The sequence below is a fragment of the Centropristis striata genome, chromosome 12 (assembly GCF_030273125.1).
Source record: "Centropristis striata isolate RG_2023a ecotype Rhode Island chromosome 12, C.striata_1.0, whole genome shotgun sequence".
NCBI lineage: Eukaryota > Metazoa > Chordata > Actinopteri > Perciformes > Serranidae > Centropristis > Centropristis striata.
The window spans coordinates 4,961,529-5,028,587 of record NC_081528.1 but is presented as its reverse complement, the minus strand read 5'-3'; the positions used below and the strand labels follow the sequence as shown (position 1 = coordinate 5,028,587).

Below are 67,059 nucleotides of genomic sequence, written 5' to 3'. Positions count from 1 at the left end.
CAGTACATAGCAACTGATAGTGATGTGCCAATGAAGCCTCATGAACCATTTGCTTTACTTTATTTATTTAGCAATGGTAATCAAGTGTGTTTTCAGCCCTTTGTTAAACAGAGAGCTCCATTTAGTGGAGATAGAAAATAAAGAAAATGGTTCATGAGGCTTCATTGGCACATCACTAGCAACTGACTACCTTGAAAATGCAACTACCAAGTAATTTTCAGTTCTACTAAATGTGGTTTTCAGTTAGGTCGCCTCATGATGACATATTAAAGCTACTGAGGAAGGAGAATCTTGGGAAATGTAGGTTTAAGGTGCTGCTATCACCTCATTACCCCTTGTCACCACAGTGGGAAGTATTTGTAGTCTCACTTTGAACACTCGGATATTGAATATGCAATTTACCATATGGTGGACTAAATACTAAAAAGCCTAATTAAGAGTTACAAACTCCATATGGATGTTCTACACCGTACCTTTAAGTACTTTGTCTTGATATTTCATTCACCAACCTTAATCTGACATCTGAGTCGCGGTGTAGTGTGTAAAATCTTTGACTGCTTAAATTATCGTGTCTCATGCAGATGGTTTATTGAAGCTTTTGAGTCTCAACTGTAGCAGCGTTACAGGGTATTCATCTGTTGAAGTGGCCGAAAGCCAACATATGGTGGAATTCAAAATAAAGAAAGTAACACAACCTATCACATCACCTTTGCAGAGATATCATTTTTTAATACAATATTCAGACAGAGCAAGAACATTAGATAATTTAAATGAAAGACTTCCATTTTTTTCCTGCGTCTTGCTCAAATGGCCAGAAAGTGCACAAACACAAACTATAACTTTTGAGCACATTAACATCCAAGCAAATATTTTTAAAAGCACCATCACTTGCTAAATCGTCTCCTGGGCATAGTCAGACAGATGGCGCTGGTTTTGTCAATGCTTTTATTTTTGACGTAAGCTATATTTTAGGGGGTGGTCTTACTTGTTCAATCAAAAGATCAATTTGTTTGGTAAAGAGAAAATCGTGACACTTTTTCCAAAGTGTTCAAACACATTTTAGCGTCTTCTCAGCAAATTGGGGACCCTGGAGACTGAATGAACACCAGAAACAGTTAATATCAACACAAATTGTGTCAATTTACAACACATCAATGTGTCTATAGTATAAGGACCACATATTTTGTGTTACTTTTATCTCATCATTTGTCAGGGGCAACTGGCACATTCTTAACTTTCCTTTCTGTACTTATATATAAGTACTTTCTGTATAAAGTGTTCCTCACTTATCCTGTAACCTTTTTCACCCACTCCTTATCTTAGTGGTATTGTGTGTACAGCCATCAAACTAAAGAGCTCGGACATTGGCCTTGTCCTTGAATGCGACAGTTCCAAAGAGTTTAATGCACATTTAATTTGAAGGAGTTTACCCAGCAAAGTGGGAACTATTACGCCTGTATGTGTTGTTACAAAGAGACAACAAAAGGGTCATTTTCAAGCCTAATTGCAGACTCATTATCCAAAAGAAAAATGAGGAAATGGGAAGAGATGAAGAACTGGGGAAAGAAGGGAGGAGGAATGAACTTTGCAGATAATAACTCCTCTACACTTTGTTTAAAAAGAGTCGGCAAGACAATGAGAGAAGGAAGGTAGCAACAGAGGAAGGGAGAGAGGGAGGAAGTAACAAAGTACCACACAGATCTCTGGAGCAGAGCCATGCGGAGATAGGAAAATGTAATTTTGTCCCTATTTTCCGCTAATATATCAATGGCAGGGCAACAGTGTATCAGTTTACTCTCTGCAACAACCTCCTCCACACATGCACTCGGAAATGGGACAGCAGGTCCTCAGAGTACAGATCAGCTGAAGACTTGTACAGGTCTTAGAGGCATTTCTCAACCCCTAAAATCGAGATGTTTGAAACACCGGCCGACACAACGGTTGTTAGAAAACAAGTTAGTGAGTGAGCGAGCATCAGAATGACGAAGATGATTTTTTACTAGCAATTGAGACCATATTGTTGTCCTGAAAAAAATTTCTGAGGTAATAAATCAAGTCAGAAGTTTTAAAATTTTGCACTGAAATGATTGGGCAGATTTTTTTTGCAGCCAAACTTACCGCCCCCTACTGGAATTTTCGGTAGATTGCAGGCTTAAGGCACTTCCTGGTTTGCCTCCCTGCTCAGACCCGGAGATTGCCGCCTGGTCCCGATTGGGTCTTGTCAGTCACCGCCTACATACCGTTTGTGATGTCATCCTTCTTGCGTAGGAGCTCTTTTCCCATTGCCATGGCTTCCTCCAGCAATGGATAATGCTACCGTTATTGCTCTAATAAGCTTAAACCAACATGCATGCATATAATGCTGGTGGGCAAAAGCATCATTCTCAAAATAGTGCTAGCAGAGCAGCAGGTGGTCATAAGGAGCTCTCATGCTCCATAAAAATCAACCGATCAACAAAAAGGTGATCGACCCACATTCTGAAGACTGTTTCAGCAAGCCACTCAGAATATGTATGAAACATGAGTTTCTAAGACAATTTTCTTTTTTTAAGTTGCCAAAGTCTCAGGTTGTTGCTGGAGCAACTGAAAACAGACAGCTGTTAAAAATGGACTAACTTTTAAATTCTAACCTTGATTTTAATTGCATTTGATGGCCATTTTTTCATCATATAACCAATGTTACAGGCAAAAGAGCCTAAAAAGTTAATCCTGTGCATACATTAGGCTACACGTGGTTATAGGTGAGGCACCATTGCAGTAATGTGGGCTTGCCAAAAAATTGTTCCAGTATGCAACTCCACCTAAAACTACAAACTGTAATTGTAACATTTATGTTTCTCTAAAATAAGAGAATTAATAATATAATAATAATATAATGAGAGTATCAATGAGTAAACTTCAGAGGTCTTTGTAAAGAGCTTTTTTCTTTTCTTTTTCACTAAAAACAAAGCTGGCTAACTAGCTGTTTCTCTATATTTTCCAGTCTCCATGAAGGTTGGATAACTAAATCATGACTCCTCAGCTTTGAGTCAGATTGATATCAGTCTTCCGATTTTGCATTGTCTTGTAGCCTTGCAGGCTCTGGGCGCTGGCAATATGGAGGAAAGCCAAATATTAACATATACTACCCACACTGTTGTTTCCATTTAATCCCTTTAAATTATTCAAAATCACACTTTAGTTAAATATTCAAACAAGCTGCATTTCAAGATGCATTTGATGTTTATAATCAGCTATATTTTGCCTTATATACAGTACAGGCCAAAAGTTTGGACACACCTTCTCATTCAATGCGTTTCCTTTATTTTCATGACTATTTACATTGTAGATTCATCAAAACTATTAATGAACACATGTGGAATTATGAACTTAACAAAAAAGTGTGAAATAACTGAAAACGTGTCTTATATTCTAGTAAGCAAAGGGTGGTTACTTTGAGGAATCTAAAATACAAGACATGTTTTCAGTTATTTCACACTTTTTTTGTTAAGTACATAATTCCACATGTGTTCATTCATAGTTTTGATGCCTTCAGTGAGAATCTACAATGTAAATAGTCATGAAAATACAGAAAAACGCATTGAATGAGAAGGTGTGTGTCCAAACTTTTGGCCTGTACTGTATCTTTTTTTGACACACATTTTTAAGCAAGAGGGTAGAACAGAAGATAAGACTGACATCCACAATTCAAATATGACGGAGGACACAAAAAGGATAAGAGATCGGAGAGAAAGACAAGAATATGAAAAGTGTGACAGTAATGGAGGTACAATAAAAGTGTGAGAATGAGTGACGCACTGAGAGAAGACAGAGAGTCAGAGATGAAGGGAGAAGCAAAGAAAATGACAGAGGAGAGCGCACAGACACAACTCAACCATTTAATAGCAGCTTTGTCCCGGCAGGTTGTTCAAGTCGGACAGACTGGGGAAGACTGCACATGTCTGTCTGTGTGTGTGTGTGTGTGTGTGTGTGTGTGAGATTGTTTCCAGAATTAATAGCAGCATTGTAGCTAGCAGGGAACAAAGCTTAATTGTCCCCTTTCATTCACAAGTCATGTCTTTTCATCTTTTGTTGCCTTCTGGCCCTCCTCCTTCTTTCTGCTCTTCATCCTATCCTTCATCCACCTTTCCTTTCCATTCTTTCTACTTTGGCCCAGTCCTTCTTTCTTAGTTATTTCTCTTTATCGGTCATAACATTTCCTTTCTTCGTTCTTGTTTGCTTCTATTACACAGAACCTCAATGCATTTAGGCATGCAGACATGCTGAAGACAAACTGCTAAAGTTCAAAGCGAGCATCAGAATGAGGAAGAAAGGTGATTTAAGTGGCTTTGAACGTGGCATGGTTGTTGGTCTGAGTATTTCACAAACTGCTAGTTTGATCTAACAACCATCTCTAGGGTTTACAGAGAATGGTCAGAGAAAGAGAAAATATCTAGTGAACCAAAATGCCTTGTTGATGCCAGAGGAGAATGGCCACACTGGTTTCGAGATATAAATACAATACCAAACTATTAGGTCTACTTGCTTCGTGGGGCTTTTATTTTGAAAAATAGCCTTGTTCTGGGTTTGCTGCAGTGACCTCTCAGGCTTTTATCCTACTGAACTTTGAGATATAGCTACTTTGTGAGGCTTTTATTTTGAAGCCCTGTGTCATTCCGACCTGGCTGAGTCATCCTAGCTGGTTGCTGTGGTGATGAGTGCAGCATTAGAGAGGGGAGAGGCACACACTATGATATCTAACAGTACTATCTACCAAGATCTACTTACTTTGTGGGGCTTTTATTTTGAAAAGCAGCCTCATTCTGGTTTTCCTGTTAAGCTAGACTCTAGCTGCTAGAGTGACCTCTCAGGCTTTTATTCTATTAAACTGTTAGATATATATATAAATAAAACATGCAGTTTTTGCACACCATTCTGAACCCTCTGGAGTCCACAAAAGCAGTGGAGGATCATTTCTTCCTGATGTCAAAACTTAAAAACGAAGCAGTATCGTGCCTTGCCGTCAACTTCCCTTGAAACTACATGCCAGTTTTTGTTTGATCATAATAAGTAAAATCTGAGATAATGTCAAACATATTTAGTATAAAAATATACGAGATAAAATTAGGATAATATCTAGTTCTATATGTTATATTTGCAACCTGTGTTCACATTTGCAACATTAACTCAATTCAACTCAACTCAACTTTATTTTTCTACATTAAAAATTCTTAATTGTGCATGATTTTGTTTTGAAGGTTAAAAAAATACATTTTAGATATCCGATTTTATGTTTTTTGGGGTTTCTTTTGGGTTCAAAATGTTGATGCAGTAAATTTAAGTAAAAAAACCATATAGGTGAGGTTGTGCTGAAAAAAATTATACCAAAATGGCATGGTAAACATTAGTAAATTGGCAGAATGAAAAATATTTAAAAAATGACTGCAGAGATATTGCCATCAAGTACACTATATTAACCCTACGAAGACTTGGGCTGTTTAAACTGGGGTATGTTATGTCTATGGCAGTATCTAGATATTGTCTTTTTATTTCCTTTTTTTAGTCTTTTAGTCTTCCTCTCTCCATCCCTCTCTATTATACATTTACCCTAAAAAAAACAATTTTAAAAGAAGCTGCCCTTATGGAAACATCCTCTCCCCCTGCTAATTAATAATTAAAATGATAAGTTATTGTGAAATTGGATCAGTCCATCTGTCCATTCACTCATTCAATTATCATTCATATTACTGAACAAGGCACTCCAATCACCCACAACCATTTATTATCAGTTTACTGATGAAACATGGCTCATTTACTCACAGTGGGACAATTGTGTCAGGTGTTTCCTGATGGCCTCTATTGTCAAACCCTTCCACAGCAATTTAATTAAAAGTGAAAGGCAGAAATAGTGTGAATTGGTGTCAATTGTTTTGTGAGAGTGTGTCTTATTTTATTTATTATCAGAAGTCAGTTTGAATTGGCGGCCTGGATGCTAATTTGTTGTATTGACACAGAGCCCTGTTGAATCAGACACTAGCAGGTTCAAACCACTTTAATGTATTAAATAATAAGCGGTGTGTGCATTTTGGTGTTTGTTTTGGAGCTTGTGTGCGCAGAATATATGAATGTAAACTTGTGGTTTAGCTCTCATTAGCGCTAACTGCTTTTGGCGCTGCTAAACATCCCATGCATACTCACACAACAGGTTAGTAATTTAGAATCACAAAAGCTGTTTGATCTAATAATTCAGTAATCCAACAGAACCTTGTGGCGATTCAACAAATAGGCCTTTAGTCCACACACACTCTCTACTGACAGTCAAGTAGCCATGGAAACACACACACACACACACACACACACACACACAGGTACACATGTATCAGACACAATTACAGACCTGGATTCCTAATTGAGTGTGTGTCTGTGCCTCATGCACTTCATCAGTCATTATGTTTAACCCTTTATAGGGCACTCCTGGAAATTGAAAATGTCAACCCTGAAGTGTTATTGGAGGGAACCTGGTCTCACAGGAATCCGTGAAATAGCCACGGATTCGCTTAAGTCAAAATCTGTGGAATAGCCACTCAAATTTCCGTGAAACTGGCATGGATTTCGCTACAATGCAAGTTAATGACAGTCATATCCCGTGGCTTAGGTTTAATTGGTGATTCTAAATTGCCCATAGGAGTGAATGAGAGAGTGAATGGTTTCACAATTAAGAATAATGAATGAATGAATGAATGAATGGATTTACTTTTTTGGATTAGTTATCACTTTAGCATTACATAATTGTAGAATTGTCTTTAATATAGGAATTCATGATCATCATAAATAATTTCAACACACACAAATGCACAAGCTCAAACACATTATTCACCAGACAGCCTCCATCTCTATGGGCACTGATGGTATCATCATCACATTAAACACCCATTCTCACTTGACTGGAAACAAAATTATATCTTATGCATAAGTGAACATTTCTCTGTGCAACACTCAGTCAGCCATATCACAGATCATATACTATATTGTGTTGCATTTAAGAAGCACATTTACTCTCCCATTCTTGCAGCTCTCTCCATTTGTCCTGATCATTGATGCAAATGTGTGATGAAACAGATACCACGGCTTTGTAACCACACAGGGGAAACTAGTGATGCTGCCGTAAGAACTTGTCACCATTTACCCAGTCATCTTTTAACACCAATGTAGTAAGAAAAGTAACACTGAAGAGTGGACATGATGAGAAGTGAGAGCAATGGAACAAAGTAGGAGAAGGTAGGATGTCTTTCATGCCCAGACAACAAGTTCTCCAACAGAAATGGCAGAAGAGGTTGTGTGTCAGTACCACAAATACGTTTCAGGGCACATATGTACAGTACATATTGCGGCGCGGGCCGTTTCGCGGTTAACACGTACAACACGTCTGCAGTTGTAAAAAAGGCTGCAGTGTCTTTGGATTTATGTTGAAAAACAACTGACCTTAGATTTAGGGGAAAAACATTGGGTAAGGCGTTATAAAAGAGTTTAAACAGTAAATAAATCTATGTAAATGCCAGAAATGAGGTAGTTAGAAGGGTCACGTGACTGGCACAAGTTGCGTAAAAAAACAAAACTTAAGTTAAAAATTGTTAATTTTTTATTTCTGGGTGAAAATCAGCAGGTTGTTCAACCCATCCAACACCCCAGCCTCCAAGCCAATGCTGGAATCTGCCCTTTTAAACTTCACTTGGTTGTCCCACAATCCCACAATGGGGAAATTCAACCTCTGCATTTAACCAATCTTTAACCCAAATTTTTTACACACAAGTGAACACGCCATGCAAGGAGCAGTGGGCAGCAGAGCTGTGGAGGGGGGGTTAGGACTGCTTCAGCAATATCGCGGCGGACGGTGAAATATAGAGACATAGCTCGTTTTTAGCTGCCTGTACATGCAACCTATATTAGCATATTTGACAGGAGAACAGGCTGGCCAAGACTGTCCTCACCAGGAAAAAAAAATGAAAAAACATTGTCTGTCCAAACAGCTTATTATGACTAATTTTACATTTATTGTTAGTGACATCTAGTGGCCATAGTAGTTATGACAGGAGGAATTAAAATGACGTCGTATAAAGAACAAGAAAGTCCCGGCCTGATAAGTTAATCCAATGTGGAAGGGCCATAGACCTGTATTCTATGCAATAGCTAGCAGAGGGCGACTCAACTGGTTGCAAAAAGAAGTCAGTTTGTATGTAAGTCAATAGAAAAACAATCCTACTTCACACTTGATTCATTACCTCGTAATGAGGTTATTGTCTCTATCACTAGTTACAAGTCTTCTTCAATACAACATGATGTTCAGTTTGTAAATTACAGCCCTGTGTAGAATAAAATAGAAGATAAAGCTTGGTATGGTTAAGGCCGTTGTTACCTTATGATTGACAAGTTGCTACCACAGTGTACGATGTGTTTTCATCTTTGGACTTTGACTTTAAAAATAATAAAGCAATGGCCATAATCCAAGATGGCAGTGGACAAAACGCCAAACTGCTTATAAAAACCAACCTGTCCTCCTCATGAACCGGAGTCCACACACCAAAGGACAACGTCACAGTGACTAAATCAAATATTTTTACATATTCTATATAGTGGAGCGGCTAAGTGATATAATCGTTCAGTTTATGATACAAGCGTGAATATTGGCAGGGTCACTTGACAAGAAAATTGTCCGAGACATTTGAAATTTTAAGATGGCGGCCATTTTTCAAGATGGCCGACACCTAAGTGGAGCAGTTAAGTGATATAATGGTTTATTTGGTGATACAAGCATACAAATTAGCATGAGCAGGCTCTGTGGGGCCCTTGACAATAAGCCACCGACAGTTACTTGAAATTCCAAGATGGCGGCCATTTTTCAAGATGGCTGACACCTTAGTGGAGCAATTAAATTATATAATGGTTTATTTGGTGATACATGCATAAAAACTGGCATGAGCAGTCACTGTGGGTCACTTGACAATAAGCCAGTACCTACCAGCAAGATAATGTGAACTAACCAGTTTAATTACAACACTGCCGACCACATCTTAAAATCCTTTTGAAAATATGGTTTATTTAGACAAACATTGAAAAGTAGCATGTAATCAACTCTAATTATCTCAACAAATAACAGATCTAAAATTACAGAAATCATTACGGGGTGGCTTAATAATAATAACAATAATGCCATGTGTACAAGTATCAGATTGATTTAATCAGTAATATTATTTTAACATTATTACCTTATCTGCCTCTGTCACTGGTTCTGCACACACATAAATCAGAGCTGAAGAAGTTATTTCTGCTCGAGTATTATGGTTTAACCTCCTAACATTGGCGCTACATGCTACTTCAATGCTATTAAACTCTCTAACCTTTATTTACGCGACTGTGTTTTTGATAAGACATATGCAGCATATGTGTGTATGACCATACTCACGCTCGTGTGTGTTCTTTTCCTATTCCTACACCTAGGTCAAAGTCATTTAGTCTTTAAATCCATGTTGCCTTTAAGCCTTTTGACCTGCGACACTCAGCAGGCCGCAGCAGCTCCACATCCTCCACTGGGGAAGCCAGAGTCATCCATATTTCACCACAGCCATCCATAATAGAGGAAGTTAAGTGTGCTCCCATTTACTGTAACACTTTAGGGTCACTGTGGCACGTAAAGTGTGTGTGATAAGTCAAGATACGTCTAAATGACGCACATACATAAGCGCGCACACACACACACTGCCACTCACACTATAAGATTTAGAGATTAACTGGTCATGCGTGTGTTTTGGTTTCTAATGGTTTGACTTCAGGGAGGATAGAACCGTGTAATATGGTCTAATGGTGTGTGTGTGTGTGTTTGTACTTGTCCTTCCTACATAGTGGGGACCATAGTATTTTTCTAGCGAGGACCTTTTTGGGACAGTGAGGACATTTCTCTATAGGCCTGTTTTAGGGTTAAGACTTGGTTTTAAGGTTGCTATTATGTTAAGTTTAGGGTTGGGGTTAGGCATTTGTTTGCTATGGTTAAGGTGAGGGTAAGGCGAAGGAATGCATTACGTCAAAAAGTCCTCACAAAAATAGAAGGATAAGAATGTGTGTGTGTGTGTGTATGTATGTGTGTGTGTGCAAGGAGTCTTATCTACAAATAGTACACATACAGATACTGGCTGATATCTAAGCAATTACATGTACGGTGCACAACCCGTGGAAGCATTTAAAGATAGTGATCATTATTTATAACTACTCTCCCAGCATATACAGCAGTATGTGACTTTAACTAAAGCCTCCTAATGTTTCATGCTTACTGCCAGCACTGTAACGCCCACTTAAACCCTTTTACCGCTACCTGGACCAATACTGTGATGAATAATGTTTGCTTTCCACTAAAAGTGCTTTCACAGGTACATGTAATTCCTGTGGTAATGTTGCATAATGCTTGCCAAATTTAAAAAATACCTCATAATAAATAATAACCTCAAAATTATAAGTGGGAATATTTGCATTTCTTTCCACCATCTCTTGTGCAAAGTAGTTCCTGCTGTCACTATTTGACGGGGTCAAAAGGATAAATAACCACTTTCTAATGCTGCAATAAGTTATGGAGGGCTGCAACAACTAATCAATTCAAAGTAGTTGGTAATAATGCTGCACTTTGTTTAGCGTGCCTGATTAAACACAATGATGTAGTCTCCATTGTCTCTAGAGTGAGCTTTTAAAAGATGTTGGAGGCAGAGACTAAATGGATAGAAAATGTAAATCACATTTTACACTAAAGCCTGTAGCGCCCCCTATTCTGCAGCCATAGGATTGGCAACCTTTGGGGTTGGCATTTATAACAAACATGCTGTAGAACAATTACATTTGTCATGAATTTATTTGTGATGAAAAATGTGGAAGAGTATTGAAATCACACTTTCATAAAGCCCATAGCACCCCCTACTGGGCCAGCCCTTACCCTACAGTTAGCATTTCTAACTAGCAAATTAGTTGGATGTTGTTAAATTCCATTGCTCGACCTGTGATGAAAAAAAATGTGCTAGAAGAGAAATCACACCACACACTTTTTATAGTGGATGTATCGCCTCTTAACTCTATGGAGTCTTGGACTATTTTGCCCATTTTTTAATCCTTTTCATGTCTTTTTGTGTCCTTTTGTGTCTTTTTTTGTCATTTTGTGTCTATTGTTGTGTCTGTTTTTTAGTTATTTTGTCTTTTTTGTCATTTTGTGTCTATTGTTGTGTCTGTTTTTTAGTTATTTTGTCTTTTTTTGTCATTTTGTGTCCCTTTTTGTGTCTTTTTTGGTCATTTTGTGTCTTGTGTAATGCAATCTCCACACCCATCAGCGATTGTCTGATGTCAGTTAACCTTTTTATTTAGCATCAGTGAATGAGTTGGGAGTGGGAATGTGTTGGTGCCAAAGATGTTGCACTGGCGAATACCGTAAAGATGTTTGTACAGACACAGAACCAATGTCCCAGTGGAATATTAAAAATGGCAGATTGTATTGACAAACTACACAGAATTTGCAGTTACCTTAAGCTTTATGGAGCCCACAGTCATCTCACAATTTAGTGAGTAAACCACTTTATGCCTGAGAAACAGGAGACAAAATGGACACACATCTTGTCCTTCGTCTAAAGGATAAAGAAACACTCAGGTGCATCTCAATACATTAGAATATGATGAAAAGTCCATTTCCAGTAGTTCAAGTCAAACAGCCCCAACCAAGTATTGAGTCATATATGATGGACATACTTTTCAGAGGCCAACATTTCCATATTAAACATACTTTTTAAAATTGGTCTTTTGTAATATACATTTTTTTTGAGGCACTGAATTTTAGATGCTCATTAAATGTAAGCAATAATGATTATATTTAATTTAATTTAAATACATTAGACATGAAATGTTTCATTCTGTGTGTAATGGATCTATATAATGTGTTATTTCCACTTTTTGAATTGAATTCCTGACATAAATTGACTTTTCTATGATATTCTAATTTATTGATATGCACCTGTAATGTGTCCATTTTTTTTGATGACTTCTGATTTCAACAAAATTTAAAGGGGAAAGAACATTTTAGTAGGATACTATCCAAGCAAATGTAGCTACAGGTGTGCTTTGGCATATCATTTTTTCATTCTTGGGTGTGTGTGTTTGTGTATTTACAATCCACCTGGGAGTAAAGATAGACTAGACAACACCTTCTGTATTCAAACTATGTTGTCGACACCAAAGCTGTCAGAATGGTGTGTGTGTCAACAGCGATATGAATCAAACAACAGTGTTCTGTGCTTTACAATATACAAACAGTGTCGATGTATATACATACTGATGTTTATCTGCGTCCCCATTAACTCAATTGACAGTCCATAAGTAGTAAAATGAGAAATGAATGCATAATGAATGTCTGATTTAAAAAAAAAAGTTTACATTTTAAAAAAATATCTTCCAATTTTATTATAAATTTCCAGTTTTCCAATCCCCCTCTATTCTCCTCGCTCCTTTTCTCTTATCCTTTCTACATCAGCTTTTACTCAACAGATTCCCATAACACATTTTATCTCTGTGTCTCTGCTCAGGAGAGAAGGAAACATAAAAACAAGGATCTGGTACGGGTGAGATTGAAGGATAGAAGATAAAGACTGTGCTTTAGGAGGAACTTTGATGATCCCCTCGGGGCCAGCCAGTGCTGCAGCAGGAGAGAGTATAAATAGACATCATAAAAGTGTTAGTCTAGGCAACTTTACGTGTATTTACACTGGAACTGACTGAGAATAAAATCAACTGGTAATCAAATCACTAATAATTCACCTTTTTGCTAACATATTTCCAAGTTAAAAGCAGATTGCATTGCAATTTTAAGCCAAAAATAGGAGAAAATTTACTTTTCATAATCATTTAAGCCACTTCAGCATTTTTCATATTTCTTCCAAGGCTACATTTATCTTTCCTCTATCTGTCCTTTAACCCTTTATCAGGCAAATAACTATATTTGGTAACTTCAGGTAATATTTCCAGAAAAAAGTTGCAAATTTACTAGATTAAAGTGGCAAATCTACAAGAAAAAAAGTCGCGGATTTAAGAGATTTTAAGTGCCAAATTTGCACGAAAAAAGTCGCAGATTTACGAGAAAAAAGTGGGAAAAAAGCAACTTTTTTCTCCCAGATTCACCACTTTAACCCTTAATAGGGCACTCATTGAAATACTTGCAAATTCCACATTTCAACCCTAGAGAATATTGGAGGATATTACATACAGCCAGAATGTGTAAAAAAAAACATACGAAAATAATATTTTGAGAAAAAAGTTTACGAGATTAAAGTGGCAAATCTACTAGAAATAAATGCCCAGATTTATGAGATTAAAGTGGTGAATCTGGGAGAAAAAAATTGCTTTTTTCACACTTTTTTTTCGTAAATCTGCAACTTTTTTCGCGCACATTTGCCACTTTAATCTAGTAAATGTACAACTTTTTTCTCTAAATATTATCTGACTCTAACTACCAAATATAGTTCTTTGCCTGATAAAGGGTTAAGGCGTTCTGCTTTTAATCCAAGGCCAGCACTAGATCAGTTATATTTAATATTGACATCATTTAGACAGAATCAGTGTCCAGTTCCCCATAACATAATTACCTCACCTGCATTCCCTACATGCTTCCTCTGTATCTGTGCTCGTTAGGGGGGATATAGAGCATCATGTCTTTTTTTTCCAGACAGAAAATGAAAATATTCTCCCTGTTTTTCTCTCTGTGGTTGGTTGCTACTGAATAAATATGAGGGAGTCATTGCCAGCAACCATTTCACAGAAGATGATGTGCAGCAGGTGGCCAAATACAACATAAACCCAAACAAGGCTAGGATTTTGATTAAATTATGATAAGGCATGGTACAAAATCTTGTTTTGAATTAGCATCAAGAAAAGATATTTAATCACAGATTTTGCAAAAATGATGCAGATAGCATGCCAGAGATGATTGGTGCTATTTAAAGGGGGTTTCGGTTTTGAAGCAGTGTCGTATCAACAGCAGGGACCTTGCAGGCTTAGAGTTGCAATTTTTTATATTTCAGCCATTTCACTGTCACTCTTAGTCAGAGGCACTTTAACAGAGTGCATGAATTGAAAACGATCAACATTGCTAACAGGGGTTATAGCCGCTGCGGTTACAAAACAGATGTGAATACCCACATGTCCTTGGACTGATTATGTGTGATGGAAAAGAAACAAAATGTGCTTTTTTTTCTCTCCAGGCTGTTAAGCTCAAGGTGAGGTTTGTCCGACATGTTTTTAAGGCTCATCAGAACAATAATTCATGCCGACCAGGCTTTACTGTGTGCGAGGATAACAGAATCCCCATGGATACAATGCAGAGGATCCCATGGATACAAGTCTTAGGGTTATGTAGGTTAAACTAGCTGTTACTACATGTTGTTTGTCCATGTCCTTTAGAATGACACATGGGAGAATTTAACACTTTATTTCAAGCAGTGTGCATATGGCTGACATGAAACCTGCCATGAAAAAAGGAAGAGATCCTTATGAATGTTTATGACTGTGTCAATTGTCATTTTTTTCATGCAAAGTTGATGTTTTTGGAGATATATTTGTTCTGAAAACATGACATTAACAACATAATCTGTCGTAAACATGCAGTAGCAGGCCTAATTGAACAAAATGAACAAAAAAAAGAGACACAACATTATTAAAAAAGACACAAAATTATTTAAAAAAGACACAAAATTATTAAAAAAAGACACAAAAATTACCAAAAAAGTAATTAAAGGGACCTTCCACACACAACACGGTAAAGTGCCATTCGTATAAAACTCACATTAAACTTTCATATCAAGGTGGGGGCCACGAAATATCATCACGAGGGCCGCAATTGGCCTGCGGGCCGCAAGTTTGAGACCCATGCTTTACACAAACCTAATTGTCAACAGTCTGCAGCTGGTCAACTTGAGGCTATTTTGTTGTATTGTGGATATGGACAGGACTTCCAGTGAACACACCTGCAAAATCTGCAAATCTGTAAGTGAGGTGTTCAGGCATTTAGCGTTACTGTATCCCAAGTCGGACACCGTTTGGCTAAGATTCTATCAAAATTTCATATTAACTACGAATATAAATTATCATGTTATGCTTCCAATTAATTAAATGGTGTGAAACTCTAACCGTATATTGTTTTAACAGTGAACGTTAGCCTCGGTTTACCAAAAGGACGCTAACGCCGGTGAATTAGCCATGTGCTAACTGTATCCCACATCCGACACTTGGATCTTCTCGCTGTAAAACAATGAGGGCTGCTGCGTTATCAACCATCGTTATCAACACACCCGGACCGTACTTCTGTCTTTCACAATAAAAAACAGTACAGTAAAAATAAAGATGCACTTTTAAGATCGTCGCCTGAGTGTTTCCCAAGCGTTCTTACTGCTTTCTCTCATCAGAGTTACTTTTGTATTGTAATTAGACATGAAAATCTCCATGTACATAAATTAAATTTCACATGTAGATTGTTAAATATGTATAAATCAATTATACCTACACTGGTGGTGGTGATCTTATTCGAAATTACTGTGAAAGCACCTTAAAGTGCGACATTGCAGATGTGTCCGATTTGGGATAGAGACTCTATAGATGCAGCAAACTTTCCATTATCCAAAGAGTAGTGATGTACCAATGAAGCCTCATGAACCATTTGCTTTATTTTCTTAGCCCATTAGATGGCGCTCTTGGATCATTAAAAAGGAGTCTAGCAATGGTAATCAAGTGTGTTTTCCGCCTTTTGTTGACCAGAGAGCTCCATCTAGTGGAGTCAGAAAATAAAGAAAATGGTTCATGAAGCTTCATTTCAGGGAATTTCCTTCACTTCTAGCTACAAAGTTGAGGTTGGCAGTTGACCCCTTACCTCTGTGATATTGCTTTCTCAATTGCTGTTTCATAGTCTTCATCAGCAGATGGAGTTTATGTCCTGATACTGAAGCACAGTTTAGTATCAGATGGTAATGGGTGTGGTCTTCAAATGCAACATTTTCTCTAGTAAGTTGCTAAACAACCACAATGAGATATGTCACACTACAAGCTAAATTTGATAGAAAACTTTGGCTGTGTTTCTGGTACCATTACTATTTAATGTTGTGCCATCTGTCCACTGAATACAAGCGTTGGTGCCTACATGCAGATTATGTTTGATCCTGGAAAGAACCCAATCCTTTGATAAAACATTGTAAAGTTTCAAAAAATACACCGGCATGACAAGGAAAACCTCCAGCTATTATTATCCTTAATCTCCAGAGGTGGTTCTCAGACAAAAGCCCCTCTTACAGGACAATGGTAGAAATATTAAATGTTATCCCTCTGAAAATATTCAATATTATCTTCTCTTTACCCGGCTGAGGAATGGCCTTGAAAGCGGGTCGTGCTGCAGAACTACAGTGGAATCATAAGTCTTCTGCCTACATTATTTATGATAGTGAATAGATTGCGTTATTAGAGGGACGCCACAAGCTAAGAAACAGGCTCCCGTCCAAAAACTGAGCTTGGTTTTTGTACCCTGAGTGGCTTGTTAAGGATTCATGGGAGAAGGGGCCGGGGCTGAGAGGCACTGTTTGCTATTCGATTTGACCTTCAGATTTGCCAAATCCCATTTGTTATGGGGCTAAACACTGATAGAGATGTATTCCAACCAAGTACCACCCCCACATACACATATACACACGTACAGTAAACACACACACACCAATCCAATCCACTTAGAGACTAAGGCTCTTATGTAAAATTCTTAAATTATTCATAAACATGCATTCATTCATTCTTACGTGTACCATTTGGAATTAAACCAAATGGATGGGTGTGTTTTGTGTGTCTGTGTGTGGGCACATGTGGGCGAATGTGGAAATTTTCACAATTTGTCACACTTGGAAGCATGAAATCACTTTAATATCATATGAATTTTGCAACCTGTGTGCCGAGGACTAATTATAGTGCCATTGAAGAAGGTCTTAAGTGTACTTTGAATAGGAATTATTACACTCTTGACGTGTGCATAAACCATTAGTTGCTTTTATGAGCCAGTGTAGAAGTAGCTAAAACTCTCGGGGAAGGGTAAATTAATTACTGTGACTTAATTACCTGGGGGCCGCTGGAGGCAGTATCAAAATGACCAAAAAAAGACAGAAAATTACTAAAAAAAAGGCACAAAATGGCAGAAAAAAAGTAAATTACTTAAAAAAAGACACAAAATTACTAAAAAAAAGACACAAAATTACTAAAAAAAAGACACAAAATGACAAAAAGACACAAAATTACTTAAAAAAAGACACAAAATGACCAAAAAATACACAGAATTACAAAAAAGACACAAAATTGTTAAAATAAGATGCAAAATGACCCAAAAAAGAAACAAAATGAGCAAAAAAGACACAAAATTACTAAACAAAAAAAGACCCAAAATGACCAAAAAAAGACCCAAAATGACCAAAAATAAGCCACAAAATGACCAAAAAAAGACACAGAATTACCAAAGCACGGTAAAGTGCCATTCATATAAAACTCACATTAAACTTTCATATCAAGGTGGGGGCCACAAAATATCGTCACGAGGGCCGCAATTGGCCCGCGGGCCACGAGTTTGAGACCTTTGCTTTACACAAACCTGACTTCACTCATAAACACTATAGGGGAGCAAATTATCCAACATATTTGTTGATTTGAATTAATATTAGACAAAATTGATGAAGAAACTGGACAAGTTGCTAATTGGACTGTAAACAATTACTGGTGCAGGAAGAGGAAGTCTTGGTCCTGATATCCAATACCAGGATATCCACTGGCTTTTTCTCTGCTGCAGACAGAGGTTGCATGGATTGTTATGTTGTCCGTCATTTTAAAATTATCTATTGTAACCCATCATTTGGATTCTTTTTAATGTTAAGACATCTTTAATAAGATTATTATTTATTTTTATAACTAATACAAAGAACAATGTTATAGGCCTAGACCAGAGATGGGCAACTTGAAGTGGCCCTCAGTACAACTACATGCATTTGAGCATGAAATCTTAAAAGTGCAGTGTAAAAATGCTCAAAATTACTTCTTGTAATTAATGTTGGTCTGCTGTTCTTGCACTGAAAAAAAAAAAAAATCACAGTAAGTGGTTATTTTTTGTTTGCTTCAAACCTTTTGTATTCCTTTTTATACTGTTATACATGCATTTGAGCATGAAATATGTGAAGTTACTGCACTGTAAACATATTTAACATTGCATATCACATTCATCATATCTGGTTAAGTGCACGGTCCTATATGTGGCCCTGTGGTAGTGAACATGAAAAAAACTGACCGTGGATCACTTTTCATGTCAACTCCACAATGCCTTGAAAAAAGAAAAAGAGGTGTTCTATTTGCATTAATCCTTTTATTTAACACCATTTATCAACACCATCACAATTATTGTTCTTTTTAAAGGAACTTTGGAAACTCCATGTGATTTTCCACTATGCTACTAGCTAACGGTAGTTAATCACAGATGCACTCAGTGCTGCTGCTCGTCTCCTCTGAGAGTGCCCACAGTAACATTACACTTTAACACTCCAAGAGTATTGAGGTCTGAATAACTGATAGAATATTCCAACAGTGATCAAAGACAAGACTAAGACTACAATGTAAAAAAAAAAAAGAGAGAGAGTCTGGCAGCAAAAGTTGCCAACACTTCCAATTTCTTTAAAAACAAAACAAAAAAGAGGTTACTATACTGTAAATATTTGTACATTTGTTTGTTTTTTTCATTTAATTAACTGTAAATGTAACATTCAAAAACATTAAGCAATTGGATAATAATGTTGAAAAATAAATAAATAAAAATCTATAATATCCCATTATATTAATTCAAAGATTATTATTATTATGGTTAATATTTGTAAAAACTAAATAATATAATGTAATATAATATAAAATAATAATAATAATAATAATAATAATAATAATAATAATAAAGTAACATAGCTTTTTTTTTAAAAATGGAAGTTACACTCAGAAAAAAAAGAAACCCCCTGTAAAATAATTTTCTAGGGACGAAAAAACTAAAAAAATGTTTACAGTGTACCCACTAGTTAATTGATTTGCACATGCCACCTACTGGACAGGAAAAAATCCTGCCCATTTTTCTAATTTGTCAATGTGACAGAAAGCCTCCAGATTTTTCCATCATCGTGAAAAAATAATCTGTCTGTGTCAGTTTCTGGTTAACGCGGCTGGTTTGTTTTTAAGTTTCTTATTAAATGAGTCTCAGCTTTGCTGAAGCAGAAACGACTGTTTTGGCAGAACTGATTAACAGGAGTTTGCCGTTAGACAGAGAATAAAAAATACATATAAAAATGTGCTTTAGTGAAGCAATCCAGTAATAATAAAAAACATAATAATGTTATTCCTTTTTCTCAGCGCTCCAACAAAACTAAATCTTTTCTTTTTTTTTTTTGCTTTTGCTTGGCAGATTAGATGACTTAGTTATTAAGTTTATTCCTCCAACAGGAATACTTAGCGTTGTTTACAAATTACAATCAGGTATTATTGGCGCATCAGCGCGTTTCCGGCTAACGGAGGGAGGAGGGAGGAGAGACGGAGAGGAGAAGAAGTGTTCTTCTTTCCAGGGATCTTCTGAGAACACGTCTCTGCTGGGAACATGTTTAAAGAAGTTCTCTCACTCTGTCAGTCTGGGAAACTCGCTGTGTTGATTTCTGCCAACTTGTAGGTTTCTCCCGTCTCCTCTCATTCTCACATTCTTTCTTTTTGGTGTTTTTTCTTTTTTTTTCTTCACTCCAGTTCTTGTTTGTTATCCAGACTCTCATGAATAAAACATGACAGTTTGAAGTAGCTAGCGCTGAGTGCATCACGGGGGAGAAACCCAGCATCCAAAATTCTCATCCTTACCTTGTTTATTGTCATCTGAGACTTTGTTCAACTTATATAAAATATTCTTAACTGCTAGAATTTTAAAATAACAGATATGATCAGGTAGTAGAACACTGACCTTGGGACAACACAAAGTAAAGTCAGAGCATTTTATTTCATGTCCATGCAGTTTACATGCAATTTAGAACTTTAAGTTAAGATTGGTCTCCCCTCAAAAACGTCAGTATCGGGCGTTTGTACATGCAGAAAAAATACGAATCACATTTACGTTTTAGACTGTCGCCATCTTTTGCCAGTAGTAGCATAGACTGTATAAATCATGGGTCTCAAACTCGCGGCCTGCGGGCCAATTGCGGCCCTCGTGACGATATTTTGTGGCCCTCACCTTGATATGAAAGTTTAATGTGAGTTTTATATGAATGGCACTTTACCGTGTTGTGTGTGGAAGGTCCCTTTAATTACTTTTTTTTTAGTATTTCTGTCTTTTTTTATATAATTTTGTGTCTTTTTTTAATAATTTGTATCTTTTTTAATAATTTTGTGTCTTTTATTTTAATAATTCTGTGTCTTTTTTGGTAATTTTGTGTCTTTTTTAAATAAATTTGTGTCTTTTTTGGTCATTTTGTGTCTTTTTTCATAATTTTGTGTCTTTTTGGTTATTTTGTGTCTTTTTTGGTCAGTTTTAGTCTTTTTGGGGTCATTTTGTGTCATTTTTGGTAATTTTGTGTCTTTTTTAAATAATTTTGTGTTTTTTTTAATAATTTTGTGTCTTTTTTGGTCATTGTGTGTCTTTTGGTAATTTTGTGTCTTTTTTGGCAATTATGTGTCTTTTTTGGTAATTATGTGTCTTTTTTTTAAACAATTTTGTGTCCTTTTTTTTTACATAATTTTGTGCCTTTTTTGGTAATTCTGTGTATTTTTTTTTTTTAATTTGTGTCTTTTTTTAACTAATTTAGTGTTTTTTCAGTTATTGTGTCTTTTTTGTAATTCTGTGTCTTTTTTGTAATTTTGTGTCTTTTTTTGGTCATTTTGTGTCTTTTTAAAGTAATTCAGTTTCATTCCTGTCATTTTGTGTCTTTTTTGGTCATTCTGACACTGCCCCCAGCGGCCCCCAGGTAATCTGAGTTTAAGACCCCTGTGTTTAACAGTGAGAAAAGCAGCAGATTGTTCCAGAACAGGCCTAGCAAGAACAAATATAAAACCAAAAGCCCAAATCGCTTGAGTAAAACAACAGCATTGCATTAGAGAGTTCAGTGGGTTCAGCAGCATGTTCTTAATGTTCCCAGGAGCCGTGTTTACCAGAGAACAACCTGCATATTTCCATGTTGAATCCCTGCAGCCTGTAAACGCTCCCTCTACTCTGCTGTAATTGGTTAAAGTGTTAAGATATGCCGGTCCTGCCCTTTAAAGAAGAAGAAGCACACAGTGGGGACCGCATCTCAGGTTTAAATGAGAGTTCTGTGAAGAGAGATGCATTTGCTACAACTTTCCATGGTGAGAAATTAGTCAGGGCAGGACATTGATTTTTCCCTTTATTTTCCCAGCAGTGGGACATAAAAGTCTGTTGCAAAAGGGCTAGAGGAAATTAAATATGTTTTTTTAATCTTTCCTTCTTCACAAAGTGTAAAGCATGGACACATGGGAAACATTCTGAGCCACTGTAGATGAGCAGTCATTACTAAATAATGCGGACAACAGAAGAAGAATATGAGGAATAGAAGTCCTGCTTGTCATAACTGTCCTGAAATATGGGACATGTTTTCACAGATGTGTCCATTTAGCTCTTGTGGAACAAAACTGCCATTGCGGCACACATAGTGGCCATAACTGTCATATTACAAGACATATGAGACTTTAAAATGCAATTATTAAATGTAGGATTTAGCCTCAGTTGCACAGGACACAACAGAGTGTGTGTGGAAGGAAGTAGCTGCAGTCTAAATACTGTAGTCGTTTAAGTCAAATCCTTCTGTTGTAGAGCTTTAAAATGATGACACACTTTGTGCGTCATCAAAAATGCAGGATTATTATTATTTTATCTTTTTTTTTTACAAAGTATTTATTTTTAATGACATATAAATGGTGACATATATCAACACCGCCCTCACCAGAAACACTACAGTATTGCTCCTTTGAATCTTTATGTTTTGTTGCCAGGCAACCTTTTGTCATAATGCATATGTAGCTGTTCTCTCTTAAATGTAAAAGGAGTGCTATAACAGGTATTTACATTTACTTGTTGTGGATGATGTCATTGGCATCATGCTTCTGCTAATACACTATTTAGACCATGGGTCTCAAACTCGCGGCCCGCGGGCCAATTGCGGCCCTCGTGATGATATTTTGTGGCCCCCACCTTGATATGAAAGGTAAATGTGAGTTTTATATAAATGGCACTTTACCGTGTTGTGTGTGGATTGTGATGAATTTTGTGTCTTTTTTTTTTTTATAATTTTGTGTCTTTTTTAAATTATTTTTTCTTTTTTTAATAATTGTGTGTATTTTTTTTGGTAATTCTGTGTCTTTTTTTTTAGTAATTTTGTGTCTTTTTAAATAATTTTGTGTCTTTTTTGGTAATTCTGTGTTTTTTTGGTCATTTTGTGTCTTTTAAAAAATATGTTTTGTCTTTTAAAGTAATTTGGTGTTTTTTTCAGTCATTTGTGTCTTTTTTGTGTCATTTTTGGTCATTTTGTGTCTTTTCTAAGTAATTTAGTTTTTTTCTGTCATTTTGTGTCTTTTTTTATTAATTTTGTGTCTTTTTTTTTGGTCATTTTGTCTTTTTTGGTCATTTTGTGTCTTTTTTTAATAATTTTGTGTCTTTTTTTGGTCATTTTGAACCTGCCTCCAGCGGCCCCCAGGTAATTTAAGTTTGAGACCCCTCATTTAGACAGTACAGATACAAAGTGAGGATCAAACAGTGTGCTGCGTCTGAAGCAAAGCCACTAATAATAATAATAATAAGAATAATGGTTATTCACAACATTTTTGTCTCAGCAGTATATGATAGAAACATGGGCGACAATGGGCCGCTGAGCACAGACATTTTATGAATATGCATGTTTATGATCTGTATATTACATATCTGTAGACAGCACATCTGTGGCTGCAGATGCACATAGTATACATTATGTATATGGGAGCAGGTGTGAGACAGAGTTGTGTTGAGCTGATTAAGTTATGTGCACATGTGTGTGTCCGTGTATGTGTGTGTGTGTGTGTGTGGAGTGCCTCAATTAGCTGAGGTAATGGTCTGAATAATGATGTTGCTTTTTTTGCCATCTGGCCCCATGGATGCTCACTCTGCTCTGTTGTTTCTAAAATACACAGGGGAACACTCGGGATATCTATCTTTGAGCGTGTGTGTGTGTGTGTGTGTGTGTGTGTGTGTGTGTGTTCACCCCGTCTGTCAAATTATTGCTTTGCTTTTCTTTCTTTGAACAAACTGATTTGGATCTGTTGAATGCTGTATGGACTTCTCTGATGCAGCGGATCTGTTTTTCCTCTAGTTTTTCCCTCTTTTTCTTTGTCATAAGCACTTTGCCATCTGGTCCGATGAACCCCCGGGTTTCTGTACTTCTGTTCGAACCCACATTCAATGATCTGGACCGCAAAGCGCCACTTACTTTAAATTCCCTCGCTGTGCAAAAACAGTTCAGTACAAATACAATTTACTGTCTCAGTTGACCGTGCTGTGCTTCAGAAGTTTTGTGATGGTAATAAAAAGTAGCAACATGAAGATTTTCATTTCTGTGGCTTCCACCAGCTTTTAGATTACACAGTATGCTGGGTATTTAATGTAGAATATAATTATGAGGGTTTTTTTACACACCAGGGGCGTGTCCATGTCCCCATTATCCTAAAATATAGCTAACAGTATTGACTGTCAGGTTGAAAATGTTGGTATCGTATGAAATAAAAAGACATAAAACATCAGTTACACTGTAAAAAGTGTTTGTAGAAATTACAGTAAAATGCTGTCAAATTGCATGAGAAATACGACCTAAAATAAAAAATTGCATATCACCATAATAGACACTTTTAATTACTGTAAATCACAGAATAGAACAAAACTTTTGAAAAACACACAGTTTTATTGCAAACATATTTTTAAAAATCATGTAAAATGAATGGAGAAATACCATATTGTCTCAAGGACACAATTACCTTTAAATAAAGGGACTACTCAGTCTAAATTACAGTTTTTGCTTATATTTACATTTAAATTTACAGTAGAAAACCCACTCACTGTAATTTAACGGTGAAATTCTGGCAACCACAGCTGCCGGTATTTTACCATAAATTTAACAGATTATTTTTTACAGTGTATGTGATTCTCATGAAGCCAGTCTAAGTTCTGTCTGTGAAGATTATAAAGACATACTTTATTAAACTAAAGATATTTCACTTTTATATGAATGAACAGTATAGCCATAATGAGGCACAATTCATTTTTTGTGTTAAAATAATATTTTCTATATTTTCAAACATATTTTTGATTCACAAATTCATTACTGTAATGTGTCAAGATAAAAATGTCATGGTTTCCCCCACACTTATATACAATAATTATTTAATAAACTTTATAAAAATAAATATACATTTGTTTAAAAATGTATAATTTAACAGAATACAATCAAACAATGTATAAAGAACAAAGTTTACATGAACAAAATGTTTCCCAGTTTGAGCATTACATGTCTTGTCTTTGTATTATATTCGTCATAAATTACTTTCAATCCATTGCATTCTGTTTTTATTAAGTTTTATACAAAGTCCCAATTTTGGGGGGAATTGGTGCTGTATAATCTAGAAATTGTAACCTTTCTTGATATTAATATGCAATATCTTTATGTGCTAAGTCTGTCGTGGTTAGTTGCCAAATTATTTGCCTCATTTACATCATTTACTAATTTTTACTCATTAAACCTCTGAAGTCCAGGAGATTTTGGGTCAAATTTGTCAACTTCCTCTGCATTAATTTCTGTCTCTGTTTAGCATCTTTCAGTCTGTCCTTACATCACATGCATGGCTCCCTTTTCTCCACACAAACTTGGCTATCAGTCAGATTTTTCATTTTATTTTCATTAACAAAGTATAAAGCTGCCAGGAACCCAAAATACAAACAAAAGACACAGGAGTCTATGGAAGAGTACCATTTTTTCCCATTTATACACACAAAAACAGCAGAAAAAACAATAAATAATAAAACTACAAAACAGTCTATTTGCATGTAAATTAAAAAAATAGTAATAGTTTTCATTGTAGAAAGAAAATTCACATTTTAAAAATGGTCTAGAACCATAAATGGCACACAGAAAGCTCCTATGATTGCACTTTCAACTGGCTTTCTCAGCTTGTCTACATATGATATATAAATAAAGTTATTACTGTAAATAAAACATGTGTATTTTCAATAAATAGATGGACTCCAGAGGGTTAATACTTCCAGTCTCTCAGACAGACTGCTGGCCTGATGTTGAGGTACATTAAAGGCTGGTATTGTACTTAAATTGAACATTTATTAATTTATTTCTTAAGAAAAATGTGATTTCTGGTTGTAAAACATTGATGGATAATGCCTTTAATAGGATAATGTGATTTGTTTTACCCTTTAGTTTTTTTTTTTTCATGAATCTGTACATATTCCAAGTTTGCACTATAGTAGTTTATCCAAAGGCCAATATTAGTCAGCAAGTTCATCACAGCATTTTCCTATAATCCTGGAGGAGTCATTAAATCAGCCTTTGTTCACTGAAACAAAAGGCCTTTTCTGCTAAACTGAACATTTTGTCATTTTTTGCAGGATCCAATTAGATTGTTTCTGCAACAACTGAATCCGTTCGTTCTGGCATTCTCTCTTCCTTTCTTTAGTTTTTGTCTCCAGGTTTCAGTCAACATGCCAGAAACCATTAGGACAGGATCAAAGGCATTTTGTGTACCAGGAGACCGAGTCAATTCGGCAATTAGTGACAAGTGTCCCTCTTCTATTGTGTCATCCACTTCCAGTCCCTCCATTATCCCTTATACCTTCTGTACAAAGCCCTCACAAAGTACACACTTAAGTTCCTTTCACACATGTTCTGCAGCCCTGCAGCTCATCTAGACGTTACCCACAGGAGCTGTATGAGAACATGTAAATATCTGAATCAGTTAAACTGGACATTCAACTGACTTTGCACTGCCAGCTCCCAAGTACAAAGTCTGTGTAATGTCCCATTGAGCCTGTGTGTGACTGTGAATTGAGAAAGTTATTGCCTGGAGAATTCACAGAGGTGTGATGTTGATGGTTCTGGTGCAAAACCAAGAAAATAAAGACACCCAAAGGTTGAAGAGAAGAGTCACCAACACCAAAACACCAACAAAATGCATTTGGGAGCTTCTGTTGTTAAGGACTGGAGCTATTTCTGTGGACTCCTTTAAAAATCACCTTAAGACCAGATATCTTTTTAGACAGGCATTTGAATGACCACCATGCATTGTACAAATATATTTTATATTTTTTTAAATGTTTCATTGTGTTTAAATTGTGTTTTAATTGTGTTTTAGCTGTGTTTTAATTGTCTGATTGTCTTATTTCTTTCTTTTTATCTTCTGTAAAGCAAATTGTGATTTTATCTGTGAAAAGTGCTATATAAATAAACTTTACTTACTTACTTTACTTACTTAAATCACCAGACGTATTAAAGGACTCCAAAACTCCAAACTCCAAAACATACGACAATGTTTCAAAAAGTAGCACCCTTACTGTAGCAGGTGATCAACAGTCCTTACACCTAAATGTAACAGGTTTCGTTGATGATGTTAACGTTGTGAAGTGGTCCCAGTTTTTTGTTTGGTTGACCCAACTACTTCGTTAAGGTTGGGATGAAAAAGTACATGGTTAGGCTTTAGAAAATATTGAACAAAAGGTTGACTTTCACCCAGGAGAACGGGGTTCGTGTCCCGTGTGAAGACAAAAGTAACCAATTTTTAACACGTTTTTGAGCGTAACTTACATTTTTTACGTTACTTACGGTAGTCACATGACCCTCATAACTACTTCAAATGGTAAATGGAGTGCACTTATATAGCTTATACAAAACGCTTTACACTACACACTACGCTCATTCACCCATTCACACACACAATCATACTGTGTCATACTTCATACTGGTGGCTGAGGCTACACTGGTGCCACTTGCCATCATTGGGAGTTCATTCATACACCGATTAAGGCAGCATTGAAAATATCACAAGATGATTATTTGATCAAATAGATATGTTCATTTTGGCCATGTGTTAACTTTATTTCCAACTCAGTTCCTAAGCGGTCGGACAAATATTAATATAGGTCATATACAGTGCATACGTATTTTGAAAAATTGATGACAAGAATACATTTAATTAAACTTTATTAGCTTCACTTTTATCATTTATTAGATTTACAGCCACAAAGATCTTTGCAATTTCAGTGTGCCTTCATGCATGAGCACCTTGCACCTTTAGTGCATGTTATCAATTTTTCAGAATACATGCACTTCATATGACCTATTATAATAATCATCTAGTGATATTCTCAATAGCTTTAAATGATTCCCTGACCCAGAATATGTATATTTTGACACTAAAATTGACCTACAAAGTGGCTTGGAAGATGTATTAGTTCTCATAGATTTTATATGGCTGCCATCTCCGATCAGCAATCTTGATGAAGTGGCTCCTACCAAAAATTGAAACTTATGGTGATGGAGAACATGTGGAACAAATGTGGTGCTTTTGCCGCCTGACTATTGGGCAACCATCCAGACATGATTCTCCAGACATTGTCCATTGTTCAATGAGAAAAACAGATTTACCAAATGCTTTACTTATTTACATACATTTTCATTATTTTATGTTCTTATCCATTTTCTAAAAATCCAACAAATAATTAAGCACTTCTTGGAGTGAGGGCCTCTGTGATCTTTTGGTTGTACCAGCGGATATTCTCAATGTAATACCCATTGTTAGGAGCCAGCCTTGATTAAAATCTGATCTTATGAAATCAGGATAATACCCACCCTGAGGATATGGCCTTTGTTTAAACCACCCAAGTAAATTATGATAATAAAGCCGGCTTTACACTGAGGATGGGCACCTACTGTTTACTCTCTGTAATGGAAATTGCCTATTTAAAGAAACAATAGGGCCTTAATGGAAATAATGGATCATTTCACATCGAATAAGGTGTATTTAGAAATCCCTTTGTTAAAATAGTCATGATTAATGTCAATTGTCTTTGTTAATTTGTCTCCCCTCTAAACTCTAAACCTTCCCTCTTACTCTTTGTTGTTAAACTCAATTGACACAGATCAACATTGTCTTCTCCTCTGAGCTGATTGTCCATGCAATCATTATCCCATCTACTTTGAGAAATGTATTTTCTCTTCTCTCCTTTGTTGTGTGCTGCTCTCCTGGCCTCTTGATGTCCCTTTCTATGAACTCAATTCTCCGTCTATTTATGGAGATGCCTCACACAAGAGTTCTATCACACAATGAATCGGCCTTGATATAAACATGATTGCCCTCTGGTCACTTGACTAAAGATCTAATCAGAATGCGGCTATGATTGGCCAACAGTGAGTGTTGTTCAGCCTGCTTGTTGCTAACAGGGTTGAGATTCACCACCACACAGGCAGAGGCAAAGATGGGCTGGCTAATTTTAAACAGAATAGAGGACTTTAAAACAAGGGGTCTCAAACTCTAATTACCTGGGGGCCGCTGGAGGCAGTATCGAAATGACCAACAAAAGACACAAAATGACCAAAAAAAGATAAAAAATTACTCAAAAAAAGACACAAAATGACCAAAAAAGACACAAAATGACTGAAAAAACACTAAATTACTTTAAAAAAGGCACAAAATGACCAAAAAAAGACACAAAATGACCAAAAGACACAGAATTACCAAAAAAGACACAAAATGACCAAAAAGTACACAGAATTACCAAAAATAAGACACAAAATGACCGTGTTGTGTGTGGAAGGTCCCTTTAATTAATTTTTTGGTAAAGTGCCATTGATATCAAACTCACATTAAATGTTCATATCAAGGTGGGGGCCACAAAATATCGTCATGAGGGCCGCAATTGGCCCGCAGGCTGCGAGTTTGAGACCCATGCTTTAAAACCAAAGACAGCCACTTTAGGTTAACACTTGGTGCTAAAAATAACTTATTGTGTGTTTCATGGACACACGAAGTTTCAAATAAAGCATGAATTGTTTTTAAAAGTTATGGCTAAGTTAAATTAAACTATTCCTTAAGATTGGAATATATAGACAAACATGTCAGACAGATAAATACCTGTGTATTGTAAAGCTTATGGCTCAAATACATTGGGTTGCTGTGGTACTAAATAATGTAGTACTCTCCTTACAAAATCCTGCATGGCCTCGTGTGTCAACAGCATCTTTTTCAGTCTCAGACTGTGTGTGTGTGTGTGTGTGTGTGTGTGTGTGTGTGTTGTAGTAAATTAGTGTACCAGTCATGGTTTTGATGAATGGACAGATGACAGTTATAAGTGTGTGTATGTGTGTGTCAGTCATGCTTTCACATGAGAGTGATGACTGACAGCACAGTTTAACTCAATGGACGGCTCACAAGCCTTAAGCACATTACTGAATTAGGATGAAGAGGTTTTAATAAGATTGCCACTAAGCCAATCTACTCATTTTCAATATGACTTAAAGGGGCTGCCAGTGCACCATAAAATAAGACAGTGAAAGAGAAGCTAGCTGGGAAGCTAGAATACAGACATAATACTTGTTAGAGGCAATAGCTTCATGTTAAAAGGCAAAAATGTTGGGAGATAACGACTGTATGATGTATTTAGTGTTGAAAGCTTTGACATTTTTCTTTTTTGGCTTTTAGAAATTAAATTCTATGGTGTTTGTCCATGTAGCTCCTGATTTAGGGATACCACTTTTGGATATCATGCTAATACTTACCATGCTAATACTTACCATGCTAATACTTTCCATGCTAATACTTACCATGCTAATACTTACTCTTATAGCTGGATTGGGTGTCAGTAGTGATGTGCCAATGAAGCCTCATGAACCATTGTCTTTATTTTCATTCAAAAGAAACGCTGTTCTGCCATGTAATTGACAAGAAAATACTTTATAAATGCTGCATAAATTAAAGATTTTACCATTAAATATTACAGTATATTTCAGTTAGAGATATGGTGTTTAGTGCATTTAACAGTAGAGTAATGTATTTTTTTTAAACAGTAAAATATACTGTTTTGGCGAATATATACATTTACAGTGTTTCATTGTTTACAGTGTAGTTCATGAGGCTTCGTTGGCACATCACTGCAACTTGTGATACCTTTTTTTTTATGCCATTTTTTTTTTACTGAAAAACGGTGGCCATCTTCAATGTGAAGGTTAAAAAAAGGTCTCATCCACAAGACAAGATTAATGATGAAACCATGTATTGTTTGGAAATGACAATATCCAACATGGCCGATGGCAGCCAGGGCTCTCACAAAGTTAGCTCACATTTTTTTTGTTGGAGGCATTTGGTGCCAAATTAGTTTTTTAACATTTACAGATGATACATCTAGTGAGAAAGTAACCTCCACTTTCCACAGACACATAATTACTGGATATGCATAACTATAAGTTATAAAGTTTGCTTTCAAATTACAACTCCTGCTATATTCATTTCCTGTCACTTGCAAATTTACACATAACTTAAGTCTTTAATTGGATACTAAGTGACTGATTTATGAATTGCTGGTCCAAGACGATCACAGATGCAAGTTCTAGAATATTTTCGCTTCTCTTCAATATTTCTCAAAATATATATGAATATATTTGAGCTCTCTTCTTGTTTTTGACTCTTTGACTTTAATGCTAAACATTTTATTTTCTACTCTTGCTGCAAAGTTGATGACTCAAAAGTTTGAAACATTTCCAAACAGAAAGCATCCAAACTTTTGACCCATGGAACTTTGCACAAGGGAATTTGAGGAAATGTCAGAAGTCTCAGTGAGGAAACTTTCAACCATCCAACTAGGACGTCCCGTCCCTCTGGGACACATAAATCCCAGGCCGGTTTAAATTCAGAACTGATGAATCCTGTCTCTGTTCACTGTGTGCTTCTCTAACCTCTCGGTTTACATATATATATATATTACATATATATATACATATATATATATATATTATACAGCTCTTTTCTCATTATTACAGACAGGCTGTAAAAATTCCAGATGGTGGATATCTCTTTTGTACGATTGCATTTTTATTTACGCCTCAGTGTTATTTATGCTTCACTCATAAATGATTAGTAACTAGAGGAAGGAACAGATGCACAATATTAGAACAAAAGCAGATAAAGAACAATAGTTTTGATGCATTAGAAATGCTGTAACCAAAGCACCACATACAAGAGTGTCACATGCATACAGTAAATGGGGAGAAAGTCTTGAAAACATTGCTGGGCCAAGTAGTCAGATTCTGGGTCCTGTCTATCGTTAGTGATGTGCCAATGAAGCCTCATGAACCATTTTATTTTTTTGTGACTCCACTAGATGGCGCACTCTGTTCAACAAATTCTATTGCTAGAGCCTCTTTTTTTCAAACCAAGAGCACCCTCTCGTGGGGTATAAAAATAAAGAAAATGGTTCATGAGGCTTCGTTGGCACATCACTACCGATCGTATACGTTGATTACATAAGTTGGGTACAGAAACGTTTTTTTACGTAACTTGCAGTAGTCACATAACCCTTGTAACTATTTCACTTCTGGCATTTATGTACATTTATTTAGTTTTTAAACTGTCTTTTATAACCCCTTACCAGTAAGTTTTTTGCCATAAACCTATGTCAGTGGTTTTATAACATAAATTCACAGAAACTGCAGCCTTTTTTACATCCGCGAACCCTACGTGTATGTATAATGACGTGTGTGCTATTTTTACAACGCGCCACTGTACCACGGGACGTTTATATGCACATACATGTCGTAATGTGATGGGGTGGAACTGACACACAACCTAGTCTGTCGTTTAGGTTGGACATCTTATTGCACCAACAGTTACCATGGGGGGCGGGACTTGTCAAAAGGTTTATTTTGGTTGATTAAAACTATCTTGTTCAGTGTTCAGCTGTACTAAAAGACCCCACATTGCTCCCGATGCTGCGTTCATCGGTGTGTGAATGAATTCATAATGGTGGCAGGTGGCACCACTAGATGGCGCCCTTGGTTCATTGAACAAGGCTCTAGCAATGGTAATCAAGTGTGTTTTCAGCCCTTTGTTGATCAGAGAGCTCCATCTAGTGGAGTCAGAAAATAAAGAAAATGGTTCATGAGGCTTCATTGGCACATCACTACCATTTAGGGTAGCCTCTGCCACCTGTATGAATGTGTGTGTGTGAACGGGTGAATGTAAAGCACTTTGAATGTGCGCAAAAAAATAGAAAATCGTGATAAAAGTGCAGGTCCATCCATCTTCAAGAAGTTGGCTGTTTATTTTTGCATTTTACTCAGGAAGCTATCTGCAAGGTTGAAACACTTTTTGAGTGGTCAAATTCAAGCACTTTAAGGACTTTCATGGTCCATTTTCAAGCTTTTCCAGGACCTTTCAACAGTTGTAAGTTGCATGTTTTAGATGAGAACTTACATACTAAAAGGGGTAATTTCACTCAACAATACAGACACCGATGGTTTTACACTTTTAACAACCAAAAGTACAGTTTGCTAATCTCAATATTCAATTTATTACTTTTTTCATTGAACATGTGATTATCTATAGTCAGATTGCAAGAGAAATACAGTAAGAATTTCAAGCATTTTCAAGCACTTTATCCAAAATCCAAGCACTTTTTAAACCTTTCAAGCACCCGTACGAACCCTGAATCTGATACAATCTAATCTGAATTTGGCCAAAATGGTCGTCCACAAACCAATGGGTGATTTCATGGTGGCTACATCCATTTCTTATTTAGTCTATGGGTCCTATTGATAAAAATCTAACAGATTTTTTTTATGTCTAATGTTTATATGTGTTTATTCAAATGATCACACATCTGGGTAGTATTACAGCATGAAAAAACATTGTATACATTATACAGAGTTGAAGAAACTGGCGGTTTAATGAGATGTCACAGTGGTATGTTAGTCTGAAGGCAGTCTAATGATGGTTTATGTAGCAATGTGAATGCAAATTGCAGCGCAGAGACTCGCTCCCTCTGAAGAGGCAGGTTTCTATATTTCTCATCAGTGTAAATATTATTCCAGTCCAGATTGTGGAATATATATAACAGAGACTAAATGTTCCGTTCACTTTAAAAGACTAACAGCTTCTGTGGCCTCACAAATAACTTCCAAAGAATGAGCAGCGGTACCGATGTAGCTTTTAATATATCAGTGATATTAATTTAAAAGCCAGAAAGAGACGCTGCCACAGTGACAAGCATAACAAGCATTACTCTCAGACTTAGCAGGTTAATTTTCATCTTTTCAAAATCATTTTGCTGCACTCATTGATAATTATATTGATGTTTGGAAAGGGACAATATGATAATGTGGGAGTTTAAAGAGAGGCAGTCTGTGAATTACATTTGTTTTAGTTCGGACTGAACCTTTCTCAAACTGTCTTTTTAATAAACAGTCAGTGATTAAATGGTTGCTCTCTTCTTTATTTTCGTTTTTACTTCTGTCTGTTTTTGTAATTTGCTCCTGATTCATTTCAAATACACAATGTGGCACTCTAGACTGACTCTTTTTCTACTTCCCTATATTAGTATTTTGAGTGTATTTCATTTGCAGAAAAAGACAAAATGCTAAATAAACAAAGTGAAACATGAATTTGATGAAAATCATTATTATTTTTCAAATTTTCTATAGAGATCATAACAAGATGGAAATTAACTCTTAAAACAAGATAAATGATCTAACAGTTTGTTTTTTTTATATATTTTGATACGAAAGTTTAATGTGAGTTTTATATGAATGGCACTTTACCATGTTGTGTTTGGAAGGTCCCTTTAATTACTTTTTTTGGTAATTTTGTGTCTTTTTTAAATAATTGTGTGTCTTTTTTTTATAATTTTGTGTGTTTTTTTTCAATAACTTTGTGTCTTTTTTGGTAATTCTGTGTCTTTTTGGTCATTTTGTCCCTTTTTTGTCATTTTGTTTCTTTTTTAAGTAATTGAATGTTTTGTGAATTTTTTGTAATTTTGTATCTTTTTCAATCATTTTGTGTCTTTTTTTGGTCATTTTGAGTCTTTTTAAAGTAATTTATTTTTTTTCTGTCATTTTGTGTCCTTTTTTTTAGTCATTTTGTGTCTTTTTTTGGTCATTTTGTTACTGCGTCCAGCGCCCCCAGGTAATTTGAGTTTGAGACCCCTGCTCTAAGAGGTTTGGTGATGCAGCAGGAAGAGAGTTTGGATAAGCAGTTAAGAATAATGGAAAAATGTTTAGGTTTTTTTTAATGCGCATAGTCATCTATATTTTGAAAGTTGTAAAAGACAAATATGTCAGCTAAAAAAATAATTGGGAACAGAAATGTATTGGTTGTTGGCAGCAGGTTTTAATCTGACAGCAGACGCCTGTCTCTGGGCACAATGTGTTTCAGAAAGCGTGATTAAGTGAACAACCAGTGAAAGATTAATGTCGTCTTATTGGCTATCTGGTCCGAGCCGTTAACACAGTCACACACTCAGAGGCCTTCTTTAATCACATAGCATACCACAGTCCACTGTTAGATACAGCAGAATTAAACACACAGTCCTTCACTCAGACATGGATCATTATGCTTAAAGATTTGCCTGTGCTATCAGTGTATGTGGGTTCATCTGTTTCCACTGTACTGCATGTGTCGTGTGCATGAGAGAAGCTTGAGGAGCTTATCCCCTCCACTTGGCTGCTTCGCTTACAGAAACTCTTTACAACAATGGCGTGGTTGGCATCGGAAAAACGAAAATCTGTTGGAGAGAAAGACGCTGCAGCAGAATACCCTCGATTACCACAGAGAGGGAAATGAAAGAGCTGCTTAAGATATTAAAGCTGAATCAATCATGTGAACATAATCACATTAGCAATGAAATGTTGGTCATAAATATTATACATACCATAAATATTAAAATATTTTGGACGCTCAGATAGCTCTGTTCCTAACATCCTACACTGGGAAATTATCTCTTTTCAGCAAGTTTTAGTGGAGAAGAGTTTTTTGGGGGGTTCTCAAATTGCTGATTCCTTTAAACCAGGGGTCTCAAACTCAGATTACCTGGGGGCTGCTGGAGGCAGTATCAAGATGACCAGAAAAAGACAGAAAATTACTAAAAAAAAAAAAAAAAAGAAACAAAATGACAGAAAAAAACAAAATTACTTAAAAAAGACACAAAATAACCAAAAAAGGACACAAAATTACTAAGAAAAGACACAAAAAGACAGGAAAAAAACTAAATTACTTTAAAAAAAGACACAAAATGACAATAAAAGACAAATGACCAAAAAAACACTAAATTACTTAAAAAAGACACAAAATGACCCAAAAACGACACAAAATTATTAGAAAAAAGACACAAAATTACCCAAAAAGACACAAAATTACCCCCAAAAAAGACACAAAATGATTTAAAAAAGACACAAAATTACCAAAAAAATAAGACAAAATGTACGATTGAGGAGAAGACTGGGACAATTCGTTTTAATTTTAATCCAGAGATTCCTCTGCAAAGTGATGACTGCCAGGTACTGAGACAACAAGCGTGTCTTTCACTGGCTGAAAAATATTCACGTGACAAAAGATTAATAATAACACAGAAAGTGTGCATGTATTTAATAATCTCCAGAGCTACAAATGTGTTTTTCCATGTGATCCTACCTTCATTTTTTACGCCAATGCTAACGGCTAAAACTGGTGAACATAGTGAACATTATTCCTGCTAAACAACAGGATGTCAGTATTTTATTGTTTGGTTGCTGACTGACTTAATCTTGTTTAAAAGTGGATAGTATTGTGGCATCTGTAATCAAATGTTCTATTTTCTTTGGTTCAGTTCTCTGCATCTTTATTCATATTATAATGTTGGATCAGCAGCCAGGTAGAAGCAGAGCAGCAGCTGATGGTTCGAGGTGAAGGATCAGCTCCTCTGATTGTTTTGGCTCAAAGTGACTCAGTCACAGAGAGGATCAGCACCAATCTAAGTCCAAACCAAAATTAAAGGATTTGGTTGTAAATCAAAAGATGCACACCTCAACAAGGTGAGGGGAAATTGAATCTGACAAAAGCTTCAGTGTTATTGCATCTTCAGCTGTGAAATTCTATTTGCATAATATCCAAAACAGTCAAAACACCAAAGAAAAGGAGAACTCCAGGCAAGTAGAACAGCAAGACTCACATCATTTATTTTGTGTATATTTAGCTTTGATTTGCATTTATGCTTATTTAAGTGAAATAAAATATGATGAAATAAATATGAACTTTGTAGTTCAGTGTGTGTGTGTGTGTGTGTGTGTGTGTGTGTGTGTCTTTTGAGGTCATCTCAGTGTGAGACCAGAGGAAAAATAAATGAAGGAGGGAGAGAGAGATGGAAAAAGAAGGGAGAAAAAGAGAAGCCTTTCTCTTTTGATGGACCACCATGAAACTTTACTTTGGAAAAAAATATTTAGACAGAAAAAGAAAAAGTAGTCCCAATTTTGCAAGTCAAGAAAGTCGCAGCTTGTTGTTAAACTGTGTAGTATCACACTGTGAAAATACATGATACAAGTGATGTTCTGTGTTTTGTGAAGAAAAATGAGGAGATGTTGGATAAAACACATTGAACATCGCTAAGTTACCGCTAGCAAGCAGTTACCGTTAGCATGATGTATATCATGGGTCTCAAACTCGTGGCCCGCGGGCCAATTGCAGCCCTCGTGACGATATTTTGTGGCCCCCACCTTGATATGAAAGTTTAATGTGAGTTTTATATGAATGTCTCTTTACCGTGTTGTGTGTGGAAGGTCCCTTTATTGCTCCAGCTGGAGCTTTGTTTCACTTGTTTCTATGACGACGTTAACAAAAAGAAAGGCAGCTGCTACCGGAGCGTTTCTTATCTGCCGTGTTGTTGTTGCCTGAAGAAGTGGAAATGTTATGTAATGTAATTTTGTGTCTTTTTTTGTAATTTTGTGTCTTTTTTTTGTAATTTTGTGTCTTTTTTTAGTAATTTTATGTATTTTTGGGGTAATTTTGTGTCTTTTTTTGGTCATTTTGTGTCTTTTTTGTATCTTTTTTTGGTCATTTTGTGTCTTTTTTGTATCTTTTTTTGGTCATTTTGTGTCTTTTTTAAGTAATAACGTTTTTTCTGTCATTTTGTGTCTTTTTTGGGTAATTTTGTGTAAGGACCGACTGAAAGATGCTAACCAGAGACAGAAACGAATGCATAGGAAGTTGCCAAATTTCAACCAAAATCTCCTGGACCTCAGAGGTTTAAGTTCAGTTTAATAGCCGTTGCTAACACATAGCTAACATGGTTTTCAGAGTACGACGTGTGGTGCTCTGTCCCTATATGTGACAGTGAGTTACAACAATTTCTACATTAATGAAGCAAAAGTGCATAATGCATGACCACAAAATAACCCAACACTAAATAAATCATCCTTCCACAGTGTTAACAGAGCATTACGGCACCAGATGCTTGTCTGATTACATGTTATTTACTGTTTTCTGATCATATGTTCTCCAGAGCTGTAACCTTGCTATAATGAATGGTTTGAAGAGTTTGTCCTATATGAAAATAGGAGGAGAAGTGCTCGAGAGGAAGGAGCTGGGAGTGGAAAGTGTTCACATTAGTTCTGATGGAATATTTTTGTAATGCATGCATGAGAGGAGCTCACTCACAACAAACAGTCAAGGACAAGATTCAAAGTAATGACGCAGAGTATTAGATTACATTTGATAAATAAAAAGATCCCTGTGGGGAAATTGGGTTTCTGCAGCAGCAAATATAATAGATACATCAATGAATGGAATAGCAATAAGAGCAAAGCAATAACAGTGATGCAACTTTTATCAACTTCAAAAACAACCCTCAGGTGTCCAGAGTGTTTCCATAAAAATAATGAATACTTTTACTTCAGGATGTTTTTCTATTAACTAATTGTCTTAATCAGATAATGTATAGTATGTAATGGAAATTCACCTTCACACCTGTTTACCTTTCACCACACACACATACATGTTAATATGTATAATATTGGTTTTATTCTTTTTATTGGATTTGTTGTCCGCAATTATCTTCTAGATAATGTTTTAAAAGGATAGTTTAGACTTTTTTGAGTGGGGTTGTATGAGGTAGTGATGTGCCAGTGAAGCCTCATGAACCATTTTCTTTATTTTTTGACCACACTACATGGCGCTCTCGGCCAGGGCCGGCTCTAGCCCATTTGGTGCCCTTGGCGAGATCCATTGGTGTTGAACAGCTCTGCTTGCTGTTTCACGGAGAATGAAACTCCCGTTTTTGTTTGCCCATGGTGCCAACCAGGATATATAATACAACTGCCTGTCTATAGAATTATAAACTTACAAGTAAATTCGCAAAGAAGCTCAGCTGGAGACCGCTAACAAAGTTAGAGACGATGAAAGTGCAAACGCCGCGAAAAATGTGCTTAACTGTGTGCGTTGCTTTATTTCAACCTAGCTAACAAGCTAATACAAATGAAACGTCTTCACACAAAACAGCATTTAAATATAGATGACATAACGTCACCTTGATATTGGGACTTCTCCTCCTCCTCTTTTCTTTTCTTTCGATACTGCGCACCGGAGAGCTTTCATCTTGCAAGATTTATCAAAACATAACCTGTATGTGACCTGACCTCTGTGACAGCGATCTGACCGTCTAATGGGGGGCAAGGCAATGACCACACGTCACGTGACTCAGCACCACAAGTGACAAAATGTCATTGTTTATCTGTTTGTTGTTTATGTTTTGTTGATATTTATTATTATCAAGACAGAACAAGAAGGGAGGGCGACAATGGGCATCGAAAGTTATTATTGTTTTTTTTGTTTCGTTTCTCACTCGAGGGTGGCTGGTGGCGCCCCTCCAGCAGATGGCGCTCTAGGCGACCGCCTATGTCGCCTATGCCTAGAGCTGGCCCTGCTCTTGGCTTTAAAAATTAAAAAATGAGGCTCTAGCAATGGTAACTGGGTGTGTTTTCAGCCCTTTGTTGAACAGAGAGCTCCATCTAGTGGATTCAGAAAATAAAGAAAATGTTTCATGAGGCTTCATTGGCACATCACTGCAACTTATGATACATAATTGAGCTAATGGACTTGATATACTCATATCAGAATGTTCTAAACTCTTATACACTTGAATCGTTAATTTATTGATGACTAAATTGATATTACAAATGTATGACTATAGCAACTTCATCTCAAATTAATCTTCAGCTTCCAGCTTTCAGATAATGTTCACTACTTCTATGTGACATCTATTGCTGATGCACCTTTTTGTCTTGCATCCTAGTATTTTTCCCTGGATGTGCACACACTTTATCCCTCTTCAGAAGTTTTTGGGGGCAAATTATTTTTGATGCAGGGACTTGTGGTTCAGCACATTTCGACAGCCCTGCCTCCATTACTCTCACTCCTCCAGGCCTGCCACCTTTTCCTGTGAATTCTCCACCACATTTCCCTCAATCACCATTTCCTAGATCCATCCAGACTCAGGTTTGTGTACTTACTCCCCCTCCCTGGCACCCATCCAGGTGTGTAAACCAACCAACATACACACACACACACACACACACACACACAGTCACAGAGGTAGCCAAACTCCAGCCAGCTAGGCTAATAAGCTTAGTGGCTCCAGCTCGTACTTTGAACCATGTAATCAGAAAATTGATTCAGTCCCCTAAACAAGACTCTAGGAGGTGAGTCTTATTTATTCACTTAGTTATATCTTTAATAGTGAAGGAAGAGGGGTGATGTGGGTCTTACTTATTTAATTATGCATATAGAGGAAGCTGAGAATCTTATAAATTAGTTATGACGGTAAGAGATGGCAGGTAGAGAGAGAATGTCCATGAGTCTCTTGTGAGAATAAAGGATCAATATTCCAATTTAGGACCTGCGGAGGTTGTTTTTGATTTGTATCACCACTTTCGATGGATGGACAGCAAGCAAGAGTAGAAGGGGCGAATGAGAGAGAGAGAGAGAGAGAGAGAGAGAGAGAGAGAGAGCATTTAACCCTCTGGATTCTCCAAAAGCGCCAAAGCATGGTTTCTTTATCACATCACGATGTATAAACAAAGCAGACCAAAAAAAGACACAAAATGACTAAAAAAAAGACACAAAATGAGAAGACAGAATGACCACAAAAAACCCCACAAAAGACACAAAATAACTAAAAAATACACAACAACAGACACAAAATTACCAAAAAAGACACAAATGACCAAAAAAGATACAAAATGACAAAAAAGACACAAAATAACTAAAAAATAATACAAAATAGCCCAAGACTCCATAGAGTTAAAGGAGGGATATGGAGGAAAAGAGAAAAGAAAAAGAAAAAATTAAATCAAGAACTGATTGCACCCAAATGCCACAATTTTCATCATATTTTTCAATGATTTGAATCATAACTCTATAACGTTTTATTTTTAAATAAATGGCAGCACAATACAGCTATGGGCTGGACGTGTAAAGAAGGGGTTTATAGTAGTGATGTGCCAACGAAGCCTCATGAACCATTTTCTTAGTTTTCTGAGCCACTAGATGGCGCTGTAGGCTTTAAAAAAAAGGCTCTAGCAATGATATTGAGTGTGTTTTTAGCCCATTGAACAGAGAGCGCCATCTAGTGGACTCAGAAAATATTGCTACTCATTGTTGTTTGTAGTATTGATACTAGCATTATTATTATTATTATTGTAATTATTGTTATTGTCTTTGCTGCTATCATTCTTCCCATTATCCTCGCAAAGAAAGCACATCATCATTTTTTTGTCTTATTATCCTCCTCTCTCCTGTAATTATCATTATTGGTATTATTGTTACTCATGCATGCTCCCTTTTAAAAAAAAGTATTATATATATTTGTTTTTTTATTTATTCTATTTACATTTTAGTAGTACCGCTTTCTCTGCCTAATAATGATACATAGTATTTATTATCATATATCAATACTTAACTGCTACATCTATAACTGAAACATGCATGCATGCACGCACACACACACACACACACACACACACACACAGGCGTTATTTTCGTTGTTTAATATTCCCTCCCTCAGACAATAAAGAAAATGGTTCATGAGGCTTCATTGGCACATCACTAGTTTATAGATAATAGTAAGTATGGCGAGGGCCACTTCAGCCTTGCTAAAAAAACATGACAACACTCTTATCTGCCCCAAACGTGCACACACACACACCTTACACACAAACATGGAGCCGTTCATTCATTTTGGCGATTTCATGTTGACCTATTTAACTCCAAGCTGCGTTCCTACGGGTGATTAGCATAGTGCAGCATGCCATGTGCTGCTGTGTGTGTGTGTGTGTGTGTGTACATGTGTGTGTGTGTGTTTGAACTCATGCCAGCCTTTGTTTGCATGTAACGCCAGCTTTTGCTGCGTGTGTGCATGTGATGACAGTATGTGTGTTTCTGCATCAGTGTGTGTGTGCATGCTTATGTGCCGGCCAACATTTCCCCGTATGCACCCTTTGTGTTTGCATATGCGTGTGTGTGCCAGTAAAGGTGTGAGGCAGCAGGCTGAATCCGTGGAGTCTCATTAATGGCTTCATTAAGGCCAGGGAGATCTCATTTGGACTGAGTGAATTATTCAGCCCGTGAGTCACTCAGACCCCCGTAGACACCTGCACACAGATACCACCCAGGTAGAGAGAGACAGAGAGAGAGAGAGAGAGAGAGAGAGAGAGAGAGAGAGAGAGAGAGGAGGGGAGACAGAAGGTGGATAGAGATAGAAACTGACTGAATTAAATATTTTATTTGCCAAAAACCAAGAGATAGAGTAGCACAGAGAGAAGTGGAGGGATAGAAGCTATTATAAATGCTCATTTGATATTTTTGCTTGATTGTGCATTTAAACATGTAGGAACATGGTTAATGTTGTGAGACCAAACAGAACTACTTGGTTAAGCTTAGCCAACAAAGCGACTTGCTTATGTTTAGGCAACAAAAGTACTTGGTTAAGTTTAGGAAAATCATGGTACATAATTGATTACTTTATTGTTTAAGTCACTCAGAAATGCCAAATAGTCTGTGGTTCTTAATAAAAGTATATTTATGGTATTGGGTTATAATAACTACCTTTTTTAATGTAAATTAAATCATGCACATCAGATATGAAGTCATATAAATACATCAATGTTGTGACTTTTGTTTTCACATGGGACACAACAGACTGTGCCTCCCCGCCCTCTAGTGGCCGTAGTGTTTATCAAGGATAAACAAGCAGTGTAAGCACAGAACTCGCACTCGGGCAGGTGCATGAAGCCTCATGAACCATTTGCTATATTTTTTGACCCCACTAGATGGGGCTCTTTGCTTTGTTTTTAGCTCTTTGTTGAACAGAGAGCTCCATCTAGTGGATCTAGTGGAGTCAGAAAATAAATAGAATGGTTCATAAGGCTTTGTTGGCAGATCACTATAGATATATGTGTTGGTTAACCATACATTCACGAACACAACCAGCTGCATTGTTCACTCACTTGCCTGTGTGCAATGCGTGTTAATGTAGGTATTCACTAGAAGTCACACCAGAGAAGTCAGACTGTAGAGAAATACTGGATGTGCAGGATGTTAATAACTGGCATGGCAACACTCCAGGTTTCTATATCTAAAGATATCAGATAGAAGTTTATTTACGGACTTTGTTAATTGTTTATTCTGAGATCTGGGCAAAAACAGTGATAATGGCACCATCATAGATGATACATAGGTCATGGATATAGACATACTACTCATTACGTTACATTACATGTCATTTAGCTGACGCTTTTGTCCAAAGCGACTTACAATAAGTGCATTCAACCTGAGGTAGGTTGAATGCACTCATGGGCGTAGGTTGAGGTAGTCCCTCAAAAATTAAAAATGCACTAGAGATTTTCAGCTTAAAATACAGTTATAAAGGCACTAGACCACTCCCTCAGAAACTAAAAAACAAAGCCAATTTCAGCTTAAGTGACTCAGGCCTGTCAGGTGAAAACCACTAAACAGAATCAAATACAAATACAGCAATACCACAGCAAGCGGAAAAGCAAATTTAAAGCATATACACCAGAAACCAGAAGCCAAGTAGTTCCTCAAAAATTAAAAATGCACACTCTCTATCGTAGTGTTAGTTTCAGGGAACAAGCACGACCAATGGCCCGAACAGACAGAAAACGGGAGGCAGCCATCAAGCTTTGGAGAACATGTTGTATAACAGCAAGTAATGAGAAGGATCATGGTAATTTACACTACGCATGTGTTGTAACTGAATAATATGACGCCATCTGACCCTGTGACCCCTCCTCTTAAAACCATCCTTGAGAATTAACCTTGTAAATATTTGCCATTTTATATTTTATCTTTGTTTCTCTGGAACTCTCTGTTGTAAACCGCTCGCTCCAGTGACTGGCTGATGCTTCAGGTAGCTCATGCCAGAGCTGATTTAGAAAAAAACATGTTTACTGTCAGTGCAGTAGACCGGAAAAATCAAAACACGTCTACCTCTCTGTAAGTTTAACACCATCCTAAATGATCAGGCTGTGCTATGGTATTAACATGGCATCTGTTTTGTTTTCTTCCTAGAATGAAACTATGAAATGTGGCCAACAGGATTGTAACAACTCAAATTCAGAGATTCCAAAGAATTCTAATATTTTACTGTGACATTCAGGATTCTGGTAAATCTTTTATTCTTCATTTCATTTTTCAAAACTAGTTTGTCAGACAGATGGTAATGTGAACAAACCTCATTATTTCTATCATTCTTGGTTCCTCCTCTCTTGTTTTCTTCTTCCACCTTCTGTCTCTCTGCCATTCACTCTTCTCTCTCAGTGTTACTGTGTAGCCATGTGTGGAGAGGCTGGTGTGTGTGTGTGTGTGTGTGTGTGTGTGTGTGTGTGTGTGTGTGTGACTGAAGGGTGTGCACAAAGTCACAGAGTGGCACAAGTCATCATTCAAATGTGACATTGCAACTTTAACCGTAAAGTATTGTTTGAGTCCCAAAGAAGCACAAATGTGCTCTCTGTCACACACACACACACACACACACACACACACACACACACACACACATGCATGTTTGGAACACACTTTTGAACCATGTGCACAGTCTTAAAAACACACACATTCACTTTATAAAACAAAATACACAGCTCCGTTCCTGCAGTAGCCATTAGAAGAAAAAAACAACACATGGAACAAATGCACACACACACACACACACACACACACACACAAACACACACACACACACACACACAAACACATGCAGCGCAATCAGTATGACTAAACAGACTGTGTGGTGCAGTGAAAGCTCTATCAATCATTCCTGAAGTTGAGAGCAGGTAGGGACCCTTAATAGCCTTTGTGAATGTGTGTGTGTGCTCGTGTGTGTGTGTAGCAATGTGTGTGTGTTGCTTGTGACTTGTGCATGTTGGTGACAGAGTGCAAGAAGGTGGAGGGATTACTCATAGCCTGCAATTGCATGTGTGTGAGGGGGTGACTGAGTGTACCGTGGGCACTTACAGCCTTCCTCTCTAAATAGACTCTCTCCAATCTGGCCATTGGTCATATCACATAAGGTAAGCAGGAGGGCAAAATGATCGCCAAACCTCTCCCTATTTTATATCTTCTAAATTGGAAAGAAAATGGATTGCAAGTCAGTAACTTTATTTGGCCATGACTACATTCTCCCTTTAACCCATTTAGGCCTAAAACGCCTGGAAAAAATGCCTGTAAAACCTCTGGCCGATTTTAAAATAAGCCCCTAAAACCTGAAGTTTTTCTGGAAATTCAACAGAAGTGTCAACGCTTCCTACTAAATAATAGATTTTTCAGCCTCTGTAGCAGATAGAAATGAAATTCTAAAATTATTTGAGAGCTTATATTTGTGGCTTTCACGAGAAGTTGAGTTTATTTGTCCAAACCTTCAATAAAGTTTTTTAGAAAATCAACATGTTGCATTGCGACACTCCCACATGTATCCTGATGGATTTCATTGGCCAAGAGACCGAAAATAGGTGGAAAAAACTACAAATACTACAAAACGACGTATCCGCTTTCCCGGCTTTAATGGTAGAATAACACAACAGCGCCCCCCGGTTTTAATGGTAGAAATGCGGTAATGCTTTCACGGCATAAATGGGTTAGACACACAAATGAAAAATCACTTTTTGTGTTCCAATTTTGCAGCCTCAACTTTGGCATTTTGGCTGTCAATCTTGTTTGGTTTTTTTGCCGTAAGAATTGCCCATATTTACAGAAGAGGGTGGGGCTGGAGAGGTGAAACAGGTTACCAGCCCAGTGGGGCCAGGTATTATTAGCATAGCAGGTTGTTCTCACTCATTGTTTGCAGCTATACTTACAAAAGGTAATGCACTCTTATTTGTTGATAACCATAATGATTAACGTAGTGGTGATTAGTGATGTGCCAATGAAGCCTCATGAACCATTTTCTTTATTTTCTGACTCCACTAGATGGAGCTCTCTGATCAACAAAAGGCTGAAAACACACTCAATTACCATTGCTAGAGCATTTTCTTTTTTTTTTTTTTTTAAAGAAAGAACGCCATCTAGTGGGGTGAAAAAATAAAGAAAATGGTTCATGAGGCTTCATTGGCACATCACTAGTGGTGATTAACAGCAATGCAAAGTTAAATGGTGGATGCCGGCCTTAAGGTGGGAGATGGGTTGACCAAACGGCGGACATTCAGCAAGGAGAGCAGGGTTTGCGTCCCATGTGAAAACAAAAGTAAACGTTTTTGAATGTTACTTACGTTTTCGACTTAAGTTACGGTAGTGATGTGCCAGTGAAGCCTCATGATCCATCTTGGATCAAGAAAAAAAAAAGGCTCTAGCAATGGTATTGAGTGTGTTTTCAGCCCTTTGTTGAACAGAGAGATCCATCTAGTGGAGTCAGAAAATGGTTCATGAGGCTTCATTGGCACATCACTACTTGTAACTGCTTCACTTGAAGCAAGACAGTTTAAACAGTAAATAAATAAACATTTATTTACTGTTTAAACTGTCTTTTATAATGCCTTAGCAAGAAATGTTTTGCCCAAAACCTAAGTCAATGATTTTGTAGCATAAATTCACAGAACCTGCAGCCTTTTTTACAACCATGAACCGAGATGTGTATGTATAATGATGTGTGCTATTTTTACCGTGAGCCGTGCTACATACACATGTATTGTAATGGGTGGTATAAACTGCAAGATTTGGAATTGTCCATTAAAACTGCAATTAATTGTAAAGACTGGGCTGCAACTCTGAGTAGAACACTTAACATGACACAATTACTTTGACTGAACATACATTAATTGTATGTTTGTCTAATTACTATCCTTCCAAATGTACTCATCAACTATATTGTTTCATTTTCATTCAGTATGTTCACTTTAAATCCTCCTGCTCACTGGCTGCATTGCAAATATGAAAAACACCTTGGCCTTTGAGGGAAATGACAATGAAGGGGAACCTGAATTGAAATAAGATGAGCTGAAGAGAATTTGATGCGTGCAGGTGGGGGGCATGATATCCACACGTCTTAATAACTTTTAGAAAAAAGTTTGAGGACAAAATGTCTTTCCAGAACTTCCCCAGGAGACTTTTCTTTGAAGGCGTATTTTCTATGAGCCAGTTGCTGTTCACCCAATGTGTGATGCATCGCCTTTCGCCTTTCAAACACTCGTTCAGGCAACAAATAATGTGTAAAACAGCGTGTGTGTGTGTGTGTGTGTGTGTGTGTGTGTGTGTGTGTGTGTGTGTGTCTAACACTTTGTAAAACGTGCTTAAAAGCTGTACAGATCTAGTGATTGTGTTCTTTCTGCTTTCCAAAATTACTCAGGTAACTGGGGACGTGTTGGGAATGTGTATTTTTGTGTGTATTATCCTACCTTAACAGGATATAAGCCTCACATATGTTTTTATATGTGTGTGTGTGTGTATTATCCTACCTTTCAACAATATCTAACATTATAAAGCCTCACATATGTTTGTGTGTGTGTGTGTGTGTGTTTGTGTGTATTATCCTACCTTTCTACACTATCTAACATCATAAAGCCTCAGATATGTTTTTAAGTGTATGTGTGTGTGTGTGTGTGTGTGTGTTTGCGTGTGTTGTCCTACCTTGCAACAATATCTAACACCATAAAGCAACACTTGTGTTTTTGTGTGTGTGTGTGTGTGTGTGTTGTCTTTCCAGAGGAGCTTAAGACAAATAAACAATACACATTTCCACTTTGTTTCATCACATTAAGTTGTGAATCTACTGTTTGTCTCATTTGAGAACACATTTCTTCTAAACGCTACTTATTAGCCACACGTCCAGAGCACTAAACATGAAGTCAGCCAGCCAGTCACTTATTGGAGATCTCGCTTCAACCGTTATTTCATGCACAGTTTCACATGCAGTAACAAAGCGTGATGAAAGACAATCATTTGATCATAGAGGCACATATAAGCACATTTTACCAGAGATGAAGATCAAAGGAATTTGTAAATCATGGTTCATCATCACACAGGTTCATCTGACAGAGATCATAGTAATGGAGACCAACAGAGAGTGACGGAATAATGTACGATCAATTTCTTCCCTCGTCGTATTCATTTATTCATGCAGAGATGTCACAGTTTGCACACTTGACAAATAGAATGGGATGGACTGGAAGTTACAGTTTCTCTCTTCTTCCAGTTAAGGCAAGCTTAACATTTTAACATTCTATGTAACATTTTGGTGATCATTTCTTTTATATTTTGTTGAGTAATGTATTTACAATATTCAATTACCAACTTGGTTTAGGGCTGTCGCCATATATTTTGCAACCAGTTCATGGAACCAGGATGATGCTACATCTCCAGTGTCTTTTAGTCCAACCAAACACATTGTGAAAGGGTCAAATTTCAAATCGCCAAAGTTTACAATGGTAAAAATGTGGGTCCCTCAAGAAAAAGGTTGGGAACCACTGATCTATGCAACCGTAGGCTTATCATAATTCATGCATTTATCCTAGACTATAAACCTGTTTTATAAATGACATTGTGCATAGTTTTTGTATTCAGTTGCTGTAGAGCAAAAGGAACACGTTGGCCATCTTCCGTTTCTGATAACTTAGTTGAATAGAAGAATAAAAACAAGCTATGGTTGTGGCTGAAAAGGGACTAACGTCTTGTTTATTGTTTCATTAATACGCATATTAAGTTAGGCAAACCCGAAACACTCTATGTCTAGCCATCGTGTGACCACACAAATCTCCCATCTACAACTGGATAAATTGATCAAGACGGATTCTTTTAGCTTTGTGTAAAGGAAAACCATGTAGGAATGAGTAAATCAGTTGACAAGTGCTGTTATATGATGAATGATTGCTGGAGTCAGAGTTGAGAGGTTAATTTTAGGTTATTAGCTTGAACATCTGTTTCATGTTTGGCGACCCACGTTAGGTAAGGTCATGTTGGCTGATTTGTGAACTTCGTTGTGAGGTTGTGTCTCTTTCTCCTGATGATCCTGCAAATAAAGTGTCTAACGTTATAGTTGACGTCTGGGATACTTACTGGATTTATCAAGTGATCAAGTGATCAAGTTACTGGATTTATCAAGTGATCAAGTGTACTAGTCATACCTTCATACTTTGTTAGAGCGATGTTTTAACCATCGTAGATTAGTACGTACATTCTAGATGTCCCGGGTCCAAATCCTTGATGAGCCCAATGCTTGTCCTGTGCTCTCTGGGTAGGAGAACAAACAGGGTAGAACTTTAAGTTCTCGAAGATCACCAATCATGTACTGCCAAAGTCATGTGTATAGGCAAAGATTGGGCCAACTTTGAGGATTTTGCATGTCAACGTTGTGGTTTTGTTTTGATGTACAATGGACCGCGTCGCACGGCCTTCCGATAACCTTAAAGTAGCTCGGCTCGTTGGTCTAGGGGTATGATTCTCGCTTAGGGTGCGAGAGGTCCCGGGTTCAAATCCCGGACGAGCCCAAAGCTTGTCCTGTACTCTCTCTAAAACAGAATGAAAGCATAGAACTGAAAGTTGGCCAGTTGTGACAAAAACTGAGCCATGTTCTAGATTTCGGCAAGTCAATGCTGTGTTTTGATTTCAAAGCCAAGATTGCATGACTTACAACCCAAACAATGTAAATTCTTGAGTACGTACTGCTCTACGATGGACTCCGTCGTGCGGGCTCCCTATGAGATAAAAGTACCTCGGATTGTTCGTCTAGGGGTATAATTCTCCCTTAGGGTGCCAGATGTCCCGGGTCCAAATCCTTGATGAGCCCAATGCTTGTCCTGTGCTCTCTGGGTAGGAGAACAAACAGGGTAGAACTTTAAGTTCTCGAAGATCACCAATCATGTACTGCCAAAGTACTGTGTATAGGCAAAGATTGGGCCAAGATTGCATAGGTCACATGATTAACAATGGAAACTCTCTGTTGTGTCGTGATGTACGATGGACCGCGTCGCGCGGCCTTCTGATAACATCAAAGTAGCTAGGCTCGTTGGTCTAGGGGTATGATTCTCGCTTCGGGTGCGAGAGGTCCCGGGTTCAAATCCCGGACGAGCCCAAAACTTGTCCTATGCTCGCTCTTAAAGAGAACGAAAGGATAGAACTGAAAGTTGGACACAGAAGTACTGCCAAAGTCATGTGTTGTGAAAGAAGTGAGCCATGTTATAGATTTCGGCAAGTCAACGCTGTGTTTTGATTTCAAAGCCAAGATTGCATGAGTCACAACCCAAACAATGTAAATTCTTTAGTACGTAGTAATCTACGGTGGAAAGCGTCGCGCGGGCTTCCAATGAGATAAAAGTACCTCTGATTTTTGGTCTAGGGGTATTATTCTCATATAAGGTCCTCGATGTCCCAGGTCCAAATTCTCGACGAGCCCAAAGCATGTTCTGTGCTCTCTGGGTAGGAGAACAAACAGGGTTGAAATTTAAGTTCTTGAAGATCACCAATCATGTACTGCCAAAGTCATGTGTATAGGCAAAGATTGGGCCAACTTTGAGGATTTTGCATGTCAACGTTGTGGTTTTGTTCTGATGTACGATGGACCGCGTCGCGCGGCCTTCCCATAAAGTTAAAGTAGCCAGGCTCGTTGGTCTAGGGGTATGATTCTCGCTTTGGGTGCGAGAGGTCCCGGGTTCAAATCCCGGACGAGCCCAAAACTTGTCCTGTGCTCTCTGTGGAAGAGAACAGAAGGATATAACTGAAAGTTGGCCACAGAAGTACTGCCAAAGTCATGTGTTGTGACACAAAGTGAGCCATGTTCTAGATTTTGGCAAGTAAATGCTGTGTTTTGATTTCAAAGCCAAGATTGCATGAGTCACAAGCCAAACAATGTAAATTCTTGAGTACGTACTAATCTACGATGGACTCCGTCGTGCGGGCTTCCTATGGGATAAAAGTACCTTGGATTGTTCGTCTAGGGGTATCATAAAAAAAAGTCCAAACCCTGTTTGCATGTCATCGTTGTGGTTTTGCTCTGATGTACGAAGGACCGCGTCGCGTGGCCTTCCGATAACATTAAAGTACCTCGGCTCGTTGGTCTAGGGGTATTCTCGCTTAGGGTGCGAGAGGTCCCGGGTTCAAATCCCGGACGAGCCCAAAGCTTGTCCTGTGCTCTCTCTGAAAGAGAACTAAAGCATAGAACTGAAAGTTCTATGAAGAAGGCCAGTTGTGGCCAGTTGAGACAAAAACTGAGCCATGTTCTCGATTTCGGCAAGTCAATTCTGTGTTTTGATTTCAAAGCCAAGATTGCATGACTCACAACCCAAACAATGTAAATTCTTGAGTACGTACTACTCTACGATGGACTCCGTCGTGCGGGCTCCCTATGAGATAAAAGTACCTCGGATTGTTCGTCTAGGGGTATAATTCTCCCTTAGGGTGCCAGATGTCCCGGGTCCAAATCCTTGATGAGCCCAATGCTTGTCCTGTGCTCTCTGGGTAGGAGAACAAACAGGGTAGAACTTTAAGTTCTCGAAGATCACCAATCATGTACTGCCAAAGTAATGTGTATAGGCAAAGATTGGGCCAAGATTGCATAGGTCACATGATAAACAATGGAAACTCTCTGTTGTGTCGTGATGTACGATGGACCGCGTCGCGCGGCCTTCTGATAAGATCAAAGTAGCTAGGCTCGTTGGTCTAGGGGTATGATTCTCGCTTCGGGTGCGAGAGGTCCCGGATTCAAATCCCGGACAAGCCCAAAACTTGTCCTATGCTCGCTCTTAAAGAGAACGAAAGGATAGAACTGAAAGTTGGACACAGAAGTACTGCCAAAGTCATGTGTTGTGACAAAAAGTGAGCCATGTTATAGATTTCGGCAAGTCAACGCTGTGTTTTGATTTCAAAGCCAAGATTGCATGAGTCACAACCCAAACAATGTAAATTCTTTAGTACGTAGTAATCTACGGTGGAAAGCGTCGCGCGGGCTTCCAATGAGATAAAAGTACCTCTGGTTTTTGGTCTAGGGGTATTATTCTCATATAAGGTCCTCGATGTCCCGGGTCCAAATTCTCGACGAGCCCAAAGCATGTTCTGTGCTCTCTGGGTAGGAGAACAAACAGGGTTGAAATTTAAGTTCTTGAAGATCACCAATCATGTACTGCCAAAGTCATGTGTATAGGCAAAGATTGGGCCAACTTTGAGGATTTTGCATGTCAACGTTGTGGTTTTGTTCTGATGTACGATGGACCGCGTCGCGCGGCCTTCCCATAAAGTTAAAGTAGCCAGGCTCGTTGGTCTAGGGGTATGATTCTTGCTTTGGGTGCGAGAGGTCCCGGGTTCAAATCCCGGACGAGCCCAAAACTTGTCCTGTGCTCTCTGTGGAAGAGAACAGAAGGATATAACTGAAAGTTGGCCACAGAAGTACTGCCAAAGTCATGTGTTGTGACACAAAGTGAGCCATGTTCTAGATTTTGACAAGTAAATGCTGTGTTTTGATTTCAAAGCCAAGATTGCATGAGTCACAACCCAAACAATGTAAATTCTTGAGTACGTACTAATCTACGATGGACTCCGTCGTGCGGGCTTCCTATGGGATAAAAGTACCTTGGATTGTTCGTCTAGGGGTATCATAAAAAAAAGTCCAAACCCTGTTTGCATGTCATCGTTGTGGTTTTGCTCTGATGTACGAAGGACCGCGTCGCGTGGCCTTCCGATAACATTAAAGTACCTCGGCTCGTTGGTCTAGGGGTATTCTCGCTTAGGGTGCGAGAGGTCCCGGGTCCAAATCCCGGACGAGCCCAAAGCTTGTCCTGTGCTCTCTCTGAAAGAGAACTAAAGCATAGAACTGAAAGTTCTATGAAGAAGGCCAGTTGTGGCCAGTTGTGACAAAAACTCAGCCATGTTCTAGATTTCGGCAAGTCAATGCTGTGTTTTGATTTCAAAGCCAAGATTGCATGACTCACAACCCAAACAATGTAAATTCTTGAGTACGTACTGCTCTACGATGGACTCCGTCGTGCGGGCTCCCTAAGAGATAAAAGTACCTTGGATTGTTCGTCTAGGGGTATAATTCTCCCTTAGGGTGCCAGATGTCCCGGGTCCAAATCCTTGATGAGCCCAATGCTTGTCCTGTGCTCTCTGGGTAGGAGAACAAACAGGGTAGAACTTTAAGTTCTCGAAGATCACCAATCATGTACTGCCAAAGTAATGTGTATAGGCAAAGATTGGGCCAAGATTGCATAGGTCACATGATAAACAATGGAAACTCTCTGTTGTGTCGTGATGTACGATGGACCGCGTTGCGCGGCCTTCTGATAACATCAAAGTAGCTAGGCTCGTTGGTCTAGGGGTATGATTCTCGCTTCGGGTGCGAGAGGTCCGGGGTTCAAATCCCGGACGAGCCCAAAACTTGTCCTATGCTCGCTCTTAAAGAGAACGAAAGCATAGAACTGAAAGTTGGCCACAGAAGTACTGCCAAAGTCATGTGTTGTGACAAAAAGTGAGCTGTGTTCTAGATTTCGGCAAGTCAACGCTGTGTTTTGATTTCAAAGCCAAGATTGCATGAGTCACAACCCAAACAATGTAAATTCTTTAGTACGTCATCGTTGTGGTTTTGCTCTGATGTACGATGGACCGAGTCGCGTGGCCTTCCGATAACATCAAAGTACCTCGGCTCGTTGGTCTAGGGGTATGATTCTCGCTTAGGGTGCGAGAGGTCCCGGGTTCAAATCCCGGACGAGCCCAAAGCTTGTCCTGTGCTCTCTCTGAAAGAGAACGAAAGCATAGAACTGAAAGTTGGCCACAGAAGTGCTTCCAAAGTCATGTGTTGTGACAAAAAGTGAGCCATGTTCTAGATTTCGGCAAGTCAACGCTGTGTTTTGGTTTCAAAGCCAAGATTGCATGAGTCACAACCCAAACAATGTAAATTCTTGAGTATGTACTACTCTACGGTGGAAAGCATCGCGCGGGCTTCCAATGAGATAAAAGTACCTCCGATTTTTGGTCTAGGGGTATTATTCTCATATAAGGTCCTCGATGTCCCGGGTCCAAATTCTCGACGAGCCCAAAGCATGTTCTGTGCTCTCTGGGTAGGAGAACAAACAGGGTTGAAATTTAAGTTCTTGAAGATCACCAATCATGTACTGCCAAAGTCATGTGTATACGCAAAGATTGGGCCAACTAAGTCCAAACCCTGTTTGCATGTCATCGTTGTGGTTTTGCTCTGATGTACGATGGACCGCGTCGCGTGGCCTTCCGATAACATTAAAGTACCTCGGCTCGTTGGTCTAGGGGTATTCTCGCTTAGGGTGCGAGAGGTCCCGGGTTCAAATCCCGGACGAGCCCAAAGCTTGTCCTGTGCTCTCTGGGTAGGAGAACAAACAGGGTAGAACTTTAAGTTCTCGAAGATCACCAATCATGTATGCTCTGATGTACGATGGACCGCGTCGCGTGGCCTTCCGATAACATTAAAGTACCTCGGCTCGTTGGTCTAGGGGTATGATTCTCGCTTAGGGTGCGAGAGGTCCCGGGTTCAAATCCCGGACGAGCCCAAAGCTTGTCCTGTGCTCTCTCTGAAAGAGAATGAAAGCATAGAACTGAAAGTTGGCCACAGAAGTACTGCCAAAGTCATGTGTTGTGACAAAAAGTGAGCCATGTTCTAGATTTCGGCAAGTCAATGCTGTGTTTTGGTTTCAAAGCCAAGATTGCATGAGTCACAACCCAAACAATGTAAATTCTTGAGTATGTACTAATCTACGATGGACTGCGTCGCGCGGGCTTCCGATGAGATAAAAGTAACTCCGATTTTTGGTCTAGGGGTATTATTCTCACTAAAGGTCCTCGATGTCCCGGGTCCAAATCCTGGACGAGCCCAAAGCGTGTTCTGTGCTCTCTGGGTAGGAGAACAAACAGGGGAGAAATTTAAGTTCTTGAAGAACACCAATCATGTACTGCCAAAGTCATGTGTATAGGCAAAGATTGGGCCAACTTAGAGGATTTTGCATGTCACCGTTGTGATTTTGTTCTGATGTACGAAGGACCGCGTCGCAGGGGTCTAGGGGTATGATTCTCGCTTAGAGTGCCAGAGGTCCCGGGTTCAAATCCCGGACGAGCCCAAAGCTTGTCCTGTGCTCTCTCTGAAAGAGAACGAAAGGATAGAACTGAAAGTTGGCCACAGAAGTAATGCCAAAGTCATGTGTTGTGACCAAATTTGAGCCATGTTCTATATTTCGGCAAGTTAACGATGTGTTTTGATTTCAAAGCCAAGATTGCATTCGTCACAAATCAAACAATGTAATTGGTCACACTTTCTATGAAGGCTACATCTATAGTGCATTATGAGCGCATTCATAGTGAATTATAATGGTCATTATAATCAATCATAATGCATTATGACTGCATTCATAAACACATATAAAGCTTCATGATGCACTATATCAACAGTTATAAATATAGCTTATAATGACTTATAAATCCAAGTGTCTTATGAGTGCTCTTGACTGGTTATAAACTACAGGCTGACTGATGAGGCTTATAATACATTACAATTACTCATACCCCTCTATACACACACCTCAACAATCAATTGTTATAAGGACTCATAGGATGCCATAAGTATAAATAAATGATCAATGTATGCTTAAAGTAAAGTGAGGTTCATATAGACGCATCTATAATGCAGTATAGCTAATCATGTTTCATTGTTGGCGTTAAGTAAAGTGTAGCACATTTTCATGCATTTAAAAGAAGCAGATTTGGCATCCTATGAGTCCTTATAACAATTGATTGTTGAGGTGTGTGTATAGAGGGGTATGAGTAGTTGTAATGTATTATAAGCTTCATCAGTCAGCCTGTAGTTTATAACCAGTCAAGAGCACTCATAAGACACTTGGATTTATAAGTCATTATAAGCTATATTTATAACTGTTGATATAGTGCATCATGAAGCTTTATATGTGTTTATGAGTGCAGTCAAAATGCATTATGATTGATTATAATGAGCATTATAATTTACTATGAATGCGCTCATAATGCACTATAGATGTAGTCTTCATAGAAAGTGTTACCAAAACCTCAAATAAAAATAAAAACTTAACTCATTGCTCAGTCCACAGGCACATTCCTCTTCAAATTGTATCTGTATTCAACTCCACATAAACTTCTCAGGCTGTGTGGGAATTATTGTTTTAAAGATTCCACGAAAGCAAAGAACCATCAAAAAGGTAATTTATTTATTTACAGTGAGGGAATGCTAAAAGGATCATTGAACTTTATTCAGCCATGATAGATTCTATCACCAAGGAGAAGGAAAATAAAACGCATTGATCACAATTACAGCAGCCAGGCGTCCTCTGACTGCTGCTCAGAATATCTCTGTGAGGTTGATGAGAGTCTGTAGGCTCAAGAAAGAAATGATAATAATCATTAAACATCCGGTGACGCAACAGAGACGTAAATGGACGTATGTGAATCAGGACGGTGAGAGAGGATGATTAGCAGATGATACAGTCGACAGAAATAATTCTAAATCGTATCCGGTGGAAGCACAGACATGAAAGAAACCAGTACAGCTGTCTGTAGTATCGAGATAATATTTCAAAGGGCCAGTACATAGAAGGCCTTGGTGCTGCGGGTTTATTATCATAACAATAAAGTGCCTCAAAAAGGGTGGTTGTGCAAAGGTTGTGATGCTATAGCTGCTTTGAGTGGCGAGCACTCAGAGGTTTCAACAAGCAAAAGGACAGTGTTTTGCATAAAGCGTGTATGTTTCATAGGATATAAACCGAGAGGTTCTATGCTCAATCTTGTCCTTGAGCATATTGTTTCTTTGCACATTATTGGAAACGTACACCTTCAACCTATAGATCATAAATGCGTCAGAAGTGTACAGAAGCTCTGAAAGACAATGAGAAAAAGAGTTCTGGTGATGCCTTTTCTTAGTCTGATCGAAATAGTTTTTGACTTTACACGACGACCGGCAAGATTCTACCACCTGCCTGTGAACCTTTATGATATTAAAGCACTTAGGAATGAGACAGAATTACCTTGAATGGTAATAATTAGGGCCGGGACTTTAACGTGTTAATGAAGATTAATTAATTACACAAAAATGAACGCGTTTTAAAAATTGACGCATTATAATCGCACTTATTTTTGCACTGCGGAACGTTTCTCACTGGATGAGTTTCAGGCGGACCGATTATACTGGAGCACCAACTAGCGTTGATGAGTTGAGACAACAACAAACCACAGTGAACATGAAGGAAGAAGCTGATGAGACCTTTGGTTGGCCCCGTGGATGATGGGACATTTAGTTACTAAAAACCAACGGATGGAAGCGTCGATAAGAGCATGGTTGTGTTGCTATGCAACAAGGAATTCACATATCACCGCAGCACATCCAGCCTCAAGTATCACCTCAATGCTAAACATATAGCAGCTAGCGGCTAGCGTGGTAGCTAGCGTGGATTGTGTTTTACTAAAAAAACCAAAGTATTATAGTTTACAGAAGGTCTACCTACCTATAGGCTACCTGAATTTCTGAAATGTATAATATTTCTAAATATGCTATTGCTACACTTAATGGCAAAAATTGCACTGGTCTGTTGGACTTGAACAAAAATAAACAATATTTTTGTTGCTTAAGCTTATTTATTCAGTCATTATTCAATGGTATACTAAAAATCCATGTGAAAAAAATTCTCACTGGTCTCAGGTCAAATATTTATATGCGCTTAAAGTGCGATTAATTTCGATTAATTAATTACAAAGCCTCTTATTAATTCCCGGCCCTAGTAATGATATATGATATGAAAACTGTGGTCATATGATTTTAGTACCTATCTTTTTATTTTATTACCCTCCAGGCTTTATGATACATCAAAAACCATAGACTGTATATAAATATTAATGAATGTAGTCACCGTAATGTCACCCATTGGTTTGTGGTAGTGATGTGCCAATGAAGCCTCATGAACCATTTGCTTTACTTTCTGACCCCACTAGATGGCGCTCTTGTTTTTTAAAAATAGGGTCCAGCAATGCTATTGAGTGTGTTTTCAGCCCTTTGTTGAACAGAGAGCTCCATCTCAGTTGTGATATAGTCTGGCGTTAGCCAGGCTAGGCGACCCGTGTTTGAATTTTAAAAGAATGCAGGCTAAAGGCACTTCCAGGTGTGCTTCACTGGTCGGACCTGGAGGTTGCCGCCTGTCAAAAACACACTTTTAGGAAAAGTAATTGGCTAAGAGTTTGAGTGAAAAAAAGGCTTTGCCAGGATAATCTTTCTAGGGTACATAGACATTGAATGGCGCTACTAAAGTGGGTTTTAATTTCGATATGCATTCTAAACACATCATATGTAGAGTCAGATCACAATTCATTTCTATGAGCTTTTCATTTTACACATTTAATCCATATAAATATTAATGTGTACAGCTTATGAGAAGCTGACACTGCATCTAAGTCCATGCTTTGGTCTTACATTAAAAACCATAAATTCAAAGCACAATGGATCAATATCTGCTTTCCTTCATCCAAATATAACTGACATTTAAACAGCTAGACCTCTTTCCCCACTGTAGTGAGGCCCTTAAATATTGAAATGTGACATTCCAGATTAAGATGCACAGATATGTCCAGCATTTCCACTGGCTCCATGTGTGACCTTCACCTCGTCCCTGGGGACGAGTCGAACGGACAGAAAAGGAAAAAAATAATCTGTTTACGAGAGAGAAAATCTGTCATATGAGGGTCATCGTAGACTTATAATGTGGTTATTAAGCACTGTGTGATTACACGGGAATAAAAAGAGTCCATTTCTGAGATGTTGTCCAAGAAGTTGTAGTCTGGTGACTGGTAAGTAGAGCCTTAAAGCCGAGAAGCAAAGCTGGATCGAGAATTCATCACACTCCCGGAAATCTAGCCAGTTCTCATCTGCCCAGTTTCTTGTCTGCAAGGTGCTGCCTCAGTGCAGGGTTTTACTTTGTGTATAACATTAGCTTGACTGCAGAAGAAGCAACAGGGAAAAAATACCACATTTGGGAAATTTAAAGGTTTCCCATGTCTTCAAAATGGCAGTTGGTAACTGAAAAAAATGGTTCATGAGGCTTCATTGGCACATCACTAGACATTTGCATACGTTATTTACACTATTTATTTATGAATAGAAAAGCATGTTGTGACTTTTTCTTTTTTTTTTTCCTTTTTAGTTGGTTTTAGTAAAAACAGAAAAAACAGATGGAAGTTATTCAACCAATGATGCATGTACAAAAAACACTGATATATGTTATTAATAGTTGAAATAGAATTGACAAATTGTAATAAATTGCCTCATAGCAAGAGGGTCAAGGGTATGAATCCGGTTTGTTTCTCTTCTGTGTGGAGTTTGCATGCTCTCTCCATGTTAGCATGAGTTCTCCGGCTTTCTCCCACAGTCCAAAAACATGCAGCTTAGGTTAAATTGTAGTGAAGTGCCAATGAAGCCTCATGAACCATTTTCTTTATTTTCTGATTCCACTAGATGGAGCTCTCTGATCAACAAAGGGCTGAAAACACACTTGATCACTGGTGATGTGCCAATGAAGCCTCATGAACCATTTGCTTGTTTTTTTTAGCCCACTAGATGGCGCCCTTGGTTCATTGAAAAAGGCTTTAGCAATGGTAAGCAATTGGGTTTTCAGGCCTTTGTTGATCAGAGAGCTCCATCTAGTGGATGAAAATAAAGAAAATAAAGAAAATGGTTCATGAGGCTTCGTTGGCACATCACTATTGATCACCATTGCTAGACCCTTTTTTTATGAACCAAGGACGCAATCTAGTGGGCTAAGAAAATAAAGCAATTGGTTCAAGAGGCTTCATTGGTACATCACTATTAAATTGGTGACTCTAAATTGCCCGTAGGAGTGAATGAGAGGATAGTCTGGAGACCTGTCTGTCCAGAGTGTACCCACTCACCCAACGTTTGCTAGAATCGGCTCCAGTCCCCTGCCACTCCAGTTCAGATATTGAATGAATGAATTTATTAATAATTATAGTTGAAAAAATAAAACCTATCCACCATATTCTCCTTTGTAGCATTCTTAACCTCTGAGGGTTAAAGACACTTTGACAAAGCAGCTGAGAGAACAGGAATAAAGTATGGAAATTAATTTAATTCCCTGCTGAGTTATATTCTCCATTCTCGTCCATTACATGTCCTTTGCATATATTCCAATGAGAAGGTAATTATATGTCGCCATAAATGTACATTTCAAAGACCATCGGTAAGTGGTGTCAATTGAAGTAGGTTATTGAAACCCATATCTAGCGACAAAGACACGGTGAATTCCTTCAAAGGCAGACGACCCATTCATTTAATAATATTGTCAAATTGTATTTCACCATAATTATATATATCTGCAATAAAATGTTAATACTACATTCAACTGGCATGGGATTCATTTTCAATTGTATGTGATTCTTACAATGCAATGGGAGGTTAAATGTTGAGTGAAATAATGTCAAGTGCGTCAGTCTCTGAGGCAGATTTAACCCTCTGGAGTCTCCAAAAGCACCAAATCCAGACTTCTTCATGACATCCAGACTAGAAAACAAAGCAGCATGGAGCCCTACTGTAAATTTACCTCTAAAGTTCTGGCTGTAAACTCCATGAGGCCAGTTTCAGTTTGATGATGATATACCAAGTAAAACTGGAGACAAGCTCAAATAGATTTAGTATCAAATGATGAAACTGGATGGAACCCTCCTATATGTTAGATTTGACACCTTTGTTCACATTTGCAACATTTCAATTTTTTTAATGAGCATGATAGTGTTTTGAAAATTAAAAAAAATAATTTTAAATCACATTTTGTGTTGGACTAAAGGACTAAAAAAGACACAAAATGACTAAATTAAAAGACACAAAATGACAAAAAAAAAAAGACACAAAATGACAAAAAGACACAAAATGACTAAAAAAGGCACAAAATGAATAAAAACAGACACAAAATGAATAAAAACAGACACAAAATGACCAAAAAAGGCCCAAAATGACCAAAAAAATACACAAAATGATCAAAAAAAGACACAAAATGACCAAAAAGACACAAAATGACAAAAAAAAGGACAAAATGACTAAAAAAAGGACAAAATGACTAAAAAGACACACACAAAATGACCAAAAAAAGACACTAAATGACCCAAAAAAAGACACAAAATGAACAAAAAAATACACAAAAAGGCTAAAAAAAGACACGAAAAGACATGAAAATTATTCAAAAATGGACAAAATAAATGGACAAAATAGCCCAAGACTCCATGGAGTTAACCTTGAATGACTTTTTTCTATCGTTTGTTTTTATGCAGCAGCTTGAAACGTTGAGGCGCCATCTGCCTCCTGAGCGAACCTGCCCAGGTGGAAGCAGATAAAGGTTGCTGGTGGCCAGTGAAGGACTTACAGAGGATTGTTTGTGCACAGCTGGAAAGGTCCTGCAGAGACGAAAGCTGTTTTGATTGTGCTGAGGCAGCCGGCGACTCCGGGCAGCATCGACCTGGGATGTTGAGTGAAGATAGCCCAGAGCCTGGTGTGAGGGCCATTGAGTTTTGGCCTGGAGGTGGTATCATGCCTGCAGGGGGAGAGCTGCAGGAGGCGAAATAGTGCTGTGTTCTGAGAATGAACCTTGGAGTTGCAACTCTACCTTTTCACATTTCTCAGAAAACATACTATTCTGAATGCTGGAAACTGTGTTAAAAATGGTCTTTGCAGCAATAATGGAGGGTGTTTGGCCTCTTTGCCTTCAGGTAATAGTGGAGAGAGATGAGAACGAAAGAGGTCACGCTACAACGATGCAGAGCTGAATTCCAACTTAAAAACTAGCAGTTATCCACAGTGTGAATTCACAATTTGAGCTGGTGTTTGCCCCTGTTGTTGCTCTGTTATCCTGCGATGCCTTATGTCTAATTAAGGTTGCAGAAACTGTTGGAATTGGCACTTTGGTGTCCCTGAAACTGTAGTTTGATGAACACATACAGTAGATATCAGTAGTGCCTGCAGAAATAACAAGATTTTTGTATCAAAAGCGCTCTCCACACTGGCTTTTTTACTTGCTATCAAACGAAAACCTGCTCAAACGTGATTAGTGATTGGTCACTCAGACTGCAATCTCAGAATCCATCAGCTTTTGCTTTTTAAAATGTGTCTGCATTCATACATCCAGCATAAACTGGCTACTTGTGAAACCATCCAGTTGTAGCAGAGCTAACAGTGTAACCTGAGGGGTAACGCTTCTTGATTTTACATTTAATTTCCTTTCACTTTTGATTGTACAGCAATAATAAAACAGCAGATTGTTCTCATTCTAGAGCATCAAATACTGAAGCTGATACGATGAACTCTTTAGCATCTTTCAGCTAGTGATGTGCCAATGAAGCCTCATGAACCATTGTCTTTATTTTCTGAGCCCACTAGATGGCGCTCTTGGTTGAAAGAAAAAGGCTCTAGCAATGGTTTTTCAGCCCTTTGTTAAACAGAGAGCGCCATCTAGTGGGCTCAAAAAAAGGAAAATGGTTCATGAGGCTTCATTGGCACATCACTATTGACTACTGACCTTATGTACCTAACTTCTGAAACAAATGTACTTATTTTATCTAGTGATGTGCCAATTAAGCCTTATGAACAATTTTTCTTTATTCTCTGAGCCTACTAGATGGCACTCTTGGTTAAAAGAAAAAGGCTCCAACAGTGGCAGTTGAGTGTGTTTTCAGCCCTTTGTTGAACAGAGAGCGCCATCTAGTGGAGTCAGAAAATAAAGAAAATGGTTTATGAAGCTTTATTGGCACATCACTTATTTTAACCCAAACATTTCGTTGCAAATTTACTAGATTTAAAGTGGCAAATCTACGCGAAAAAAGTCACAGATTTATGAGAAAAAGGTGGGGAAAAAAGCAACTTTTCTTGCAGATTCGTCACTTTAAATCTCATAAATCTGCGCATTTTTTCTCGTAGATTTGCCACTTTAATCTTGTAAACTTTTTTCTCAAAATATTACCCCCCTCCCCTGGGCCATATGTTTTTTTTTTACACATTCTGACAGTATGTAATATCTTCCAATATTCTCTAGGGTTGAAATTTGGAATTTGCAAGTATTTCAATGAGTGCCCTATTAAGGGTTACCACGGTAACCACGGTAGTTTGAAGCATGGAGCTCTGCATTACAACATGATGTCATGGGTTCATCCATATGTGAGAACTTGGCATTGAGAACGGGTTAAAAACAGTTTTGTTGAGGTTTGACACTAAGTTACACATGTGACATCACCTCAGAGGTTATGGGGCACAAACTTTTAATTGGCACTGCCTGAAACTATTTTTCTTTTAATGAGCTCCAGTGTGTTGTGCATGAACTTCCACGTTGTCCTGGTCGAGTCTTCCTCATTTAGTGGAGCCTAGAAGTGTGAATCTGACCTTCCCCTGGCACGGTAACACTAGTGATGTGAAGTCATGGACATGGACAGTTCAGGTGGATGTGACCAGACTAACTCTGCTGTAAAATATCTCCTTCAGACATAGACATGTAAAAATAATCTGCTTTGAATAATAACTGAATAACTGAAATTAATAAATAATAAAACACAGCTGTGGGTTTAAAAGTTGTTACTTTACTTGATGAAGTAATTTAAAACAAGTTAATTTATTTAATTCTGATTTAAATGACATTCTTGTCAGATAACATCTTTGCCTGCTAGCTAACACTCAACAGTCGTTGGGAATCTTAATAACTGTCTGGAAAGGTGATACATTCCCCACTTTGCTTTGATAAGTGCATTCATTTTCTGTGTGGGCTGCTGTTATGCTGGCATGTAAGAAAATATGAAAACAAAATTACTTTAATGACATACATCTGTGAAAACAGCTGCAGCCCTTCAGCAAAAAGGACTCAAGCTAATTAAAAACTGACTGCCGCTCAGGTGTATCAGTTTCAGTAAAGCCAGTGATGAGAAGTGGACTGACAGATAAACAACAGCACCGGTCATTTGTTTAAAACAGCTCAATGGTTTTCATGGGTTGTTTTTTTTTATGTTTTTTACAAGCGTCCTCTTGAGATAAGGCACTGATGTTCTGTTTGAAGTCATTAGTAATTGTGCTCTGAGAGGACTGGGGGCTAAAGGAGCTAGCTTATGTTCCTCATTTTGGCACAACAAGCATGGAGATTTTGATCTTTTTTACACTGGTTGTCATTTTGTGTTGTTGTTTCTTTTCCTTGTGTTGTTGTTTTCTTTTCCTTGTGTTGTTGTTTCTTCTCCTTTCGTATGTATGTGTGCGTGTGTTTGTGTATGTATGCATATGTGGGCGCGTGTATGTATGTATGTATGTATAATTACGCTGTATAGGTAAATTATATTTATGTTTTTGTAATACAAGACATGTTTAGACAAGGATTTTAACTTGTCATGTTTAAGGAGAGGGGCTGGGAGTTTATGAGTTTTACTTCTTCTCACTCCTTTTCGAATATGTATTCTACATGTCATGTTAAATGTTTTGTCTGACTCTTTTTTTATTATTATTATTTTGTTTTCATATTCAAAATAAACTTCAATCAATCAATCACTCAAAAAAAAAAAACACTGTGGAGGAAATATTTTTTAGGACAACACTATGGTCTCTGTCACAGGTAAAACATCTTCAACAAGACAATTTGATGTTAATAGTGTAAATAATGGCTCCATTTAGAAGAAAATAGAAGATAAAGAATCGTATGATTTGGGGCGGGGCTACCTTTGATTGACAGGTCACTAACAAGGCGAGCCGTCATCAGCAGAGAAGCAGAGCAATGCGTATCCACGGCAACGTGTCAATAAAGTTATATATAACGTTATATAGATAGAAAAGAGGACGTTTACCGAACTTTGACCCTTTCACTGTATTTTCACTTAATGACAGTTTATTTGAACGTTTTGTTCAGTAAAAATGTCTTGTTCAGTGTTTGGTTGGACTAACAGACACTCCAAGGAGTCGCTGCTCAGTTTTCTGAGGTAAGTAACATACTTTTTTTTTGTTTTTTGCTAAAACTAACATCCCAGTTAATGCTAACGCTAATGCTAACATGAATTAGCAGCAGTTTCTCTCAGTCAGGTTGAGGTGTAGAGAGGCTGTAGTCAGTGATCAGATCCCTCTCCTCCTCCACAGTCCAAATATGGTCTGCTTCCTGTATCGGAAACAAGATGGCGACGCAAGATGTCGACGAGTGTAACGCTGAACTTGATGCTTCCAACAGGCCACAAACCAACGGGGAACGTCACGGTGAGTACATCCATTATTTATATACAGTCTATGGTTAACCCACTAATGGCTTCTACCCTCTTATCTGAGTAAACTGGTAGTAAACTGGTAGTAAACTGGTACAGTATTGTGCCATACTGTTAATGTGAATGCAGTTTATGCAAGCCACAGTGCAACTGAGGCTGATGGGAAGGTCACAAACTTTAGTAACGGACAAACTGAAAGCTTGGCCCGTTTCCTTGTTTAAATAATGAGGAGTCGTCATGGGGTCATCAGAATAGCTGGAGGACCTTTGGACTGGTGCAGACAGTCCAGTTGACTCTGTCGTGTGCTGGGGCCAACATCAGAAGATCCACTGCGGCAATAGTTTCTTTCTTCAATGCCAACTGCTAACAGCAGCCACAGACAGCTGCTGGCTGGGAGTCTGAGGAGCAGCAGCACATTTCTGTTCCTGAGCCAAATCAAATCAAACCCAAATAATGGCTCTGAATCAAACAGGCCTTTAATTGGCTGCCTGGTATGCAGCTTCACACAAAGTGGAAACGCTGAACTTTCTGCAAATTGTTGCTCCGGCTTCCTTGTTCTTCTGGATGGATGAATACAATCTTCACTTTGACGTCTTCATTTCAGTGAGTTTTCATGCATTTAAAGAAACAAGCAGCACATTCACGTGTCTAGATGGACTGGTCCACATGTCAGATTCCTCTTAGAATAAAGGCTGTTAGCATTCGGGAGCTCAACCAGTAGATGGAAGTGCATTTATCAGTAAATTAGACCTTATTTATATGACACTTTTCACACAACTTTAATGTAACAAAAAGAACTTCATAACTGAGGAAAAGTCGCCCATAAAGTTTGAGAAATTTTTTTTTTTTTTACCTTTTTCCATGAAATGATTGTGACAATGTGATATATTATTGATAGATTAAGTGGGTATCTTCTCAAAACTTTATTAATCAATATCTTCCAAACATACCACAATTAACAGAGAATTGTGTCTGAAAACACAATTATTACAACGTTATTGTCACTTCTGGAGTCTTGGACGATTTTGTCCATTTTTGAAAACCTTTTCATGTCTTTTTTGTGTCTTTTTTGTCATTTTGTGTCTGTTGTCTCTTTTTTTTGTTATTTTGTGTCTTTTTGTCAATAAATGTCTTTTTTGTGCCTTTTTTCTAGTAACTTTGTGTCTTTTTGTGTATTTTTTTTTAAATAACTTTGTGTCTTTTTTGGTCATTTTTGTGTCCACGAAAGCTCCGGCGATTTCGTGGACTTCAGAGGGTTAAGCAGTGAAACAGACTTAAAAACATAAATATAAATAAGACAAAGCTTTATTTGTATCTTTCCTATTTGCTTGCTGTCTTTTATATTTGTATTTGTTTTTATTTTTTTAGGGACTACGGATGTAAACTAGCAGCTTTGATATAATCCGGCATATTTACAAAGATGTTTTTCGATGTTCATTAATGTGCACTGTCCCTATCCAAAAATAAAGTATTAAAAAAAAAATAATAATAAAATAAAACTCAGACTAAATGGTAAATTAGAGTTTTAAAAATTAATTGAATTAGGTGCAATATCATGAATGTCCAAAAAATACTGAGCAAGTGATACAAATTGCCTCCAAGATGAAAAAAATAATAATTGTATCAGATGTGCATGGGTGACAACTAAAAATGTGGCTGAAACATCTCCTGTGTAGCCTTTAGAAACAAGTACAAGTGAAAATCTGGATTTAAAAAATACCTATTCATTTAAATAAATTAACATATCAAACTTTTTACACAAACTGTAAAATGTTGTGTTTTCTTTGTTCCACAGTCATTCAGTCAAACTATTCTTCTCCACAATAATTCAGGTCCTAGTGACCTTTCTGGACCTCATTATGGCTTTTTTAAAAGGTCTAAACCCAAAACTGTGGCAGTGGAAAACACCACTAAAAGGAAAGCAAATTTCTCCTTTGTTGCTAGTTTTTGTTTGTTTGTTGGTTTAGTATTATTATTTTTGCCTCATGTCTGTGTTTTTCTAATAAAAAAGTTCATGACAAACAGAAGGGCGCCGGTTCTTTTTATCAATGTCACGTCTATTTTTTGAAAAGAAGCTCATCATCTCTGCATCATTCACAGCTTCTGCTCTCTCTGATAGTATTGTGTGAGGTTACAGTTAATTCAGTCTGGTTCATATTATTATAGTCACCAGGAATAAGTCCCTTCTGTTTATTTGTGTTT

The 67,059-nt window shown here is 37.7% G+C and overlaps 7 non-coding genes across 7 annotated transcripts; all 7 read left to right on the top strand.

Annotated features, from left to right (window-relative positions):
* The first annotated feature begins 49,034 nt into the window (after window positions 1-49,034).
* Window positions 49,035-49,106, top strand: trnap-agg (transfer RNA proline (anticodon AGG)). The gene has a single exon. It is a non-coding gene; the product is annotated as a tRNA-Pro (tRNA).
* Window positions 49,107-49,618: 512 nt separating this feature from the next.
* On the top strand, window positions 49,619-49,690 carry trnap-cgg (transfer RNA proline (anticodon CGG)). Its single transcript has one exon. It is a non-coding gene; the product is annotated as a tRNA-Pro (tRNA).
* Window positions 49,691-50,215: 525 nt separating this feature from the next.
* On the top strand, window positions 50,216-50,287 carry trnap-ugg (transfer RNA proline (anticodon UGG)). Its single transcript has one exon. It is a non-coding gene; the product is annotated as a tRNA-Pro (tRNA).
* Window positions 50,288-51,860: 1,573 nt separating this feature from the next.
* Window positions 51,861-51,932, top strand: trnap-ugg (transfer RNA proline (anticodon UGG)). Its single transcript has one exon. It is a non-coding gene; the product is annotated as a tRNA-Pro (tRNA).
* Window positions 51,933-52,907: 975 nt separating this feature from the next.
* trnap-cgg (transfer RNA proline (anticodon CGG)) lies at window positions 52,908-52,979 on the top strand. Its single transcript has one exon. It is a non-coding gene; the product is annotated as a tRNA-Pro (tRNA).
* A 267-nt stretch (window positions 52,980-53,246) lies between these two features.
* On the top strand, window positions 53,247-53,318 carry trnap-agg (transfer RNA proline (anticodon AGG)). Its single transcript has one exon. It is a non-coding gene; the product is annotated as a tRNA-Pro (tRNA).
* A 735-nt stretch (window positions 53,319-54,053) lies between these two features.
* On the top strand, window positions 54,054-54,125 carry trnap-agg (transfer RNA proline (anticodon AGG)). The gene has a single exon. It is a non-coding gene; the product is annotated as a tRNA-Pro (tRNA).
* Window positions 54,126-67,059: the final 12,934 nt, after the last annotated feature.